Below are 69,128 nucleotides of genomic sequence, written 5' to 3'. Positions count from 1 at the left end.
CCAAATTGTCTTGCAGTTGCAGTCCTAGATTTTGAAAAAGGACAATTGATTAACTGGCAAACTATTTTGGTTTTTCTCGGCCAATAAAACTAGGTGCTATCCCTTCCCGTGTTTCTTGTCGTACTGCAAATTCAGTGTTCTGACATTCTCATTTATATTGGCTTTCAATTTATGAATGAAATATACTTCACCAAAAAAAAAAGAGTAAATGCAACTTCAAATTCAGCTGCTTAGACCGAAGCTTCATGTCACAAAGTATATAAATAGCAATGCAAGCTAAACACTTGGTCGAACATAAGTGGCGACTGCATAATTTGACTGCAATAAGTTCTTTTTTTTTTTGGGACAGAAAAATACTTGCATTGGATTGCTTCAAACTTGCAACATCTCTGATTAGAGCAGAACGTACACAATCTTTAATAACATGATCCCACTCTAACATCTCATAGTTCTTGGCAAATTTACCTAATCAATGAGCTACTACATTAGCATCTCTTTTCACGAATTGTAATATATTCTAATTGGCAAAACAAACATTTACACTTCAAATCACTAACTAGGCTGTAGGCTTGTCAGATGAACCGGTTTACAAAGTTGAAGCTAAGACTCAAGGCACAAACGGATGTAAATGGAAACTACATCCCAGGCTCCAGGTTTCCCCAGTCTGCAATTTTGACAACCTACAATCATCGATATACCTCAGAACTGTAACAGGGTGTAACAATTGAAGGGCTAGAAGTGAGCCAGTACTGTGAAAGCAAGTCCCAAAAGAACCAAATTGCATACTAAAACATATGGAAGTTGATAAGCAGAAACAAAAAGTTTCAATGATAAAGAACATAACTTTACATAAAGTCAATTTTCCTATTATAGGAGTAGGAATAGAACCACTTATTAAAATTGCAATAAAATACCAATATCCTGGTAAATGACCCTAAGTTATATAATCCCATTATCATCCTTATTCAAACTAGATGAAGTAAGAAGCAGAAAATTCAAGATATCACACCATAAACTCGTCATGATATGTATTTATTTGACAGAAAGCAATTCGCAAACTTACAGGTATGGCATGAACCACAGTCACACAGCTGAAGCTCTCGAAGCAGGAATCACCAGTCAGCTGATCAAATTCTTCACTCTTCCAACACTTATTCTTTGAATTGCCCTTGTACTTAGAATCTGGATAGTCTGCCCAAAGGACAAAGTACATCACCACGAGTTTGAAAGCTGATACCTCCTCCAGTTGCAATCCACAAGATGATTCATCTGATCACGAGGAATTGTCGTGTCCAAATAAATAAAAACCATCTTTAGAATGATGAAGACAATGACCTTCCTTATAAGTATCATCTCTAGAGGTCATCATGATATTGAACTTGCGAGTGAACCATTACATACCAAAGATGATGTTTTTACAGTCCAGGATAGACATTCTTATGGCCTGCAAGCATGAAGTAGAAGAATCTGGAAATAGATGCCATTCTACCCCCTAAAGTTTTCAGCTTTATGATTCATCTTGAACACTAATGCAATAAGTCTCCCACACTGTTTCAATATCTTAAAACCACGAATTTCTCTGCTTCGTAGCAGCTAATATCAATCCAGATGCAACATTGCAGCTTCCTTGCAAAAAGCTCCAAAAGAGGACCTGCGAATATCCAGCTTCTGAGAAAACTTATAGTGAACTGAAAACTGCAACTATATCTGCATTTACCAATAATCACCACATGAGCAGGATCCATCTTTAAAATGATGAAACCGATTAACATCCCTTACAATGACTTCACGTCTATATATTTTAGAAATGAATTTGATGACTGTGTGACAGTCTCCACAAATTCTAAGGTTCTTTGTGACACGAATGACAGTATCAGGGCTTGTGCTAAGAAGCCCAAATGCAACAGCCAGCTTCTCGCTGTGTGTAGTGAGATAATGTTCTTTCTCCTCTTCAGAAACATCATGCAGGGCAAAACTAGTGTCTGGCATGTAACCAGCTGCCTTGATCTTCTCTGGTAGCTCCTCCAACAAGGAGTAAATTTCCTTTGTCTGAAGGTGAGACGTATCACCACAACGAAATAAATGTGCTTTTCCGTTCACTTCAGTCCAACTACACCCAGGAGTCTTCTTCACACCCTTCGACTTGAATAGAGTTCTTAAACTGTTCACTTCTTCCCACATATCAGCCTTTGCATACATGTTTGAAAGCATGACATAATTCCCAGCATTAGCAGGCTCCAAGACAAACAACTTTTTAGCTGCTAGTTCTGCAATCTCTAAATTTCTGTGTTTATGACTAGCAGCAAGTAAGGAACCCCAGACACTTGGTCCAGCTTGCATTGGCATTTGAGAGATGAGATTATAAGCTTCCACCAATCGTCCAGCACGGCCCAGAAGGTCTACAACACAAGCATAATGCTCGAGTGTTGGATCAACCAAGAACATTGATCTCATACAGTTGAAATATTTCAATCCAGCATCCACAAGGCCAGAATGGCTACACCCTGATAACAGCCCCGTAAATGTAATTGCATCAGGTTGAACCCCAGCTCCAATCATTTGCTCGAACGTGGAAACCGCCTCCTTGCCACATCCATGAGATGCATAAGCAGTGATCATAGTGTTCCATGCTACTAAATTCCTCTCATTTGGCCTCAACCGACCAAAACATACGTGAGCATCAGCCAAGCTGCCACATTTTGAGTACATGGCCATAAGAGCCGTCATTACTGATGTATTGGAGTCAAAACCCCTTTCCCTGGCATATTGATGAATCTGTCTCCCGCGCTCAAGCGCAGCTGAATGTGCACACGCAGGTAAAACACTTATTATCGTCACCCAATTGGGCTTCACCACATCTGTGTCCCGACTTATCATCTCGTCAAATAATCCCAGTGCCTTGTCCGCAAATCCATTCTGGGTGTACCCCGAAATCATAGCAGTCCAAGACACGATACTCCTATTGGGCATAGCCCGAAACAACCCCTCAGCAGAATTCACGAATCCATCTTTCATATACCCAGCAATCAATGCATTCCAAGAAGACGTATCTCTGACAGGCATTTCGTCAAACATCGTCCGCGCAACATCGAGTGCACCACATTTGACATACATATCAATCAAGGAAGTCCCTACATAGATATCAAAATTTAAACCACTCCTCAAACTCAGCCCATGAACGCACTTTCCCAGCTCAAAACACAATGAATTCGCGCAAGACTTCAACACAAATGGGAAAGTGAAATAGTCCCCGCGCAAACCAAGAGAATGCATTTGACTATAAATCAGGATAGTCGTATGGGACTCTCCGTATAAAGTAAACGCGCGAATAATTGCATTGAATAGAAGAGTAGACGGGTATTCAACGGCGCTGAATAATTTCACAGCGGAGTTGATATCGCCGCAGCTGGCGTACATTGCAACCATCTTGGCAGCGAGAAATGCATTGGGGTATAGGCCGCGGAGGGCCATGTGGGCGTGTAATTGTTGGCCTAGTCTGAGGTAGTTTTTGCCTGTTAAGAACTGGAAAACTGGGGCGTAGAATGAGAGCTGGAATTGAGATGACGGGTACTTGCGGAGGAGTGGCTGCAGTAGATTGTTCAACAACATTGCTGCTGCTGCTTCTCCTCCTCTTTGACAAGCTGCCATTGATGGGATGCATTTCATGGACTTCTGAATCGCCCAAGTCCCAACTTGTTGATCATGGAGTTTTTTGCAGCACTAACACGTTAGCACATGTAGTAGAAATACTCAAAAAGTGCGTTATTCTTCAGGAATAGGCAACGGAATTGGTTTTTTGTTTGCTTATAAGCAGAAATAAATATGTTTTATCAAGTTGTGCTTATATCACCAATTGTTCTCAAAACATACTTGACAAGAGAGATTTCTGTAACCTCAAGGGAAGTAGCTGCTATCACCAGAAACTATCCCTTGATTTAAACTAATGTAACATGATCTGCCACAGACAATTAAAAACCGTCTCATTTGTTGTGGTTTAGGGCCTTCGGCTAGTCTAGATTATATTTTAAAAGTTACTCTAACCTAGGATTAAAGGTACTGGTATAAAGAACGTTTCTACAACATAAAACTCATGGAAGGTTCCTACACTACTTAACTAAATTTAACAGGAGTCAAACATATGTCGAGGAACACCTTTTCTGGTTGAAAATAATAAAAAAAACGCCTAATAGTTGAGCATTTCACAATCGTACAAGTGAAATTGTTTTGGTTTAGTTCCAATTCAAAAACTTAAACTTGCCTAGGACCAAATTAGGGGAAGTTTCATGCGAAGAAATCTCCGTTGCAATACACATCTACCTACCGTTCACCTGAACCATAAACTGGACTAAGGGGTTTAAAGGGAATGGTTCTTACCTCTAAATCAAATGAATGCACTACTACACACCTATGGATTTTAAGGCAAGTATAGAGGCTTAAAGTTTAAACTCCCTCCCTAATCTACAGCCAAACCTGTACCTTATACTTGACCTGATAACCAACTCACCTAATTAGTTACCTGAACCATAAACAGCCGCCTGCTACTTGTTACATGACAATCATTACAGTGGACAGTAGTGCAACAAAGCCTCTTGGCATAGAGCCTTCCCCACATGATCGTTAACTTATGTCTGTACTGGCGTTGCATCTCAAAATGCACAAGTGCGCTTCACAGATTCCACCCTAAGAGAACGTTTCTATTATTCTATATATATCATTCCCAAGAAGCAAAAAGTAGCGGCACACACATGCAACTCTTTTTTACAATTAGCAGGCCAGCACAAACTATGCAATTTCAAAGCATGCCGATCACTGCATCCATTGTGCTGTGTAGATCGCAGATAATGCAAGATCAGCTACACAAGATACGCCAGACTTCATCAGTTCCCAGCCTGAATATTTACCATGTCCACTTCAATTTCAATCCCTGGCAGCGAGTCCCTTATAGAATCTGAATACTCGTAAAACTGCAGGCAAATTGGTAATGTATTAGTCTTAGGAAGTAATAAAAGAGTCAAAAGGCACCATTCGCTAGCAATTAGTAGCAAACAGCCGCCAGATAAGATCCTAAGTGTCTTTCCATTCTATTAAATGCTTCCCCTTATCAAAATAACAAATTCACTAGTCAAAGAATAATGTGCAGTGTAGTCCATGCAATATCTGCAACCTTGGAAAACATTAGGAAGAAATAATTTTGAAGTAAAGCCAGTTTCATTATTAAAGCACTGAAAACCTATTCAGCTTGTGATTAAAATGCAGACTAAGCATTGCAATTTGCAATATTCATTGCCTGAATAAAGAATACACACATGACAATCCGAGGATGATGCATAACCAGTTCTAAATATGTCAATACCCATGTCTTTCTCAACCATGGTAGAAGAGTTTATAGAATAGCTTATCAAAATATGCTTATGTTAGATCATTTCTTACCAGCCTTTCCAATCAGTCGTAAGACATTGAGACAATTGTACCTGTTTCATTATAGCTTCAGATACTAGACCCATTTCGTGCATCTTGGCTGCTCCAGCCTCCTTGACTGAGTTAATACTTTCACCTATACTATCTGCCTGATAAATGAAGGAGAAGGCTTAAAACCAGAACCACCACTCGTGCAAGAGTTAACAGTAGAACTAAAACTGTAAACAGTACCTCCATGACAACAGCTTCCACCTGCTTTTGACGAGTTTGTAGAGCACTCCTGTTTGCTTCCACTTCCATCTTCACATTCTTTAGTTCTTTAGTAGCCTGCTCAAAGGTCTGACCTCTTTCCTGCTCTAGTTGCCACTTTACTTTATCCAGTTGGTCCACTGAACAGAAGACATGTTCATCATACTGAGTTTCGAGTAAAGTAGAACGAAGCCAATTAATGGCAAACAGAATTGAAGCAACCTTTTGCTTGCAGGTCAACCAATTTAGCATCAAGCGACTTATCCAATACTCCTTGGTCACTCAGTTTAACTTTGAGAAGTTTAACATCCTTTTCAATAGATTTGGCCGAGTTCACCTACCAAGAACTTCCAGAGTCAGCTTTTTGTTGCCTTTGGGGAATAATAAGGCTTTATGCAAGGACAGTTCAAGAAAAAAGCTTCCTAATAAATCTAACAAGCCTCATATCTACTTCGAAGATTGGCACAAAAGAATAAGTCAAATTACGAAAACTCCCACTATCTCACAAGAGGCACATCATTCCTAGGCTAAAGTTCCAAAAGGAAAGTGCAGATAGTAAGTACCAGAAGGTACGTGGCACAAAGCAAACTATCTAAAATCCATGAGTTTCTGTCCCATTTAAGTATTTCTCGAGATACCTATATCTTGCAAATTCAACCCACATATGGTTGAGAAGCTGAGCACCATCCACCAGCTGGGGGCTAGGACCGCCAGGTCATAAAGATATATAAAAAGATCAAACCACGATAAGATAGAACTTCTAGAAGAAACTGTGATATTCCGGGTACAACTACACTACCTCAAAGGCTACTGAACCATTTTAAACTTTTTAGTCAAAACTTCCTAATAGATTACTCAAAGCAAAGAAGGTGAAACAATCATAAATCAACCTGATCTTGCAGGACTTTCATCCGAGCTAACTGCTTGGACAGCTTCATGCCAGCCTGAAATGGTGAAAAACAAGCAAAGACCCTATCAAACACTTTCAACTGGAAGTTTCAAGCAGCATTATTTCTTTTTTTGGGTGCAAAAAGTGCATCGGTCTGATGTTACAAGAAAAAAGAGATACCATTTACCCATGCCATATGATTGTTTCTCTGATAATCATCTTGGCCAACTTTAATCACCTAAATGATGATCCTATTTGAAGTACATAAAACCACTTAATTTCCTTACATACTGTTCATTTTTGCCCCAGATCTATTCTTGTTCAGTTTCTTACCCGTGTAACTCTCTATTTTATTTTTGATAGGTACATAAACTGCCATAAGGGACAACGTCAAAGCAAATGCAGTACAATCACTATATGCCCCCTCATAGCTGTCAGACCGACCCAACATGAACACAGGGATTATTAAGATTAGACGCTCAAAAGTTTTATGCCAAAAAAAAAAGCTTTAAACTGCCAGCATATAGCTGGAACTGCAGATCCCATTCAATTTCAACTTACCTGATCCTTTTCTTCATTCAGAGCAGTTATTTATTATTTATTACCATTTTCTAGTTCAAGGTCAAAATCTTGGTTCACTAATTCCCCCAACTCAATATGCTAAAGTAAAAAGAGAAAACCTCAAGCAGAAACAGAAAAGGGAAAGTAAACAATTTCAACAAAGGTCATCCTAATTCACAAGAAAACGATAAAACAGAGTAGTGTCACCAAGAGACAAACAAAAAAGAGGGGTAAAATCGTGAAACACTGTATTTTTTACAAATTGAGCATCTTGATATACTAATGTAACCATGGGAAGCTAGCACAAGATTGTGATGGCATATTGCACGGTCATTTTGAAAGACAATTACAAGATTTCTGGCATACAGATGCTTCTTACTTAGCTCATGTAATAGGTGCTCCAATCTATGGAAGAAGAAAGGATCATCTAGTGAAATCAGTCGACCAAATTCCTATACTTTGCAGTGGATATCATAACTATTGTGAGGTATAATTTGCACTAACCAAGATGTGATCATATTTTCATTGATAAGCAATTATTGAACACCAGACTGGCCTATATGAATATAAGTATTTGTAAAATGACAGTAAGGAAGCAGTGTCAAAAACAACCTTTGCATAAATCTCAGAAACAGCTTCCTTGGCATGAAAGGAGTGCATCGCTGTTCTTTCAGCATTCTTTGCTTCAACTTTAAGTGACTTTTTCTCCTCAAGTGCCCTCTGGATTATGAAAAGAAAGAATATTATGCATATCAAAAGAAAACATTAAGGAAACATACAGTTGTTATATGCAAGCCAAGCTAACCAATAAAGACTCGAGGGAAAGGACTTTAAATAGTAGGAGATGCATATCTTGCAAACTTACTAACTTGTAAAACAATGAGAAAGGATCCAAATCCTTTAGGAACAAAATCCAACTGTCAAAGCAGTGGATAATTTACAAGAAGCAATATGAAAGACAAACCAAGTAAATCTTAAAGATATACTCTTCTCCCCCCCCCCCCCCGGCCCCCAAATAGAGATACAGATGTTTCCTATATGATACACAATGCTTGTCTGACAAGGGGCAACTGAACAAATTATAATACTAAAATGAGTTCAATAGTACACATAAAGATTATACAGCTAGTACCTGAAGCTTGTCTGGTGACTGAACTATTTCAGCAAGTAAACTCTTATTTTCTAGCTTACATTGCTCCAAGGCAAAATCAGCATTTTCAACCTGAGATTCAGTAAAGAAGAAGAAAAAAACAAAAATTAATTCAAGCTCAAGAAAGACCCTTAAGTCACTTTCTTCGACAACTAAGAAGGAAAGACCATCTTAGTGATTCGAAAAGGCGATTTAAAGTTTAACCAAATATTTCCTTTTGTTTTTAATTCTATTTCCATTTCTGGGATGGTTTTACATATAATTTGCATTCTAGGAGAAAAAAATCAGAAGAATAAATTAAAAAATAATAATAATAACCATGATTTTGAAAATAGAACAAGATTCACTCAATATGGTCCAAGGAAATGCTTTCTGAATAGAGACAACTGATTATTTCTATTACAAGTTCTGCACAGAATAGCACTCAGCAGTCAAGATTTCGATACATATAACTTCTGACCCCATTGAACAAATTTGCTTTGATTAATGCAAATAATTTAAGAAGACTACCTTCGCTTCCATTTCTTTAACCTTCTCCTTCGTTTTTATCCTATTAGCCTTCAAGGACACCTGGTGATTGTTCAGACTTTGAATTGTTTGCTGCAACTCTTTAACTTTAGCATCAATTTCTTGAACAAGTGGCATCTCACTTTCTCTTAATTGGTTGAACTGGAATATCTCTTCATTCAACTGAAAGGAAGATAAATCTGTAAATTTCATAGATGAGATCATGTTCACGACCACACATTTGCATTCCAGATTGTACCTGAGACATTCTGCTCTCCAATTCTTGCTTTCGCTCTTCAAGAAGGGTTAACTCGTCGACAATAGGCCTCAATAAGTCCAATTTTGCATTCCTACATCCCAAACCAACAAAAAATAAACACAACGAAAACAAAGTAATACAAAAAATTTAGTTATTTGACAACAAAAACGAGCATCTGAATGAATGCTCCTAGTGGATAAGAGTTTCAGGTGGGTGCAAATCCATCCTAACTCCACTCCATGCTCCTCTTATATAACAGCAACACTTAGGTCCAAAATCCATCCTTGCCCCATCCCCACAAGCTAAAAACAATCGTTTCCGAGATTAGGCTCAACATCAAAGCTAGATGCTTATATCATTAACCTCACTCTTTTAAGAGTCATAATAACAGAACAAGTCCCTCTTACCACTCAAAAAAAGCATCAAATAGGAGTCCAAATAGACAACCTAAAAGAACAAGCAGCATTCATAATTAAACTATGTCACAGATTTGCCAGATTTACAAAATTGTATATCATAGCATGAACGTTCCTGGGAGGACGGTAGGCAAGCAGCTTCTAACCATCTAATAAAATCAATTTCTAATCCTCGAAAATTTGAAGAAAAATCTAAATTTTAAGGCTCAGAAACAATTAAAAGAAACGCACTAACGGAGAATTTTAATTTCGCGGGATACCTGTGAACGATATAATTGAGCATGGCACCGAGAAAGAAGTCGGTTCGACCCGGGTCAGGCTTAAGCAAGTCGCAGAGAGTGAAATTTAAAGGGCAATCAATAGAAGCCAAAAGTTCTCTGATCTTATCCAACAAATTCAACACTCGAAATGAATCCCGGTGATGGTCCGGGTTGTCGATCCGCTCCAGAGTCTCAAAATCGAACTGATCAGGTTCTTCCCTGTAGGTTTATTTAAAAAAAAAAAAAAGAAATAGTAGGGTTAGGGTTTCCAAAAAAACATAATATGGAAGAATTTAAAAGGAGGAGAAATAAGTCAGTTAGGACATTCACGGGAGAATGTCGATGTAGAGGAGGACAGCAGAGTAAAGGCTGGTGAGGAAGTTGAAATTGGGGCGACGGAGGTCGGCGTCAGAAATTTTGGCAATTTCATACTCGGAAAGCACGGCGACGACGTCGCTCCGGGAGAGGGTTGGGTATTGGAACTTCGACATTTCTCTTTCTTCGCTGTGACTCCAGTCTCCAGTTCCCGTGAAGAGAAGAAGTGGAAAATTGGTTTCCCGCCCAAACTTTTGAAGAATAAATGAAGTAAAATAGAACTCTCTCCGGCTCTCCCCGCGTGTTTGGAATAACAGTAGTGAAATTTTCGATTCGAATCTGTTTAGATGGGAATGTTTTTTAAAAATTAATTTTTTAAATATAATAAAAAATTTTAAAAAATACTTTAAAAGGTAATCTAAAAATTAGTTTAAATTTTTTAAAAATTGTAAAAAATATCTCAAAATATATTCTAAAAACTCTTCTACTCTTAAATATTTCAAAATATTTTCTGAAAATATCTCAAAATATAATCTAAAAACCCTGCTACAACAAAATTTTTCAAAAATACCCCCAAAAAGTTTTTTTTCAAAAAAGTAAAAATGTCTTGCAATATGCATTCTTTTTTGCATTCATATAAACCAAATTTCTTTAATAAAAATTTTATAGCAATTCGATTTACGCAAAAGACAACATCTGTATAAATTTACTTCGTTTTAATTATTTTTTAATGACACACACATTGAGTATGCCATTAACACTAGTATATTTAATTTACATGCAATATGCTACTATTCACTAGTTGTTGGATGCTTCTTTTTTTTAAAAAAATATGAATGGAAGAATTGCACTTTTCCCTCCTTTTTTTATAGAAAGTTGTTGGCAATTATTACCTTGTTAGACGTTTAATTAGGGAAAAAAAAGATCCATGTATATATTTATGTCTGTTTATTTTAGAAAGAAGATGATAGCGTTTTACATTTTTACCCTCTATTTGGAGGGTAAAATAGAAATTATAAAAAGTGATACAAATGGTTTGCATTAACTTTTCCTCTCTATTTTAGTCCATAAAATACATTCCTCTCAACTCCTACTGAATGTAGAGCTGTTATTCGAGTCGAGCCGAGCCCGAGTAGTAGTGGTTCGAGCTCGATTTGTACGAATTTCGAGCTGGCTCAAGCTGGCTCGATAACATTGTCGAGTCGAATAACTAGCTCGAGTTCGAGCTCGTTAGCTCTATATTTAGCTCGAGCTCGGCTCGAGCTCGACTCGTTTAACACAATCGAGTCGAGCTCGTTAAGCTCGAGCTCGAGCTCGAAATATTTACCATAGCAGCCATCTGTTCACTGCAAGTCTGTAACCATTCAGAAGATGCAAATTTGGCATACATATTTGTTGCTGAGTGGGGATTATGGATTTAATCCAAATTAGCAAAAGAGAAAAGATCAAGCAGTCCCACCAAAAGAGAGCATATGTAATTTTCTATCAGTCCAACAGTTAAAAGAGCCGTGTTTGACTTGGTATGAATGTCCAGCAACTTAGAAATGTGAAAATTACTCCTCTAAATTGATGAGAATTCACTTTGGCATTCATAGTACCTCAGCCATGGCTGCTGATGAGAATTCACAAGTAGTCAAGTACTCATATTTTGTTCACTTACAACAAACATCAAAGCAATAATCAAGTCTAAAAGACAGCAAACAATAAGAGCAACAGAGCAACAGCAGTAGCAATTTCTAAAATTTAGCCTTCATTTTGAGGAAGCTCAACTTCATGACACGTAAAATGTCTCGACAACATCCGATTGATCCTACAGAATAAAAATGTAAAAGTCATGATATTTTCTAAAAATAAGAGCTACTGAGCTAAAAAAAATGAAGTAGAATACCAAAGGACAGCAACAGCAATTTCTAAAATTTAGCATTCTTTCAATTTTGAGGAAGCTCAACTTCATGATACGTAGATGACTCGGCAACATCAGATTGATCCTACAAAATAAAAATGTCAAAGACTCAAAGTCATGATATTCTCTAAAAATAAGAGTTATAGAGATAAAAGATGAAGTAAAATAATCAATTAACCACATATTACTACTAGAAAGTGTAATACACTTACACGAGACTTGGTTTTTATTCCATGAAGATTGCGAATCCAATTACTACCGCAAAGTAGCATTTGCACTGTCTCAACAGACATAGAAGCTCGCCGATCATCAATTACTCTTCCCCCAGTACTGAAGGTAGATTCAGAAGCCACAGTTGTAACTGGAATAGAAAGTAAGTCACTAGCCATCCTTGACAATATTGGAAACCTCCATCTTTCTCCTTTCCACCACCCCAAGACATCCAGATTAGCAGATGCGTCACAAGCATACCTACCTTCTTCTAAATAAATATCTAAATCTGATTTTTCAGGTGGCGCCTTGTCAATTTCACTAACATGCATTTGAAATTTTTCCTTGCCAGTAAGAATTGGAAGTCCAAGTTTCTTAACATTCCCCTGAGATTGAGCCGAAGAACTACTCACTTCCTTATGTTTACGCTTTACCGACTGCCTCGGTGGTTCCCCGGCATGGGAGGAGAAGTGAGTATCAACATATTCATTGTAAAGCTCATAAAGAAGCTGTTTAATTTCATCAATTTTCACAGCAGCTTCTTCCTCACCATAAATAATCGGAAAAGCATGATAAATGAGTACCATTTTGTACATTGGATCAACAATAGCACCTAACGAAAGCACCACATTGGTTTCTCCCCAATATTTGTCAAATTTTGCTGACATGCTCAAAGCCATGGCCCTAATTTGATCAGAAATATCAAGAGCTTTTTCATTTAAAAGCTCTTTAATCCTATAAAGCTCCACAAGAAAGATGTTAGAAGTTGGATAGTCGGATCCAGAAATCATGTTAGTGATCTCATGAAAAATACCCAAAAATCGGCACACTTCTACTACTTGCAACCACTCGTAATCACTTGGAACATAGTGAAACCCAGGGTCAATGTCCTCATATCTCGGGAAAACGTCCTTGAACTCCAAAGCCGAAGCCAACATGAGATATGTGCTATTCCATCTAGTTGGACAATCTAGAATCAATTTCCTAGAGGGCAACTGTAGCTGTTTTGCAATTTTGGCAAATTGATTTAGGCGACCCTCAGAGTTGTTCAAGTACTTGATCCCCTCTCTAACAGTATCAATCACATCACCTAGTTGATTGAGGCCATCTTGCACTAAAAGATTAAGTATATGTGCACAACACCTCACATGAAAAATTTTTCCAGCAATACTTAACCTCTTTCTTAGAGAAAAATCCTCCCTAAGTCTCCTAACACAAGCATCATTATAAGAAGCATTGTCTACCGTGATGCTGGAAATTTTATTCTCGATCCCCCAATCAATAAAACATTTACTCAAAGCATCAGCAATAATTACTCCCGTATGAGGAGGTGGCACATTACAAAAATTCAACACACGTTTTTGTAACACCTAATCAGAATCAACAAAATGCCCTGTTACAACCATATATTGAATTTTTTGACCAGATTTTCATAAATCAGTAGTTATGCTAACTCGACTAGCACTCTTTAATACAGATTTCAGCTTTCTTTTTTCCAGTTGATAAGTGGAAATGCAATCCTCTTTGACAGTTTGCCGGGTAATCTTTTTATAAAATGGGGACACAGCTTTCATAAATTTATTGAATACAACATGATCCATCATAGAAAATGCGTATTCATGTGCAAGCACCATATGAGAAGCAAGCTCCCGTACCTTGGCATGGTCATATGAAAAATTTGTGATCGAAGTAATTCCATCGGATGGCCCTTCGGTGAAAGACAACACTTGCTGTTTCATCCTATTTTGCTCTCCCATTGCCATCTTCTTTTGTAAACATGCTTTTAGATGACGCTTGTGTTGAGATGTAGCTCCAGTTGTACTCTTGGCAAATAACTCCTTACAATGATTGCATTGCACCTTTTCTATTCCATTGTCTAACTTCACAATTTTCATATCGTCCCACACCGTTGATTTCTTTTTCCTTTGCTTTTTCTCAAAGGGCATTGCTGGTTCTTCATTTCCGCCATCACCTTTTTGCTCTCCTACTCCTCCTCCTTCATTGTCATGTTCTTCTATTATTTCTAACTCATCTTCAGTCATCTCATCCGGATTTTCTTCAATATCCAGTTCTTGATCTACTACTTCATTTAATTGCTCCATAGCAGGACTTGAAGATGAACCTTGGTGGGAATTAAGAGGGCTGTACATACCTATATATTAAGAAAAAAATTTAAGGCATAATTATAAATCAAAGGTTGCATGTCAAATTTCATTATAAATAAAAAAATTCCAATAATTTCAATTATCTATTACAATATGAAAAAATAATTACTGCTCATATTGAAGGCCAAATCCACTTGACACCAAGCAATCTACATAAACTGATTAAGCAATCAATTCATCTAGTTGGTCATGTGGTAGAAATAAGAGTTTATGAAAAATTGGATAAACTGATTAACAAAGAAACTAATGTACTGTAATGGACAAAATTTTTTAAAAGATTTGTAAGGCCCAAAACAACCAATGCAAAGATCATAAACGAAACAATAAGTAAATAAAAAGGAAAGGATTGCAAACCAATTAACTACCTAACTCCTCTTGAGCTTGTAGATTAATTGAAACAAGCTACTTCAAGTTGATGAATTACAATCACTCTTGTGTACAAAGGAAGGTTCACCTCCTCCTTGCCCCAAGTAGCACTCGGTCAAGCCAGGACGTTTTACTATCCCTCAGGACAACCCTCACAGAGCTACACTCATGAAAGATTCACTCACAAATGAAAAGCTTACAATGAACCTCACACCACTAAGACTACAAATATTCTTTTTGGAGTATTTTCTCACTAAAATCTCTCTAGATCTTTTGTATCTTCAGTGTGCCAAAGTTGTTTGAAGTGTCTGACCAACCACTATTTATATAGGACCAAGAAAGTGCCTCATTAATGCTTCCAACGGATAGAAAGTAGCTGAACAGTCAACTAGCCGTTGGCAGTGTCGGACGTCCGATAGCTCTGTTTTATGCGTCCGACAGCAGGCAGAGAGTTTAAGACTTTTTCTTCAATTCTTTCGGACGACCGATAGGCTGGTTTTCTGCGTCCGAAGATACTCAATGGTTGTTGGACGTCCGATGCAGTCTTTTTGAGCGTCCGACAGCTTCAGCATACTTTGTCTTCTTCCAATTGCACTTGTTCATGGAATCAAATAATTTCATAACTGAAAATATATCTTGAAGAAATATTAGTATCATCCATTTGTTTTGTAAACATCAAAAGATAGGGATCAAGATCAACAATCTCCCCCTTTTTGATGATGACAAAACAATGGATGGAAAGAAACAAAAATAAGTATAAGCTCCCCCTCAATCATTGCAACCAAAACTTTTAAGAGCCAAACTCATAATCTCATAATAACTCCCCCTTACACATTGCATCCATCTCTCACCCTTTTTGTCATCATAAGATGAGAGTAATAACTAGCAACCATAACAGAAAATTCAGTATTTCAAACAAAAACAGAGAAATGATAGCAGAATTCAGCAATACCAACATACCAACTTATCACAGAGAAATTAGCAAATCATCGTTAGATCAGAATAGTTCTTTTCTCTCCCTTTTTGACATCATATAGATTCAGTAGTATTCAAAGATATCAGCGAAAACTCAAATCAAAATATCAGAAATATCAAAAGAAGAATATTGTGAACAAGAATCACTGCAATGATTAACAAAATCTCTTACTTGTTAAAGTTAGCATCATGTCTAACTATCCACATGTATTTCATACCTTTTTTTATATTCTTTCTCACATAACAATCACTTTTCATGTGACCTTTTTGACAACAGAAATTACACATAATCAGGGAATTATTTATATGAACAGGTTGAATAAATCTTACTTGTCTTCTCCTATGGATAACAAACTCATTTGCAGCAGAATTTATCTTAAAATGAGGTTTTGATTTATTACTTTGAAAACAGTCCTGTTTTTTATGTTGAAGCAACTCATTTAAATCATCCATTTTTCTTTTCAAATCATCTTGTTCCCTTTTGAACATTTCACAAAAACTTGTTTTTCTATCAAGATCCAAGTGTAAAGCAGTCTCATTTTTTTTTGAAGTAATCATTTTCAGTTTTCAAGTTTTTGTTTTGTTGAAAAAGATTTGCATTATCTCGAAGCAAAAAACTAATTTTCTGTTTTAACTCCTTGTTTCTAACATAAGATTCTTTCAAACTATCATGCAATTTTATAATGAAAGATTCAAGATCATCATCATCTTCATCATCACTTTCAAATTGAGAGCTAGAAGATGTTACCTCATCATCTCCAATGGCCATGAAAGCCAATTGAGCAGATTGATCTTCCTCTTCAATTTCACCATCGGAATTGCATTCATTCCATGTGAATTGAAATTTGTTTATTCTTGGTTTTCTTCCTTCTTTCTTTTTCATCACTGGACAGTCACTTGCATAGTGTCCAGGTTGGCCGCATTCAAAGCACTGATCAGTTTGCTTTTTGTTGAACTCTAGCTTCCCTTTGTTTCTCGAGTTGTTGAACTGATTTGGGAATGAATTGCTAGGTCCACCATTTCTGAATCTCCTCTTGTTGAGTATTCGTTTAAAACTTTTTGTGATGAGAGCGATATCATTGTCATCACCTTCCACATCTTCTTCATCTAGGGAGGCAGAATCATCTTCATCTTGTGAGGCTTTTAGAGCAATATTCTTTCGCACTTTTGCATCCTCTTCCTCTTGCACCTTAGTCTTAAGTTTCAGCTCATAAGAGGTAAGAGAATTAATGAGAGATTCAATAGGCATAGTATTCAAATCTCTAACCTCCTCAATAGCAGTCACTTTATTTTCCCAATCATTGGACAAGGCATTCAGGATTTTTCTATTTTTCTCACCAAGAGAATATTCTTTTTCCAGCACCTCTAAATCTTTAATGAGATCATTGAATCTACAATACATTTGATCAACATTTTCATGAGGTTCCATCTTGAAAGATTCATACTTTGTAATTAGAATGGACTTCTTTTGTTCTCTAACATTCTCACTACCTTCATGAATTTCTTTCAGTTTGTCCCAAATTTCTTTAGCTGACTTGCAACCCTTGACTCTAATAGATTCATTTGAGTCTAATGCACAATATAACACATTCATGGCTTTTGCATTTAAGGTGAGATGAGCTCTATCCACAGCAGTCAGTTCACTTCTTATTTTCGGTCTAGATGCATGAGTATTTTCATCTATAAGAGAGGCATCATATGGACCTTCACTAATAATAAACCACAATTCGATATCAATAGATTGCAAAAAGATAATCATTCTTTCTTTCCAACTCATATAATTTGACCCATTAAATACAGGTGGTCTAATAACAGAATGTCCTTCAAAAAACATAGCATTATTGGTTGTCATCTTTACTCCAAAGCCGATTGAGCTTAATCTCTAGGAGACCAAGCTCTGATACCAATTTTAAGGCCCAAAACAACCAATGCAAAGATCATAAACGAAACAATAAGTAAATAAAAAGGAAAGGATTGCAAACCAATTAACTACCCAACTCCTCTTGAGCTTGTAGATTAATTGAAACAAGCTACTTCAAGTTGATGAATTACAATCACTCTTGTGTACAAAGGAAGGTTCACCTCCTCCTTGCCCCAAGCAGCACTCGGTCAAGCCAGGACGTTTTACTATCCCTCAGGACAACCCTCACAGAGCTACACTCATGAAAGATTCACTCACAAATGAAAAGCTTACAATGAACCTCACACCACTAAGACTACAAATATTCTTTTTGGAGTATTTTCTCACTAAAATCTCTCTAGATCTTTTGTATCTTCAGTGTGCCAAAGTTGTTTGAAGTGTCTGACCAACCACTATTTATATAGGACCAAGAAAGTGCCTCATTAATGCTTCCAACGGATAGAAAGTAGCTGAACAGTCAACTAGCCGTTGGCAGTGTCGGACGTCCGATAGCTCTGTTTTATGCGTCCGACAGCAGGCAGAGAGTTTAAGACTTTTTCTTCAATTCTTTCGGACGACCGATAGGCTGGTTTTCTGCGTCCGAAGATACTCAATGGTTGTTGGACGTCCGATGCAGTCTTTTTGAGCGTCCGACAGCTTCAGCATACTTTGTCTTCTTCCAATTGCACTTGTTCATGGAATCAAATAATTTCATAACTGAAAATATATCTTGAAGAAATATTAGTATCATCCATTTGTTTTGTAAACATCAAAAGATAGGGATCAAGATCAACAAGATTCAACCAGTCAAACATAAACTAGTCAACATCCACTATCTATAGGTTGCATATTTTTTTCGTGTCATTTTCAAAGTTTCTTTTTGGTTTCTTTAGCAGCCCCTCCATGGAAAGGTTTTGTCAAATCTTCAAAATACTACATGTCTTCACAATCTAAAAAGTCCGCGCAGAAGCCCATTGCATCATTTGTCAGCTTCCACACGAATATAGAGAGTATCAGACAAAACCCACATCCCAATAACCCCTCAAAAGCACAATATTTTAGCAAAATACCAAAATCCCTAAATCCTAATTACCAAATGGAAGAAGATAATGCACCTTAATTTTTTTTTTTGGATCTCAGCTCTATATGTACGTAACTCCAAAATCAGAAATCAAGTACAGAAAAATACACGGGTTCACCAGGTGGCGGTTGGTGTTTGCGCAACCAAGGCGGTGGGCTGGTGCGACAAGTCAGCTCCTCCGAAGAGCGATTGCTGCTGCTCCTTGCTAGAGCTATTACCAAAGGGTGAATGGTGATTTAGGGTTGACGCCTGACGGGCCAAAGTCTGGACGGAAGAGATTAGAGCAGAGCCGAAAAGAAGGCAAAAGCCCAGAGGTGATTGCGGAAGAAGAATGAGCGAATGAAGGATTAGGGATTCGGGAGTTTGACTCTGGAAAATTGGAAGTATTTTACTGAAATAGCCATAATTAATGAATTGACATTTTTATCCCTCAAATTCGAGCCTTTCGGGTAGCCCGCGAGCCGAGCTCGGCTCGGCTCGTTTAATTAACGAGCAGTCTTTAGGCTCGAACTCGGCTCGTTTATTCTAATAAACGAGCCGAGTTCGAGCCTTAACGAGCCGGGTCGAGCCCGACTCGCGAGCTGCCCGATTCGAATAACAGCACTAACCGAATGTACTACTGATATTTAGTTACTTTTCAAAATCATTTCATCATGTAAACATTATCCTTTACAATTGAAATAACTCATTAATATATGCATGTTCAACACCATTTTAAGTCATTAGTGTGCATGTCTGTCAAATTACCACCACGTTTCTATCTTTAAACTCAACACGTTTCTCATTGGCATGCATCAGATACAAATTTCACTCCAATTAAGACTCATCAAGACCATAATAAGAGATGTTTTCGTCTTTGAATCCAACACATTTCCTTCTGGCTTGCATCAAATATGAATTTCACTCTAATTAAGACTTTTGTAAAACCATAATAAGAGATAAAAACATAGCATCCTTCAACGACAACAGTTCATTGTTTCAACAAAAAAAAAAGGACAAAAACCCCAATATTTCATTGGTATCTATTGTGAGGACCCGTAAATTTTTCTAATTTTATCTTATTTATTTTATTTTCTCGCGTGTATTTTTCTTCATTATACCCTACTATTTCGATTTTTCAGAGATTTTATAAGTGAATAGAGTTTTTAAATCATTTTTCCAGTTTAAATTAGTTCATGAGAAGTTTGAAGTGTATTATTGACGTGGGACCCGCTAGTGTGATAAATGCGATATATTTTTGACAACTTGTTGGAGTTTTGTATCAAGTGATATTATTTTACAACGTATTAGAATACAATTAGATGTTAACTAGATAAATTACCATTGGTAGACAAAGGATGAGAATGAAACCCTAAGGTGCCATTTGTTACAAAATCATTGGAAGTTGGACTTGTCTAACTTTCTTACTTTTACTAAATACCAAAAATTTAACCAAAATTTTCCAATTTCTTCTTCCTTCTTGGCCGACCACATTGAGAGAGAAAAGAGAGAAAACCTTTCATTTTGCCACTTCAATTCTTGTGCAAATCTTGAGTTCCAATCATTAACATCTCAAATCAGTCCATAAAAACTCTTTGCTAGGAAGGATTAAAGTGGTTGGTGGAGTTGTTTTGAAGGAGGAACCCCCAAGCTACTACCTTTCTTGAGGTGTCAAGGTATTTTCCTTGGAAACTCACTCTTTGTTCCTAATAATGGTAGATTAGTAACTTGTGGTGGCTAAATAGGTTGTTTTATGGAAGATTTCATGGATTAAAGTAGAGTAGATAAATTTCTGATTTTTTTTTGGAGATTTTTCTGTTTTCATATGATAGTTATGGTTGGCCTTGGATTAATAGCTTTAAATTGTGTTAAATGGAGCCTTTGTGCGTTAATTGCGGTTGTTTGCGGAGAATTTCCGAATTTGTGCAGAAATTCCAGTTTAGGGTTTCTTCTTACCCTGTTCTGCCCGATTCTGTTCGGCCATGATAGAGGCCGAATCAGCCTTAGGTTAAAACATGAAAGTTGTAGGAAATGATGTTTTATAACTTTCTGTAAAATTTTAGTTCAATCTGAGTACTGTAGCATATGAAAAGATAAAAATACCCCTAACTGCCATAGGTAGAATTTTGTAAACAGTGTTGACATTTCACCAATCTGACCGCGTCTGTTCACCCTAATCCGTACTGAATTAGCATTTGGCCAAAACATAGAAGTTGTAGTGCTATGTCTTAGCTTTCCAACGGCCCTGAAAATACCTCAATCGGATTTCGGTAGCCTGAGTTATTGTCATTTAAGCATAGTACAGTTAACTAGCCTGATTGTGGGATTCTGGTTCTGTAATTTGAAATTTTGATCTGGTTACACTACGAACTGGACTGAGTGGTCTTCATCAAAGTTGTAACCCTTTATCTTAACTTTGAAACGATATAAATTGCATACCAATTCGATATGTGTAGCTTCGTTTGTGTCCGATACGCTAAGCGACGTCAAATATGTCTTTTGTTTTATGGCTTAAACTTCATTTTCGGACATTTTCCTAACTTGATTTTGTACTTGTACGACATTGAGCCTATTGAACGGCTATTGAAATGAGATTATTTTGTGTGTGACGTTGGGGCTGATTTGAGGAAAAATGTAGCCATGATGGCTGAAAAAGTAAGAAAATTTAGGAAAAAATACTGTCCAATTTTCTAGGCCGTCTGATTTCTTTAAGTTGGAGTTGCATTGTGGTAGAATGAGGGGGTTTGGGGTTGTTTGTAACTCTCGTACCAACTGTTATCCGTTTGCTCAAAAATTACATTTTTATTCTTTTGTACTCGTATATAACTTGGAGAGGCACCCGACTAGTAATCGAGCCTCACTTGTGCATTCCGTTTACTCGATTTTGGATGTGAAAACTTCAACTACTTTACCTTTGTTATTCTTAGGGTTTCACGGCGATTAAATCCACTTTGGGTGAAAACTTTTGAAATATCTGTACTGGAACTGGTGAGTGTACCACTCCCCTCATTTGTTGCTTAACTTGGTTTCTGCACTTGAAATCTGTGATTTGAATGACTGTACTATCTGTTTATTCTGTTTGAGACGAGGGTGTATTTTATCACACTCGTTCTCTTGTTTGTCTGTATGCCTATTTACTGTGCGTAATCTGTTATCTGTATCTGAGTTTGTTTGGACGTCGTTTGGAGGCTGGTATCCAACGACCTTTCTGTGACCTCTGAGCTCAACACCTGTGGCTAGTTACTCGAGTCGGGCCGGCAAGGGGTTGGTCGATTAGATAACAAATCACGGCAGTCTGTTTCTAGGAATCTTTGGGTAGTGAAACTCTTGATTCCGGTATACTCTAATATTACCACTTCTGTTTCTGTTGAGGTGTTCGGGCCTGGTAAGGGGTATGTTTGGTGGACGAAATTTGGTGTAAAGTGGGGTCTACGGACATGTTGGTTTTATATACGTTGACGGAGAGTCAACGGGTTTGGATCAAGTTCTGCCATGAAAATCTGGCTCCTGAGAGTCACCTGTATCCTTCCTATTTGAATCATTGTGTCTAACTGTTTTACTTTATATCTGGCATGTATACCTGATTAGTTAAACGTGAAATGTCAAGATTTGACTGCTATTATTTTGGTACCTCATTGAGCGTAAGCTTACCATCTTCCCATTATCTTTGTTTTCCTTTCAGGAGCAAATTTTGAATCCATGATCTTGGAAGAAAGAGTCGAGCTAGTGTAATTAATATTTTGTTAAGCTTTTTTGCAACCGAAACCCGAATCGTATTTTAAGTGTATGAATACTTTGACTTGTATTTTAGTTTAGTTAATTTGCCAAAGACTCCGATGTAAATATATGTATAAGTGTTTAACCTTATCTATTAAGTGTATTTAGTTGAGATTATGATTTTATGATTTGGTAAGCATGTTCTCACCTTAGTAGTCTCTGATTGTTCGTTTTCTTTGGGTCCTATTGCGCGTGTTATATTGAGTTTGTGTGATTCGACTCCGTAGTCCCGGCGAGAGTTGGACAGGCGGTCCGCCGAACCTTTGGGTTCGCCTTAGGGTACGGTGGGGCTGTCACATCTATCATCTCTTTTTATTGCTTATCCCATCTATTCATTTCTCATAATAGTTCATCGATATCTATCATCTCTTCTCATTGCTGCTTGTCCCGTATGTTCATTCGTCCATTTCATAAACAAAAACAAGAATCTATCATCTCTTTCAACTTCCTTACGGTATCCATCTTAGCCCTCAACTTAATTTCATCATGAAACATACCCCTTACAAGATTAAATATTTTTGAATACTTGCTTACATTCAAAGCATTAACATATACAATATGTTCTATGAGTTATGTAAAAATTGTGGACAACTATGTCGATCTCATTTTGTAAAAATGATGTGTATCCATTGTAATGACGTAGTCCACACTATTGTCAGGTAATTATTATCATATATCTTTAATTTTAATATAATTTTCTGTATCGTAATCACATTTTCTTCTTAATAGGTACAATGCGAACATAGAAGTTAGAGATTCTTGTGGCAACCTGTACCTCGATCTTCAAGACAGGCATGCACGATTCATATTTCATTGTGTTGCTTTTTATCTTAGAGATTTGAAAAGGAAGGTATAAATTAATTATATGTATATATTTTTATACAATATTATTTACAAATATTCTAAAAAAATGATATTTTTGAATTCCGTATGCTCTTAGTTCTAGGAAAATAAAGGTACATTGTTTGACCAACACATTAATTCATGCAAAAATAATGCCTTCTCATTTGTAGTACGAACTCCACAAAATTCAACAGAATTAATTAATCCCCTAATATTGGTGTTTCGTACTTAAAGTCGATTGGTGTAAAGAATGTTCATACTTTCGTAGAAGATTATCAAATCGAATGCAAAATGTTGGTAGGTATTTCATTTACTTATCAAATTAAATATTCAATTACATTTAATTAGACCCTTAGTTTATGATATACATTTTTGTTTTTTCTTTTCAGGATTCGACTTCCATCAAAAGTGATAGTTTATAAATAATGAAGATGTTTTTATCATACTTTGAACTATTGCTACAAAATTTCATTTTTTTAACTATATTTTGATGTGCCCTAAATGATATGAACAATTACATAAATTTCTTACTCTTATTAAATTCTTCCCTTGATTATAATTTCTTCCAAAAATACAACCTACTATGGCACAGTACGGGAGTTTAGACTAGTCAAAAAAATAATTAAAAAGACCTTGTTATGTTTAATATTTAATCGAGGACAGAACTGAAATTAATTCTATTGTTACTTAATGTGACTGCCTTCCATTTTCCACTTAATGTGAAAAATGGTGGGGGTAAAACTAGAAGAGATATTATTGAATTATATGAGGATACTGTGGTAAAATACAAAGCTACAAGAGACAGATACCCAATAAAATATAAACCTGCTCTTAGATGTTGATTGATTTCTCAAGTCCAAATGTGAACGAATAATACATAATATTCCAAGACAGAAATGGAATTTGAGGCTTTGAAGGTTGGTGGCTAGTCGACATTTGCTAATTATCAAATTAATTATCATGCCTTACCTCATCAACAACGTACATAGTCCTCAGCCAATAAAGCAGAATTCCATACAAAACACATGACCCAATTGACAAGAGTCGTGAAGAAGTAAAATCAGCACTACTAATGAGTACTGGGCTTTTGATTGGTGCATGCATGGTTGATCTAATGAAAGTTTAAGTCACTGTCTGAACTTTTCTACGACAACTTTCCAAAAAGCTTAAACAGGAAAAAGTTTTTGTTTAGTAGTAGTAGTATTTTGTAGGGATTAGACCATGATCATACCCGAGAAAAGACAAGTTTGAAGTTGGTGGTTAGATGGAAGAGGTTCACACCACCGATGGAGAAACTACTGAGTAGACGAGAGTTGTTGCGACTCACTTTTAATAAGAATAGCTCTGATGTCAAAATTAATTGGAGCCCACATTTATAAATAGTTAAAATATGTTTGTCTGTAAGCTTTCCATGCAGTGGCGGAGCCAGAAAAAATTTTCGTGGGTGTAAAAGTACTTCTAAAATTTTTTACTTACTATTATTCTAGTTTTTTAAGCAAAAAAGAAAAATATTCACTAACAAGTACAAATGATGCATATATTCCATGAAAAACATAAAAAGACAAACTCAAAATTATTAATGTAATAATAATTCTATTTCAAAAAGCAAACTAAACCATTTGCAATTGGTTACGACGAGTGTTCATATTTTGATAACGATTTACAACCTTCTCATTTTGAACTTCACGAAATATATTTTTCTCAATGTAAATAACTAAACAATCATTCATCCAAGTGTCTTTCATTTTATTTCGTAATCAATTCTTCGCTATATTTATAACTGAAAAAGCCCATTCTACGGTAGTTGTAACAATAGGCAAAATCAAAACCAACTTTAAAAGCATATAAATCAATCAAAATACACAAAACTCCAGAGGACACACTTAAATTTATATCAAATTTCTATGAGTATTATAGAAATTTAAGGGGAGCAGTGGGGGCCCGTGCCCCCACAGTAGATCCACCCCTGCTTCAAATGGAACTGTTCAAATTTCATTAACGATATTTGAAATTTTTAAATATTAAATTTAGTACATTTGAATATATATCACATTAAATGATAAGTGAATAATTTATCACTTATTTTTTGGAGCAAATTTTGTCTAAGAAGTTCAATACCACTTAATTAACTCAGATGTATTATTTTTTGTTATTAAACGCGCCTTTTCACTTATTATTTATTTTTTGGAGCAAATTTTGTCTAAAAAATTCAGTACCACTCAATTAATTTAGATGTCTTATTTTTTGTTATTGAATACGTTTGAACATATTAAGATAAATTCATTAAATTTAAATGTTGAATTAGGTTATCAAACAAGGTCTAAATTGCTAAGGCCCAGTTTGAGGTTGCAGTGCTTTTGGTAATAAAGTAGTTTAGGTGCTAAAAATAGAATTACTTTTAAAATGTGTGGTAAATATTATCCCATAAAATTAGGAGTAGATCTTTTAGCGTTAAAAGCACTTTTAGCAAAAGCTTAAATTTGATACTTTTAGAGTAGATTTTGTGATTTAAAAAATAAAATATTAAATTTAATCATCTTATCCTATATTATAAACCAAATAAAGAGATAAACACTTTTAAAAATTTTAAATTAAATATTACCCAATATAATAAGTACTTATTGAATTATATCTCTAAATAATATATTTAAAAGTATTTAAATAGTTGATAAGTACTTTTATTAAAATCTCTGCTAAAAAAGTACTTTTTAATAAACTACTGCAACTCCAAACGCACCCTAAATTTTGTCATTTTATTTTTAGGTCATTCATTAGACAATATGAATTCCTTCTCAGTTCTCAGTGATGTGATGTCACTGAGGAGAGAAACGTCTTTCTATCCTTACAAGATAGGCTGATACACATTTTCGTTCTCTCTCGGTTGAACCAAATTAGTAGTTCTGCAAAAATTTTCTTCTTTATTTTTTTTGTGATTTTCATTTTTTTTTTTAAAAAAACAAAAACATTCTACTCTCAAAGGATAACCCATTTAATAAGTGCACTATTTACTCATATTTTTTGTTTCTTTCTCGTTACATTCCCTTGTTAATTTAGCTTAATCATGCACCTTGATTCCTTTCCATTGTTTCATCTTTATTGATAAGTGTTGATATTGTTGTTCAATTGGAATTAGTTCTTTTGGGAATATTAATCCAGGTAATATTGAAGAATGATCGACAGTACTGTGTGTTTTCAGTCAAATCTCGATCTTCAAATGCCGCTACTGTCTAGCGGTTTTTACTCTCTCTCTCATGAGAGTCCCTTTCTCTCTCTAGTAGAGAACCTCTCCCCCCTAGTGGGTGTTTTAAACAGCTTTAAAGTCTAAAATTCAAATTTTTCGTACTTTTTCAGTATCTAATTTCTTCACATAGCGAGCCATAAAATCAAGCGATCGGTTAGCTGTGATTAACAATGAATAACCTTCAGGATTTAATCACATTGAATCTGGATTTGATCTGCGGCAGCTGAGCTTCTTCCTCATCTGAGTTGTTCAGCTGGATCAGTTTTGTTAACTCAGTTGATCGCACAGCTCGTTTTGAATAAAATTGTGTCTGAGCTAGCTTAGTAGTTTCCTTGCTTATTCTAGTCTTTGTGTCTATTCTGATTTCAGTAATAATCCTTGTTTGAGTTTGTCTTTTTCAAATCCGAGTGGTCTGTCTCTGGTTTCCTGTTTGTTTTGGTTTCTGCTAACTATACTTACTGGTTTCCTAGTTTTCATCTTGGAACTGGAGAGCTGAAGTTCATTATTCTGTGATTATCGGCGAGGTTCCCTGAGTATTGCATCAATGGCTGAGGAGCTGGAGGAAGTGCTCAGGAAGTTCGATCTGTCTGATAAAGAGGCGACAGGAATTCAAATTGAAGGGGATGATGTTTTCCAGGGAGTGGAGGAATGTCGGTTGAGCATTATTGGCAAAGTAATTGGAGATAAAGTGGCTAATATTACAGGTATTAAGAGCTTTTCCAGTAATGTGTGGATTTTTGCCAAAAATGTGATGGTTGTAGAAATAGGTGTGAATTTGTTTCAGTTTATTTTCATGAATCAATATGATATGGATAGAGTTTTAAATGGGAGGCCATGGGTGTATGATAATTTACCTCTGGTAGTGATTCCTTGGAATGAGGGGGTTGAAATGGATGCTAAGGCTTTTAGTAAAACATGGACATGGGTGCAGGTCTGGAACCTCCCAATCCGTTGGATAACTAAGGAAATTGGGCGTAAGATTGGTGGAGTTTTTTATTCTGTTAAGGAGGTCATCATTCCTAATGGTGGGGGGAAAGATGGTAAACATCTGAAAATCCTAGTGGAAATTGATATTGAGCAACATTTGTTAAGAGGAACCACGGTCAGAATGAATGGGGTAATGAAATGGATTGAGTTTAGGTATGAGAAGTGTCTTGATTTCTGCTATTGTTGTGAAAAATTGGGGCATAATGAGAAAAATCGTAACATGAAAGGGAATTATCTGGATAAGGAAACTCAATTTGGAGCCTGGATGAGAGCTAGTAATGCTAGGAGTCCAACAAAACATAATAAAACATATGCTAAGTATAATGAGGGTGTTGAGGAGGTATCTAGGACTAATGTAAGGGAAATGTGGTTAACAACTTATTCTTGACATGGGGGGGAGGTGATACCAGTTGGCATGGGCAAGAAGGGAGGGGGAGGGATGGCAACATAAGGAGTAGCCGCATCCTTTCAAAGGATACCTTGTTTGAACAGAAGAGTGTTGGCAGTGTGGGGAATAAGGGAGGGAAAGGTGTGGGGGAAAAGGTAGTGGAAAAAGAGTCTAATGCTAACCTGAATATGGAAGGAGAGAATTCTGGATTGAATGGAGAGGGAGAGGGAGAGGGAGAGCTGAGTTCTGGTGAGGGGACCAAGGGTCAGTTGGAGAAGGTGGAGGATGATACAATGTGGATTGATGGGGGGCAAGAGGAGAAAATGGTGGGTAAGGATAGGGGGAGAGAGGAGGGAAAAGGGAAGGGAGCTGGGAAGTATAGGGGAAGTAGGGGCTGGAGGAGGTTGGTGCAGGAAGTGGGGAGAATAGTGCCTTTGGGGGATAAAATTATGGAATGGATATAGAAAAGGATTCTGGTAAGAGGAAACAGGGGGATATGGTTGGGAAGGAGAACTGTGGGGAGCTAGTGATTGGAGTACAGAAAAAATTAAAGGGGATAGCAGGGGGAGTTGGTAGAGAAGACCTTCTGAAGGTGGTGGAGCCTAATCTTAATAGGGCTCCTAGCCCTCAATGAGAGCTGTGGTGTGGAACTGTCGAGATGCTGGGAGCCCCTTGACAGTTTTCCAAATGGAGGAGGTTGTGAGACTCCACTCCCTTGAGATTATTTTTTTAGCAGAAAATAAAAATAAAAAAGCTGTTATGAATAAGATTAAGAGGACGCTGAAATATGATAGTCTGTTTGTGGTTGACCCAATTGGTATGACTGAAGGCTTGTTTGTATTTTGGAGGAAGGAGATAGTAGTTAGGAGAGTTCTGTTCACTGAGTTCACTATAGAACTTAATGTGGTAGGGAGGGGGAATGAGGCAGATTGGTGATTTATTGGGGTCTATGCTAGTAGTATAGATTTAGTAAGAGCATAGCAGTGGAAAATTATAGAAAATAGATCTGCTATATGGGGTTCTAATTGGATCCTGGCAGGAGATATGAATGATATATTGTCTAGTGAAGAGAAATGGGGTGGGAGGCTGAGAAGTGAGAGCAGTTTTAGAGTGTTTAGGAATTTTGTTAATGACAACCAGTTGATTGATATTGACTTTGAGGGGATCCCCTGGACTTGGTGTAATAATTGGGATGAAGATGGGGAGGTTAAGGAAAGGTTAGATAGAGTTCTGTGTAGTTGGGGCTGGAGAAGGGAACATGGCAAAGCTAAGTGTGTGCATCTGCATAATGAGGCTTCGGATCATTGTATGTTGCTACTAGATACTGAGCCAAAATATAGGAAATGGAAAAAGAGATTTTACTTTGATAAAAATTGGGTGCAGCACAAGGAGGTTAAGGGTATTATTACTACAGCCTGGGGGAAACAGCAGGTAGGGTCTAGAGGTTTTAGGCTTCAACAGAAAATTAATGTTAAATTGGAGGAGGCAATACAATGCTAATGCTAAATCACAGGTTAGTAGGATTAAGAAGGAGATAGCAGAGGTTAATATGGGACAGCAAGTTGATAAAAAGGGAAGATTGAGTACCTTGAAAAAACAACTTACTGAGGCTTATAGGAAGGAAGAGGCTTACTGGGGGCAAAAAGCCAGAGTACAATGGCTGAAGGAGGGGGATAGGAACACTAGGTATTTTCATTCTGAGGTAGAGGGAAGAAGAAAGAAGAATAGTATATCTGCTCTACAGAGGGATGATGGTACTTGGTGTGAATCTGAGGAAGAGGTTGAAGGGGAAATTAATGAGTACTTTGAGAAACTCCTCACTTCCAGTAATCCAAGGCAGTTTGATGCAATACTCAGGGGTATTCCTCAGGTGATTACAGATCAGAAGAACAGCAAGCTCACCAAACCCATCTCTGAGATGGAAGCCAGGAAAACTGTCTTTTCTTTACATCCTAATAAGGCCCCTGGACCTGATGGTATGACTCCCTTTTCTTTCAGCATTTCTGGGATGTATAAAAAATGATCTTATTGCAGCCATCTCTAGTTTCTTTCATTCTGGTCATTTACTGCAGGCTATTAATGAGACTATTATCACTCTAATTCCTAAAGTTGAATCTCCTATCTCAGTGTCTCAATATAGGCCTATTAGTTTGTGTAATGTCGTGTACAGAATTATCTCTAAGATTCTTGTTAACAGGTTAAAACCCTTTCTGCACCATTGCATTAGTAGTAATCAGTCTGCTTTTATTCCTGACAGACAAATCATTGATAATATTGTGGTTACTCATGAAAGTATTCATTGTTTAAATCAAAGAAGAACAGGATCTAATGAGTTTATGACTCTTAAATTAGATATGGCTAAAACTTATGACAGAGTTGAGTGACCTTTTGTTGTTAAGATGATGGAAAAAATGGAATTTTGTTAGACTTGGATAAACTGAATTTTCAAATGTATGTCTTCTGTTGGGTATTCTTTTAATGTGAATAGTGAAAAGAAAGGTTGGGTTAGGCCTTCAAGAGGGATAAGGCAAGGGGATCCACTATCCCCATACCTGTTCTTATTGGTATTGGTATCTGAAGGTCTGTCTAGTCTGTTAAAGCATGCATTGGATAACCATTGTCTGATAGGACTAAAGATTGCCAAAGCCAGTCCTGCTATTTCTCATTTGTTCTTTGCAGATAACACTCTCATCTTCTGTAGGGCCAATATAGAAGAGTCTAAACAGGTGATGGAAATCTTGGAGATGTATGAAGCAGCTTCAGGACAGAAGATTAATTTAGATAAATCTTCTGTTTTTTTCAGTAAAAACACTGAGATGAGTAATAAGGCAGAAATCCTCAGAATACTATGAGGAATGAAACAGGTGGACCAGAGCAAGTATCTTGGGTTACCTATGGTTATTGGGAGATCTAAAAATCAGGTTTTCAGCTATATCAAGGAAAGAGTGTTGGAAAAGCTTAAGGGGTGGAAAAAAAACTGTTGAGTCAGGCTGGGAAGGAAGTGTTGTTGAAATCTGTGATATTAGCAATGCCTACCTATGTTATGAATTGCTTAAGAGCTTGTGTCAAGATATAAGTAGAGAAATGGCTTGCTTTTGGTGGAGAGAGAGTGAAGGAAAGAGGAAGACTCATTGGGTAGGATGGGGGAAGTTAGCTGCTGTTAAAGGGAATGGTGGCTTGGGCTTTAGGGATTTGTAGGATTTTAACAGTGCCATGTTGGCTAAGATGTTATGGAGGATTCTGACACAACCTAATCTGTTGATGAGTAAGGTATTAAAGGGAAAGTACTTCAAAGAGGAATCTATTTGGAAGACACATATAAGGGCAGGTGACTCCTGGATCTGGAAGAGCATAATGAGTGCAAGGGAGGTGATGGAAAGAGAAGCTAGGAAAAGAGTAGGGGATGGTAGAACAGTGGATATATGGAAGGACAGGTGGATACCAGGTGGAGGAACGGGTATGGTGGCTACTCAAAGGCCTACAGGTTGTCATGTCCATAAAGTATATGAGCTGATCCAGAATAGGAAGTGGAACAGAGCTGTGATGGAATCTTTGCTAAATGAGGAGGACTGCAGTAGGATAGAAAGAACTCCAATTAGTCTATGTGCTGGAAAGGATAAGTTGGTGTGGCCACTTACCAAATCTGGTCAGTATTCTGTCAGAACTGGATATATGCTGGCTAGAGATATGAGTTGGGAATTGAGAAGGAAGGATCAGCAAGAGGCCAGCAATAGCAGGAATGAACCCAACTCTAAAGCCTGGAGGGTGCTATGAGGGTTAGACATCAAACATAAACTGAAACATTTTATCTGGAAATGTTTGCATGGTGTCTTACCAGTCAACGAGGTGATCAGAAGGAGAATAGGTAAGGGTGAGGACAAATGCAGGTGTTGTGGGGAGTTGACAGAAACTTTGGAAGACATGTTTTTCTTTTGTAGGCATGCAGAGTATATATGGAAGGCAGCTCCAAATGTTGGGATGGTTTAAAAGAGTTCAGGCACAGCTTTTGACTTTGGTGGAATAGCTTGATGGAAGCAAAGGACATAGTGGAAGGAAGAAACCACATTACTTTGACAGTGAATATACTTTGGCAAATATGGAAATCAAGGAACCAAGTGCAGTTTGATGATAGGAGTAACTGCCCTGGGAGAACAGCTAGTAAAGCTGTGCAGGAGTGGGCTGAGTATACAGATGTTAGGAAGGGGGTGGCTAATGCTGAGGAAAGGAAGAAGGAACAGGTAGCTGGGGTAAGTAGTTGGCTTCCACCCCCTCAGGGCTGTATTAAACTAAACACTGATGCAGCCTTGGTGTTAAAAGATAGAAGAATTGGGTGGGGAGTAGTGGCCAGAAAGGAGGATGGAGAGGTTGTAGGGGCTTGGGCAGCTGGTGAAAGCAGGAACGGAATCCCAGTAGTGGAGGAGGCCTTAGCTATTAGAAAAGCTGTGATCAAGGCTAGATTGTGTGGCTGGAACAAAGTTGAAATACAATCTGATTGTAAACTGATGGTGGACAAGCTTAGGGAGAGAAATGTGGATGATCCAGTCACGGGACCATATTAAGTGATGTTTTGGTTTTAAGTCATGGTTTTGATATTTGCCATTTCTCTTTTGTCAAAAGAGAAGGCAATCGTGTGTCTCATAAGCTGGCAAAATTTGCCACAAGCTTGTATGACGAAATCAGTTGGAAGGATTCCTTTCCAATTTGGTTTACTAGTTTAGCCAAGAATGATGTAAGAGCAGTTGCTCCAACTCTGTAATTTCTGCTTGGTTATAAAATTTGTTATCATTTGGAAAAAAAAAATGCCGCTACTGTTGTTTAGGTTATTAATGAACACTGCAGGTGGCTGGATCAAGCAATGTAAACAGCCCTTTGCACGTTTTGGAGAATCAAGATATAACGTTGCCTCCTTGAATGATACTACTGTTATTATGGTTCATGTTAGGCAAACCATGTGGAATTTTTGTGCCCATGATTAGAGAGTATTTGATGCGCCAAGACATCCTCAGCTAGCAAAGTCTTCCATTTTGCTCAGCATTTGTCGCAGGACCAATTACTGCAGGATGGGACCAGGAGATAGGATTCATTTTCACGCAGCCTGTATCCATTCCAGTATCCGTTTCAAAGTTTTGTTCCGTCTCCCGTCTAATATCACAGATCATTTGCTTCAAATTGTACCCAGAAAGCAAAAAGTCGAATAGCTTCAAATTGTACCATTTACTGACCAGAAAAAGAAGAAACTCTTACAAGTAACAATAAGGAGTAACAAGACATTCTTCATATAAAATCACAATTCCCTGGAAATTTTCTTGCAATAAAATGTAACTCCCCAATGTTTTGTGTCCTGGATCGCCTAAACAGGAGAGTGGCATTTGAATATCGAGATTTGACTAAAAAAAAAACACCTGTCGTTCATACTTCAATTTGGACATTCATGAATTGTTTGGAGCGAATCGGGTCCATTTTTGCTTTTTCTCAACGCGTACCTTTTAGCAAACGTGTCAAATTGTACTTCAATGGGCGGATGTGGCTAAAGTACAGTTTGGTTTAAAAGCTCCTTCTCATTATTGACAAATTGATATGTTCAATTCCCATTGCATGTGTATCAATGGGACCCTTGAATAAGCCAAATTATAATTGGCTCGATTCTCCTCACCCATACGTAACGAATTGGTGTAATTTATTCATATCATAATACGTGGATACTTAAAACTAGCATTCTTATTGAGACTAAATCTCATAAAAAGAAGAAAATAGATTTTGGAACAAATTCGAAACTGCGTCGGCAAGGATTGCAGTATTATTCATCTGAATATCGAATCACATATACCAAATTGCTATAATCTAAATTATCTAACACGTTGTAGCAAAAAATATAGTAGTATTTTGATTCTTTGTAAGATTTGGTTGGACATGTTTTTATTCTCTTAAGTGGATTGGTCGTAATAAAAAAAAGAAAAACATATTATTTATACTTTATTTTTTTTTATTGTTAATTGCACTTGTACTATTTGTTTTGTCATATAGTCTAATAAATAAAAACTATATGATAAAAATGATAGCGAGAGTGCGATTAATAAAAATGAGAGTGCAAATAACATTTTTCTAAAAAAAAAAAAAAAACTGCCAGATTCATTCAAATACAGTTTGTCAAATATATGAATAAACGAGGCACAAATTAATTTTCCCCTTGCCGGTTGAAAGATACCACTAGGATACAGCAAGAAATGCCGCATAAACTTGCATGCACTCTGTTAACATATTTAGGAAATTTTATTAGGTCGATGAAAGTATGAAACAGCGTACATGATTTGATTAACTGTTGTTAGACTCGAACTGGACCGATCGGTCCGATAGGGAATTGACCTGATTTTGGAGCTGGTTTATAGCTTAAAATCATTTTGATAAAAAATTAGTCAAAACCTTTCAAAATCAGCTAAATCAATGACTCGATTTTCAAATTTTTCTTTCTTGTTTTCCCCCAAACATAATTTGAATTACCTAAATTGTAAAATTTTCTTTTATTAATAAAAATAAGAAAATACCACCCACTTAGTGTAAACACCAAAATTACTCGCTTCCCTAAATGATTTCCAAATTAAGAAGTTTTTATTTCTATCATTTTATCAATTTAGCATTAGTAATTTCAACTTGGATTAATTTGTCTTAATTTAGTTTTTCAAGTAGTTTTGGAAAATGGGCATATTTCAGCCATGAATTTACACTTTTATATATAATTTTTAGATGTATATTTGATTGCAAGTCTAATATTTTTGAAACATTTTATATGGTTGGTTGAATGTAACCAAGAATTAATTTCAATATTTTTGAAACTTATAAAAATATAAAATAATTATGACATCACATTGACGTCAGCAAGTTTTTAGAACGATCCGATCGATCCGACCAATTGATTCATAACCCAATATTTTAGTCGAGTCGCTATTCGATCCGAATTTAACAACATTGATTTAATTACGTAGACACATTGGGCATAAATGAAGAAACGTGTTTAGCTGAATTAGTAATCACAAAGCGTCAGACTCGGAGAATCAAAACAGTTGTTACGTTTGATGTGAACATATGCACAGATCCAATCAATACAATCAAAATTTGAAATCTAAAATGTCAGTAAAATTGATGGGGAGACATGTATCAAGGACCATTTAATGCTAAATTTGGGTCAGTGAATGAGACAAATCGCTTCTAATAGCTGCTAGTTGGAGCCCTTCAGGACTGCACCGTCCATAAAATAAATGGATGACATCTCAAGTTCTCAACTGCGTCCTTCGTCGGACCATTTGCTCTAGCTCTATATAATCTGTTTCATTCTGTTTTTAGCTGAAGTCTCGTATTGCTACTTTCCCTTTTCATTCTCCCGTTACAGTAGTATTTCCATTTCTTCTTTTTATCTCCACAAGTCTTCAACCGGCCATGGCATCTGTGAACTTAGCACCCCAGTTTACTGATGTAACCATCTTCGAGGGAGAAGGCGGTGGATACTACACTTGGTCAGCTTCCCTGTTTCCCTTGCTGAGTGAGGCTAAGTTAGGTGCTGGTAAGCTTGTCTTGCGTCCTCGGGGTTTCGCTCTACCCCATTATGCTGACTGCCACAAGATCGGTTACTTTGTTCAAGGTAAAAGTAGAACTGCATGAACTAAATATAGCTCTTTCTTCATTTCATTCTGGCCATCCTTGGATTAGGGCCTATATATATATATATAATGTATTATTTTTTTTTATGCACTATGTATGTATTAACTGCAGGTAGCGGTCGGGTTGGAATCGTACTACCAAACAGCCCAAAAGAAGTTGTTTTAGCTCCTAAGAAGGGAGATGCAATCCCGGTGCCTTTGGGTTCAGTCTCGTGGTGGTATAATGCCGGGGAAGACAACTCTGACGTGGAAATAGTATTCTTGGGTGAAACTGCTCAAACTTATACTCCTGCCCAGTTTGACTATTTCTTCTTGGCAGGAGTCCAGGGTGTTCTTGGGGGTTTCTCAACTGACTTTATCACTAGAGCTTTCGATCTCACCCAAGATGAATCAGACCAGCTCCTTAAAAGTCAAACTGGTTCTTTGATTGTCAAACTTGCAAAGAATCAGACGTTGCCAGATCCATGCAAAGATGCTAACATCAATATGTTATACAACTTTGAAAGCGCAAAGCCCAGCATCCACGTGAATCAGGGCGGATCACTTACCATTGCTACTGCTGAAAATTTTCCTTTTCTGAAGAAAGTGGGACTAAGTGCTAATTTTGCGAAATTGGATCCGTTCTCCATGTCAACCCCGATGTATACCGCCGATGCATCCTTCCAATTGATTTTTATCACCAAAGGCAGCGGCGTTGTTGAAATCGCGGGATTGAATGGTAAGAATGCATTGGTAGCCAAAGTGCAGAGCGGGCAGTTATGCGTCGTGCCTAAGTTCCTCCCTGTTGCCAAGATTGCGGATGAGGAGGGATTGGAGTATTTCTGCGTCGTCACATCGTTAGAGTAAGTTTTTTTTTTTTAATCTTGAAGATTTACAGTTTTCTTCTTCGTGCTGATTGATACAATTTCTAAAAGATTTTTCACATCTTACCGACTTTTGAACGTGCATCTTTCTCAAATGAACACTGGTTAGGTGATAATTGCCCGTAAAGTTATGGACAAAGACTTGAAATAATTGTGAAGTATTTATAAGGGGTGGAGATAATTATATATAACGCAGAAATAAAAAGATAGGATAATAATTCCGTTTGGATTCTTATTTTTAGTTTTTTTTTATAGAAAAATATACTGTAGCAACTTGATACATGTGAAATAAAAAAAAATGATTAAAAAATATATTCATGGAAAGCGTAAAAATTTTTCTACTTAAAATCACAATTCTTATTTTCATTAAAAAAAATGAGTAATTGTTGGAGATTCTTATTATTTACTATTTACTACTATTATTTATGTATGTTTGTTACAGGCCATATTTTGCCGAGCTAGCTGGGGAAACATCAGTTTGGAAAGCAATGGATCCCTCGGTGCTACAATTGCTTTCAACGTGGATCCGGGGCTGGTGGAACTTTTCAACACCAAGATTGGCAAGGGCAAAATTTTTGTTCCTTCAAAGAAATGAGTTGAGAATTGGGACTTGAGGACTCCTATCTCAAAGGCTACAATAAGATATACAAGTATCTAAAGACTAATGAACTTTGGGAGGCCACTTAATTTGATTTGTTGTAATCTGCTTTAATTATTCTCTCCGAAATCTAATTGTCAAGTTTTTTGACATACGTACTTTTAATCATATTTTTACCTACTTGTTCACGTCTAAAAAAATTAATTTTACCTAACAAGGGGAAAAAAAAAAAAGAAATAGGGCAAAAACAGTTGGATCTCAAATGATGAAACAAAGAGCAGCTTGAGGAGTGAAGTAAAAGGGCTTCCAAAGTAACAAATGGGGGAAAATGCCAATTTTTATTCCTAATTTTTGGGTCATGGATACATTTCATTCTTAAACTTTTTAGTATAAGACTTTTAGTATTTAAACTATTAATTTTTTGATCAATTTCATCTTCAAACAGGAAATTAATCAAATTCAACAAAAATTGGAGTCGAAAAGAAAGGTATTGAAGTTTGAAGAGTAAAGATGGTCGTTCTATTATGTTAAATTTAAGTCGTGTAAGGTTTTTTATTTAACGGGTTTATGCTCGTCAGGGTCCCAATTTTCGTTTTATATATAGATATAAAACAAATTGAAGAGATGGTTCTTTTTTTTTTGGTAATTGGATGTACACATTTGACATTCAACCCTTCTTCAACTAACTCAATCAAAATCAATCTCTTTTTTCCTCAATTGTGGGTTGAAGTACTCCATTTTTCCTCAATTCTACTACAAAATGATCGAGGAGTGTAATTCCTTGGGTATTTTTTTTTTCTTTTGCGCTTTTAACCGGTAGTGCTACAAGTTATCGAGAACAAGCAAAGAAATTAACAGTTGCACTAAATTTTTTTTTATATTTCCTCCATAGACCTTGTATCTCTCAAGACATATCTTGTGATTTTCTAGTCCTATTGGTACATCCTTTAACCAAACACACGCACACACACCAAGTAAAAGTCACAGCCTTGGTTTATTACCAATACTAAGTCGGCCTTATTCGTCTAATTAAGATCCACCAATTCTTTATACCAAGAATTCTGCATCACGAATAATATAAAGAATGCAACTAAATTACAAATGCAAAAGCAAGTACTTGATCATATATGATCGATGCAAAAGCAAGTACTTGATCATATATGATCGAAGACAGGAACTTAAAAGCTGATTTCAAGCTTAGCTGGTGTGCTATCCAGGAAAACAGAACCTCAACTTGATATTTGCTTGAAGCTATGATTTCACTTTGTTATCTTAACTGCCATTTATCTTCTCAATGACAGATATTAGCCCCTGGGTGCCCAGCTTCCCACCCCCATTAGCCACCATAGAAGCAAACAATTGTTTAGTCAATGCAGCACCAGGCAATACCATCACTTCATCCCTTTCCTCTTCCCCAACATCCACTCCCATTCCCAAGTCCTTCACCATATATTCCGCGAACCCACCAGGCTTGAAGTCCTTCTTGATCATCCTGTCCCCGAACAACTCCATCACCATTGATCCAGCTGCACCGCCTCTCACAGCCTCCACAAACTTCAATTTGTCCAAACCGGCTTTCTCCGCGAAAACCAGCCCTTCACTCAGCCCAAGTAAATTCGCCCCAGTGGTTATCTGATTCGCTATTTTACAATGCTGTCCCTTCCCAGGGCCGCCAACATAAGTCACCCTCCCCATTTCATCAAACAGTGGTTTTAACCACTTCACAACATCCTCGTCTCCCCCGGCTAATATCGCCAGTTTGCCATCTCTCGCTCCGATGTCGCCTCCGGAAACTGGGGCGTCAACGGAGTGGCAGTGTCTTTCAAGGGCAGAATCATAAATCTGCTTAGCCAGGGTGGGGTGGCTGCTAGTGTGATCAATAATAACGCTGTTGGGATTGAGAGAAGGGACAAGGTTCTCTAGCACAATTTGTCGAACATCTGATGGGTGTCCCAGCATCGTGAAGACGACATCACTTGCACGGGCGAGGTCGGCGACGGAGGGAGCCAGATGGGCCCCTTTGGATTGGAGAGGGGCGGCCTTTGACGGGGTTCGGGCATAGACAGTGACGGAGTAGCCGGCAGAGAGGAGGCGGGAGGCCATGGCGGAGCCCATCACGCCTATGCCTACCCAGCCTATTCGGGTTTGGGTCGGGGTTATGGTTGTCGGGAAGGGGGCCCTCATCCTTTAGCAATGAGACTATGAGAGTGAACTGCAGGAGGAAGTGTGTAAAGATGCTTGATCAGTAATGAGAGAAGCGATTAAAGTTAGGGATAATTTCAGAAACCTCCCTTGAGGTTTCTGATAATTTCACTGAGCTCCCTTGAGGTTTGATTAACTATACTTACCTCCCTTGATTTGATAGTTTTAGTAACAAAATCTTAAAATAATATTGACTTGGTCAATTTTTTAAATGAATATCCAAAAATGCCCATGTGTAATGAGTTTTAATTTATTTTTCTATACAATTATAAGATTATCTAGTATAATTATAAGAAAAATGTGCCAAATTTTTCATGTCTATACCTACTATTTAATAAACAATTATAATAATAATTTTATCACTATGATAAGATACTTTTGATGGTACTTTATTATGGATTTAGATTTATAAGATAGAAAAGAAAATGTTGAAATAATTCATTTAGAATTTTTGAATTTTTCGGGTAGTGGGATTATTATAATTTGGTAGTGATTTTGGCTATTTTTTTTATTTATTGTTAATTTTAATACCAAAAAATAGAAAACGAAGATCAGTAAAAACATTTGATTATATATAAAATTAACTCGTCAAAAAAATCACTAGTTCGATATTTGGTTACAAATAAAACTAGAAGTAATAATAGTAATTCTACAGTTTTATTGGCAACAAATTAAAAAAAAAGGAATGAGATGGAAAAAGAATAAAAAAATAATTTTAAAACTCATTCTAAGTATAAGCATACCAAATAAGGGAATTTCATTAAAATATTTAAGGGTAAAATTATCATTTTAAATGACAAAGGAGGTATGTGAAATTTTTCATACCTCAAAGGAGCTCAGTGAAATTTTTAGGAACCTCAGGGGAGGTTTTTGACATTATCCCTTAAAGTTAACCAAGTAAACCATGGGACTCGTATAATTATTTACATTCGGATCCTTATTTTCATTTTTAATTTGAATATCCAGCTTCACATTTTCAAAATCATGATTATGCAGTCGGTTTGGAGTTTTTGGTGTTTGGATCAAAAACTCGATGATTCACCAAAATATGAAAATAGCCTTCTAAATCTAATCTATAATGGAGTTTAAAATCAACTTAATACAAATAGATAAAAAGCATAATAATTTGTCTAAAGAAGAAAAGTCTTTGAATCAATATTTTGCAATCTAAGCTTCATAGAACAGAAGTGCAATAAGTCTCTACACCGGTGATTGTCATAGCAGCAACTAATTATGGGACTTAGAATCGAATCAAAAAAAGTATTGGCGCTTCAATTGAGCTTGTTGCCATATATAATTTTTTTTTTGAATAATTGAGGTACGAGGAGCAAATGAAGATTAAAAGGAAAATGGAAGGAAGATTTGAACTTCTTTCGTGCTCAAAACAAGGCGAGTACTAATGGTTAGCTTATTACTTTCATATTTGGGTGATAGTTGCTCGTAAAGTTTTGGAGAAAGACTTAAAATAATCTATATGTATTGTAGGGAGGGTTTTTATGATGATTAAATCAGAATACTTCTAACTCCTTATTCTTTTCCTTTTTATATAGAATTTTAAAATTTTTTAATTGTTATATATCCTTTCATGTCTTTTGAATTTAAAAAGTAAGAAGTGGATCCACTTATATAGGAATTTGATTTGAAATCTATTAATATGAGGTAAATAAAGAGGAAACATCACTAAACTTACTCAAAGTAAAAAGTAAATAACAATATTTTATCCTTCAACTTAGTAATCCTAACTAAAAAGGCAAATTATATAGAAAACAAAAAAGAAAATAATATTCATCGGTCATGGATCGAAAAAAATCAAGAATGGTACCATTCGTGAACGCTAAATTATGAAATTACTAAATAAAAAGCAAAGTACTACTAGCATTTCAACATGAAAATTTTTATTTGAAATCTCTATTTTTGATGAAAAACAATAATAAAAACAACACCAATTCTACCAAAAATAAAAAAGAATAACAATGCAATTTAAAGAAACCATATAGAACTTTTGACCCTAAACTATATATCTATTAAATTTGTATATATTTGATCCAAATTTGACCTTAATTAAATATGAATAAGAGTGCAAAACCCAAATGCTAAGAATCATCTTGGGTATGATTAATTATTTTATGTATTTTTATTGTTTTCTTCATATGTAAATATGCAATTGTTAAGTCATTTTTATATATTTTTTTGTAGTAGTTAAGGTTTTATAAGATATTATCAGTTTTTCATTTGCATTTTTAAATGTCAATACTTGCAACTATTGTGATCAATCTTAAGTTTTATATGCTTTTCATATTGTGAGAGGTAAAGTTAATATATTGTAAAAATATTAAATCAAATTGAAGGTTATGATTTTCTTTTTTTCTTTTGCTTCAAATTTTATCTTTTCAAAGTTATTTTGAAAGTACAAATATAAGTATATTTTAAAATCGTAAAACCAAACTACAAGTTATGGAATTTTTTTTGTTTCAAAATTTAACTCTTCAATTTGGAGGTTGAATGTAGATTCAATGACAATATTTCTTCTTTGAAAATTTGAAATCATTTAATTCAAATTTAATATGAAAAATAACTAAATTTGGTGTTTTTACCAGTGAAATTTACTTTTGTTGATCTTGATCCCTATCTTTTGATGTTTACAAAACAAATGGATGTTACTAATGTCTCTTAAAAGATCTATTCAGTTATGAAGCAAATTAGTTCCAAAGATCAAGTACAATTGAAAGATGACAAAGTATGCTGAAACTGTCGGACGCTCAAGAAGTCAGGATCGGACGTCCGATAATCATTGCACAACTTCGGACGCATGCTTCGGACGTCCGATAGGATCCTTCGAAGTCAACGATACTATCGGACGCTGAATATGTCTCTACCGGACGTCCGATAGAAACAAGATAATTTCTCAAATCTGTTTGTTTGCTGTCGGACGCACAAAGAGCTTCCACCGGACGTCCGAAAGAATTGAAGAAAATCTCTGAAACTCACTGCCTGCTGTCGGATGCATAAAACAGGGCTATCGGATGTCCGACACTACCAACGGCTAGTTGACTGTTCAGCTATTTTCTATCCGTTGGAAGCATTAATGAGGCACTTTCTTGGTCCTATATAAATAGTGGTTGGTCAGACACTAAAAACAACTTTGGCACACTGAAGATACAAAAGATCTAGAGAGATTTTAGTGAGAAAATACTCCAAAAAGAAGATTTGTAGTCTTAGTGGTGTGAGGTTCTTTGTAAGCTTTTCATTTGTGAGTGAATCTTTCATGAGTGTAGCTCTGTGAGGGTTGTCCTGAGGGATAGTAAAACGTCCTGGCTTGACCGAGTGGAGTTCGGGGCAAGGAGGAGGTGAACCTTCCTTTGTACACAAGAGTGATTGTAATTCATCAATTTGAAGTAGCTTGTTTGAAGCTCAAGAGGAGCTGGGTAGTTAATTGGTTTGCAATTCTTTCCTTTTACTTACTGTTACATTTGTGATCTTTTAATTGCTTATCGATTGGCTTTTCGATTGGTTGTCTTCGATCCTTACAACTTTATAATAGTGTAACATAAACATATGTTAAGTTATATTTTGAATAATAGAGAAATATAATAGAGAAATATTGGAAGTCAAGGATAGGAAGCTAGAGACTAACTATGGGGGAAAAAAAGGAATAGTAAGGAGTTAAAGAATGACGAAAAAAGTCGAAAAAAGAAGATGAACTACAACGAGGTTGGATGAAGAGAGAAGAGAAGAAAGAAGGGGACTATAGGGACATGACAGAAAAGATGATAATGTGGTAAGAGATTTGAAAGTCATAAAAAGCAACCGATAGCCAATTAGCAAATAAGGGAGGATGGAAAATGTGATAGTTTTTAATAATTTTGAAAACTTTAAAAACACATCTTACAAAGATTTTTTTAAAATCTATATTAAAGTTTATGAAGAACAATATTTTATAAGCACTCAACAATTTTAGGATTATAAAATGGGAGAAAAAAATATTCTAAAATTGAGGAAAATGAATTAGTTAAAATTTATGTTTTAAATATTAAAAATTTTGATATATGGGTATAACATGATATATTGATAAATAGGTTTACAATTGCTCTATCGTGTAAATCATTATAAATTAAATTATTTTACTCAAATTGTTATCATATATTGACAGACAATAGGTAAACAAATTTTGGTTTCAACTTATTTAAGATATTAAAATTAAGAAAGTCCATTTTGTACTTACGAAATAAACTTTTTTTAACATGTTAAGTATACACTTTTTTGAATTATTTTGCTTTTTTCATATATTTCATCCTATACTATAATATATAAGTATATATTATTGTTTTTAATTGAAATATAAATCTGTGCATAGCACGGGTAAGAATGCTAGTTGTGAAGTATTTATAAGGGGTGGAGATAATTATTTATAACACAGAAATAGAAAAGATAGGATAATAATTCCGTTTGGATTCTTATTTTTAGTTTTTTTTTAAGAAAAATGTATTGTAGCAATTTTGATACATGTGAGATAAAAAGGTGATTAAGAAATGTATTCACAGAAAGTATAAAAATTTTTCTGCAAAAAATCACAATCCTTATTTTCATTTAAAAAAAAAGGAGTAATTGTTGGAGATTCTTATTATTTACTATTTACTACTATCATTTATGTATGTTTGTTACAGGCCATATTTTGCTGAGCTAGCTGGGGAAACATCAGTTTGGGAAAGCAATGGATCCCTCGGTGCTACAAGCTTCTTTCAACGTGGATCCGGGGCTGGTGGAACTTTTCAACACCAAGATTGGCAAGGGCAAAAATTTTGTTCCTCCAAAGGAATCAGTTGAGAATTGGGACTTGAGGACTCCTACCTTTTTTTTTTAATCGCAAAAATAATATTCCTATAATCTAATCTATTTTAATTAAGGAGGGGGAGCCGATGAGAGTAGAAACTCCATCGGAGAAAGTCACTAAAAGCAGCCACCTATAATGACAATTTGGTGGGAAGCAAGATTTGAACCCTTGACCTCCCAACACTACCAAGACTTAAATGTTTGGCAGTGATCACCAGGCCAAAGGGCCGGTGGCTAGGACTCCTAGCCTTTGAGGACTTCTACCTCAAAGGCTACAAAAAGATATACAAGTATCTAAAGACTAATGAACTTTGGGAGGCCACTTAATTTGATTTGCTATAATCTGCTTTAATTATTCTCTCCAAAATCTAATTATCAAGTTTTTTGACATATGTGATTTTAATCATATTTTTACCTACTTGTTCACGTCTAAAAAGATTAATTTTATCTGATAAGAAAAAAAAAAGAAATAGGGCAAAAACAGTCAGATCTCAAATGACGAAATAAAGAGAAGCTTGAGGAGTGAAGTAAGGGGGTTTCTAAAGTAATAAATGGGGGAAAAGGCCAATTTTTATTCCTAAACTTTGGGTCATGGATACATTTCATTCTTATTAGTATAAGATTTTTAGTATTTAAACTATTAATTTTTTGACCAATTTCATATTCAAACAAGAAATTAATCAAATTCAACAAAAATTGGAGTCAGAAAGAAAGGTATTGAAGTTTGAAGAGTGAAGATGGTCGTTCTATTATGTTAAATTTAAGTCGTGTAAGATTTTTTATTTAACGGGTTTATACTCGTCAGGGTCCCAATTTTCGTTATATATATAGATATAAAACAAATTGAAGAGATGGTTCTTTTTTTTTTTTTTTGGTAATTGGATGTACACATTTGACATTCAACCCTTCTTCAACTAACTCAATAAAAATCAATCTCTTTTTTCCTCAATTGTGGGTCGAAGTACTCCATTTTTCCATAATTCTACTACAAAATAATCGAGGAGTGTAATTCCGTGGGTATTTTTTTTTTCTTTTGCGCTTTTAACTGGTAGTTCTTTTGGGTTTGATCAATTTCTGAGTTGAAGAATATGAATGAAAGCCTCGAGAACTTCTCTTGCCACCCAATTGTAATTCACTACTTCGACTTTAATCTGATATAAACCGAAAAGCAAACACGTAGACATCGCTAATTTTAACCATCACATATTCCCCTTCTCCGAGTTTTATTTTACAGTTTGTACGCCATCAACACGTCCAGCCTCGAAAGCTACGTGAGCCCTTGTAGAGGTTTAGATTAAAATTACATTACTTAAACAAGCTCCGCTAGTGTGCTATCCTGGCAAACAGAACCTCAACTTGATATTTGCTTGAGGCTATGATTTCACTTTGTTATCTTAGCTGCCATTGATCTTCTCAATGACAGATATTAGCCCCTGGGTGCCCAGCTTCCCACCCCCATTAGCCACCATAGAAGCAAACAATTGTTTAGTCAATGCAGCGCCAGGCAATACCACCACTTCATCCCCTTCCTCTTCCCCAACATCCACTCCCATTCCCAAGTCCTTCACCATATATTCCGCGACCCCACCAGGCTTGAAGTCCTTCTTGATCATCCTGTCCCCGAACAACTCCATCACCATTGATCCAGCTGCACCGCCTCTCACAGCCTCCACAAACTTCAATTTGTCCAAACCGGCTTTATCCGCGAAAACCAGCCCTTCACTCAGCCCAAGTAAATTCGCCCCAGCGGTTATCTGATTCGCTATTTTACAATGCTGTCCCTTCCCAGGGCCGCCAACATAAGTCACCCTCCCCATTTCATCAAACAGTGGTTTTAACCACTTCACAACATCCTCATCTCCCCCGGCTAATATCGCCAATTTGCCATCTCTCGCTCCGATGTCGCCTCCGGAAACTGGGGCGTCAACGGAGTGGCAGTGTCTTTCAAGGGCAGAATCATAAATCTGCTTAGCCAGGGTGGGGTGGCTGCTAGTGTGATCAATAATGACTCCGTTGGGATTGAGAGAAGGGACAAGGTTCTCTAGCACAATTTGTCGAACATCTGATGGGTGTCCCAGCATCGTGAAGACGACATCACTTGCACGGGCGAGGTCGGCGACGGAGGGAGCCAGATGGGCCCCTTTGGATTGGAGAGGGGCGGCCTTTGACGGGGTTCGGTCATAGACGGTGACGGAGTAGCCGGCAGAGAGGAGGCGGGAGGCCATGGCGGAGCCCATCACGCCTATGCCTACCCAGCCTATTCGGGTTTGGGTCGGGGTTATGGTTGTCGGGTAGCGGGCGCTCATCCTTCACTAATGACTAATGAGAGTGAACTGCAGGAGCGTGTAAAGATGCTTGATCAGTAATGAGAGAAGTGATTAAAGTAAACCAGAGTATAATTATTTACATTCGGATCCTTATTTTCATTTTTAATTTGGATATCCAGGCTCACATTTTCAAAATCATGATTCTGCAGTCGGTTTGGAGTTTTTGGTGTTTGGATCACAAACTCGATGATTCACCAAAATATGAAAATAGCCTTCTAAATCTAATCTATAATGGAGTTTAAAATCAACTTAATACAAATAGATAAAAAGCATAATAATTTGTCTAAAGAAGAGAGAAGTCTTTGAATCAATATTTTGCAATCTAAGCTTCATAGAACACAAGTGCAGTAAGTCTCTATACCAGTGATTGTCATGGTAGCAACTAAGTTATGCGACTTAGAATCGAATCAAAAAAAGTTTTGGTGCTTCAATTGAGCTTCAATCGAATCAAGCTGAAGCAGATGTTTTCTCAGATTTATGGAGGTAAACTGGCCGAATCTCCCGTTTGGTCCTTTACATTTTCTTCTGCTGGCAACTTGACGCTTACACGTTGATCAAATGTCGAGTCGAACTCATGCATCTGTCATTTGCCATTTTTTCAAAAGCTAATGAGGACCGAATTCCTAAACCAATTTGAACTGGTTGGCTACTGCCTAGTATACGACGTTAGGAACATGGAATCTGTATTAGGTTTAGTTCATTCAGAAATCATTCTTGTAATCCAAAAGCCTGACCGTAGTCCTTTTTTTTTTTTACGGCAACGATGGAGTCTAAAAAGACCGTGTATAAGAGACTAGTAGCAACATTAGACCACTGTGTGTAAGAACTTGCTAGATCAAAAGGATACTCTGACACCTCCGACCTACAACCCAAAGAGGAACCTTAGTCCCTTTTTGGTAACCACTGTGCCAAAACTCAGTGGATTACAAGATTGAACATGAAATTGCTTATCAATACGAAAACAAAATGAGAAAAGAAAGTCGAGTTTTCGTAAGCAAAAGGCAATAAGTTGTGTCTGGATTTAGTGATAAACAGTGGAAGAGAGTAACAAGGAACTTTATCTACCTTTTTTATTCCAACACGTCAGGAGTGAGGAAGGTGCATCTAACTGGGTACTTCAGGTGAAGGGAAAGAGTTTGATTATGAACTTGTCTCTTTTAGTATAACAGGATTCTGCAACTAGTCGTTGGCTAACTTCTTACCACGCATGCGGTTGCCAGGCCTTTCAATCCACGGCAATGCATTTGGCATGACAGACACAGAAGATAGCCATGTTTTTGCTTTACTACTATCATCGCTCCATAGTTTGTTGAGTGTCTGACAAACCAAATCCCTAAAAATCTTTCTTCTGCAATCCCTACTGTATTTAAGCCAGATAACATAACACAACACATAGAATAACTAAAACATAAAGATGACAGCCTTACAACAGGAGTTTTTTCTAACAGACTCTTCAAGCTTCCTAGCTGCTGCAGTTTCCCACGTCTACTTTCATCTCCTAGTAACCACTATTCTTCTCTTGGTTGTTTATCTTTTCTACATTAGATCAAAATGCATTTACCTTATTGATTTCTCTTGCTATCTACCACCTGATAACCTGCGTGTCCCAACATCCCATTTCATTGAACACTCTGAAAGATGTCAGGTTCATGAGAGGGAGGCAATTGATTTTCACACAAAAGTAGCTGAAAGATCAGGTGTCGGGAATGAGGCCTGTGCTCCTTTATCTGTACATCAGATGCCTCCTGATTCTTCTTTGATACGATGTCGAGAAGAAATAGAAACTGTTCTCTTCACCGTCGTAGAAGACCTTCTCTCCAAACACAAGGTTAATCCAAAAAGCATTGACATAATTGTATCCAACTGCAGTATATTCTGCCCCATACCATCCATCCCAGCTATGATCATAAATAGATTTGGTTTCAGAAGCAATGTTAAGAGTGCCAACCTTAGTGGAATGGGTTGCAGTGCCGGACTCTTGGCTGTAAGTTTAGCAAAAGACCTCCTAAGAGTCCATAGCAATTCATTGGCTTTGGTTCTAAGCATTGAAGCCGTAACTCCAAATGGTTATAGAGGAAATGTCAAGTCCATGCTTTTAGCCAATGCCTTGTTTCGGATGGGAGGTGTAGCCATTTTGTTGTCCAACAAGAAGCGAGACAGACAGACAGCTAGATACAAACTCAAACATCTCTATCGAACACACATGGGTTCTAATGATCAATCATATATGTCAGTTTACCAAGAGAATGACAAATCTGGTCATCTTGGGGTGTCCATTTCGAGATCACTTCTACATGTGGCCGGAAATGCGCTAAAGACAAACATAACAGACTTGGCACCAGCTGTCTTGCCTTACTCGGAACAACTTCTGTACGGATGGTCAGTTATCCGCAAGAAGATCTGGACAGTTAGTACCCAGAACGAAATCCATCTGCCCAATTTCAAGAAGGCTTTTGACCATTTTTGCATACATGCTGGAGGAAGGGCAGTAATTGATGCCATTGAGGAAAATCTTGGGCTGAACAAGGAAGATGGAGAAGCCTCCAGAATGACTTTGTATAGATTTGGTAACACATCATCTTCTTCTGTCTGGTACGAGTTATGCTATTTGGAGAGCAAAGGGAGGGTAAAAAAGGGGGACAGAATCTGGCAAATCTCTTTTGGCAGTGGCTTTAAATGTAACAGTGCAGTTTGGGAATGCATCTCTCACCCTGACCCAAATGTAAGAAATGCATGGTCGGACAGAATTCATTTGTATCCTGTGGAGATCCCAATCATCGCTGATCACTGAAAATTCGGGTGTAAATCAATTAGTTCATAAACGACAACTAATGCATGTTGAAATTACACCCATGACAAAAATTGGTATGGTTGGATGGAAACCCGTGGCCATGTGACATCTATGAACAGACCTGGATAGATAAGATGGAGCATGTAGAGAGAGGTTTCCGACATATCTTCCTAGAAGTCATAATCTAATCTGCTGGACAATTTAGTGCACAGAATGTAAATCAATTATAGGCTTAGCAAGAGAAAGTGTACCAGGTTCTGCAGGTTATCGTAGAACCTGGCAAACTTAATGCAACACATGAGAATGAAGGCCAGAGCTTCTACAGTAATTAGCTAAACTATTGCTGCTATCACTAAATTTTCTAAATCCCCTTAGGATTCTTCAGAATTTTTGGCACCTTTTCTCCTCCTACACCATTCAGGTTATTTACAAGAATGTTGTGGGTTTTATTGGAATTAAAAAAATAATAATGGGGGCTTAATTTGACTTACCAAAATTTGGAATGTGTTAAGCGATGATGTAAAAGTCAACTTTAAGCTCGATGGTAAAAGATCAATTTATTCTCAAATAAATGAGCATAGGGACACAGCTACATAAATGAACTTCACCTGTAAAAGTTGATGAATAACACGACTATTCTTCTCTTTTATTTCCTGATTGTTTCCACGACAATACACATGCAGGCGCTGCTATCAGCATTTCACTACTATGGAATGCCCAAGGCTTTTTTTTGTGAATTAAAGTTCCAATTTTTAGCCTTTTTTCAACCTTCTTATGATTGATTTTCTATGACAATAATTTTGAGTATGTGTGATTATTAAGTTGGTTGGAGGAATTTAGGCTCAGAGATATTGGTGTTAAATTTTGGAAGTGCAATAGACATTGATTATTACTGGGGAATGGGAGGGAGGAATTGGTCCATATGACAGAGGAAGCTTTGAGGGTTATTTGTGAGGGGTGGGAAGGTGGATTCAGATTTCAGACATTTTCACTTAAATACTTTTTATTATAAAAATTTTATTTTTAGAAAATACACTCTATACAAGTTCTTAGAAAGAATGCATTTGATGCGACTTCATCGAAATTAAGTGGAATTTGCAGGAACAATTTGAATTAACCAGAGACAGAAAGAATGGATCCAAATAAACTTGGAAACCAACTTCAAAATTGCCAAAGAAATAATTACCCAGAGAGCAGGAAGGAACCATAAAATACCTGTACTGCCTCATTTAGTCCTTGTCCGACGAGATTTTGTTATTGACACTACCTGCTGCTTGGATAATAATTCAGCAACAATTTGGCATCCATACAAGTGAGACTTCTTGAGGATTAAGTTTCTTGTAGAGGAATCAACAGAATAGCCTTGACCTGGCATCCACTTTAGCAACTGAAGCAGCAAGTCTTTCTTCTCAGAGTCCTCAACATACCGTGATATAGCCATATGAAATAATTTCTAAGACAAATAACATGACAAACAGATTAATTCCAGGATCTGCAAGCTGAAGACTAAGCTAGACACTTTAGCCGGATAAATCTTTCCAGATTGACAGTCACAAAAGTTGAGAAGCATAGAAAGCATATAAGCATAGAAATCTTTTGCCAGTTGTTTGTCTACTTAATCAGACCTTAGATGCATTAAATATGTCTAAATGAATGGCATACACAGTTCACATATCAGCCACTCTGACTCCACAATAAAGTAAGGAAGCAGCTTTGACTCTTCCCATGAGCTGCTCTTGGCACATTTATATAAGCAAGTAATAACTAAGCAAGTAAAATTTATTACCACAGATAAAGCTGCTCTTGGCACATTTATATAGAACACAATCAGCGCAGAAGGACAATAAGAAAATCAATTTTGCATGTGATATATAAGAGGAGATCAAACTTTTCCTAAACCACAGATTAGACAACCTAGGAGCTACGAAGCATTAGTCATGTCCCAGTGTCTTTGTCTGCAGAATGTGGACAAGTATGAGTGTAGTCCAAATAGCATCCACTCCGACCATCATTGCAATAAGCAGGGAAAGTGCTCTCCCATCTTCTTTGAGCTTCAATGCAAGTTTACAAAATCTGTTCCTAAAATGGACGTAATTAGGACGTTCGTTGAGCACTAGGATTTTACTCAACATCAACCTAAATGCCTGATTAGCCACTGGAAATTTCAATGAAAGGGGAAGGTTGCCAGCATCTAAGAAGGGACCACAATATGTACAGCACTTATTCCCTGGAAAACATTTTCTGCATAGATTGAAAGGTCTTAATTTGCATCTGATTTCAAGACTTAAAAAGTCAATGATCTGCTCTAGACCACTTCTTTAAAACTTCAACCATTGCTGTCGGTAATAGATCACGCTCAAATATGATAATTGATGGGTCATGTCTCAAGTAGCATAGCACCAAATAGCCTAGGAAACAGTTAAAATATTTGGAGACAACTCAGATTGATGCAACTAACCTCAAGAGTGACAAATAAATTTTTCTTAAAGGATTTATTCAAATTAAATATCACTTCGCTACCTGATCAATCTTGTACCCAGAACTGTGAATGGCCTTTATTACATCATTTACCAAGTTTATATTGCCTGATTTCATGAAGGAAACTGCAAATTTCTTTGTGGCAGATTGAGAAATGGAGCCTGCATTGTCCTGCACAGTTGAGAGTGCTTAGCACGTTTTTATGAGAAAAATTCATATAAAGATTGACTTAAAAGTCATTGCATACCTTGATTATTATGTATGCATCTTTGAGAAGTCGTCCGGCAACTAAAATGTGCAAAATTTTCTCATGAAGAGCATTGCACATGGTTCTCTTGCTATATTTCAAGATATTATATACAGAAAATGCTTCAGCATGTGCACCAGTTTTACCAAGATAATGAATTAAAGAAGAACATAGTTCCTGCAACACGAAAACCCACAAGAACCAGTAAGCAGATAAATGTTGAGTCTCAATCTGCAGCAAATTATCAAAATCTAAGATAATTCAGTTGCAGCACGTTCCAAAGAATATTACAAAGTTACACATGTTCAAAGCCCCAAATTGCAGCACAATCTAATTTTTCAAAAGAATAGATATAAAGAATCAGGAAGCCACAATTGTAAAACCAAATGAACTCCGGGACCATAATGAGACGCAGCTTTTTCCCAAGAAGCACAAAGATGTAAAATGTGGGATATCTGCCTCCAAACTCAGTGGTATAACAGCGTTAGTAGCATAAAAGCCATAAAATCTTTTAGCAGATGAAGATAAATGAGAAAAGACAAATAAAATATTTATTGTCTTTCAGTTGAAGAAAAATTTGGCCAACACCATTGAAATACGAATAAAAATTCCAACCATCTAAGTTAATTTGTTAGATGATGATTTAAAAATGAGAACACCTTTTTTGGTACACATAGTGCAGGCTTTGCTTCTGTCATGGCATGAATCTGAGGTAGTGTGCATCTTATAATATTGGGTCAACACATTCTATGCAAACTGAAAATGTATATCCAGTGATGTGTGCAATTTTTTCATCATCCCAAGCAACAGGAGGCATTCGAAATGCTGCTCCAGTAAAGAAATAGTACCGGTGAATTCAAACAGCAGTTGGTTAGCAATCAATAGGATAAACAACTAAAAAGCTTTGCAAGTGGGTCACAAATCACATGTTAGCACTGTTGGCCGAAGGAGATCTTTTTTTCTGGGCAGAGCCATACTGAAGTTCCTTAGGCATAGTCAAGAATGATAGCATGTGTTACTAGGGACTGTTGACAAAGTGACATATTATAACATTACCACAGATACTATTATCATCATAATCATCTGTCATGAACCTCAGTGCCAGATTCTAGTTTACCTCCTCTGGTTGATGGCCTTTCTTGTGCATGTCGTCCAGGGTATGGTAAGCAAGTATATACAGCTTTTCTTTGCAAAAATACCTTATTAAAATATGAAAGGTATTCCAATCAGGACTAATTGCTGACTCATCCACTTTCTTCAGCATTTTCATCACATTGTCCATCTCTCCCGCTCGACAGTAAGCACAAAGCATTGTATTTAAAATAACTATATCATATCTATCATATTTTGCTTCATAGCTAGAAGCCAATTGCTTTGCATCCTGAAGGAGCCCACCACGGCAGAATCCTGATATCATAATACTATAGGCATAGCCATCTGCAGATACATACAATAAACCGCTTAAGTTACTTTTAGGTCAAGCAGGCATTCCTAAATCACAAAACAATGAAGCACATTTTTCTCATGCTTTTATGTTTTCCCCTAGGTAATCTTTCTTCCAACTTGTTTCATGAACCAGTTTTGAATAAATTCACATGATACAACAGGATGAAAGTTTACACTGAATGTAAATTAGATGATGGCTACTAAAAGATTGCTGCAAGGAGGACATTGTGGCAACTAGACATACCAGTTTTCACATTTTTATTCTTCATTTCATCAAAAAGTGTTTTTGCTTCAGTGACTTTTCCAGCCTTTACTAAACCATCCATAAGTATACAGTACGGCATCTGCAGTAAAACAGAATTTTATAAACATTCTAAAGGGAAGCTTTTAAAACTGAACCATCATAAATTACACCAGTTTCAGCAGATGATGAAAGCGATATATAGAGGATGATGGAGGTAGAATAGAGAAGCATTATCAAAAATTGGCCAACTAGGGGATCATTTATTAGTTTCAGATAAGGACTAGGCAAGTCAATAAGATCCTTAAGAGTCATGTCAAAAATAAATAAATAATCTTCAAAAAACATTAAGGTAAAACAAAACTGGTCAGCAATTGAGCAAGCATGAAACAACCAATTGTAGTTTGCATGAAATTGTAAGAGCTCAAAAATATCCACTACTCTGTGTGTGTGTGTGGCATTAGAGCATCATACCAATGCCATAATGATGAGCAAATGAGCATCTTGAGACAAGGAAAAAAAAATGCATTCTCCCTTCCCTCTCCCCTCCTTACCTTCCCATAGCAAGAACTAAAAGGATTCATGTACTAACTGCAACAATTGCATTAAAATCTTTTAACAACTTTGGAGATACATAAAATATATCAATTGCAAAGAAGTATGTATACCTCATCCTCTGCGTAGCCTAGTTTATCCAATTTGTTTATCAGCTCTCTTGATTTCTCAAACAAACCTCCTCTAACATACACTTTTAGCAAAGTTGTCAAAATAACCTGTAAGAATGTAGCGTTTGAGAACATAATTGAAAAGATATACCTGTTCCATAAAACTATGAAATCATAAATGTCAAAGATAAGATATTCAGTATACTTAATGAAAAGATGTGGTTCGAACAATAGGTAACCAAGAACATATACTGTATCATGGCATAAGTTTTAACACCTCAGAGAGAGAGAGAGAGAAAGAAGACTCATTTGAAAACTTTATGAATTGCATGAAAACATAAAAATCTATAATAGGACTGTTTAGAAAAGGGAAAGACAGTGTTTGCCAATGCTCAATTCTATTATTTCTGAACATGACAAGAACAGATTCTGACAACAACTTCACCATGATAATAGTATTTAGTAGAATCATTGTTAACTTCACTCTGTTTAAGAAACTGTACCATAAGATTCAGGGAGTCGCCAATTTCCAAAGTACTATATCTTTGGTAACAAATTTCTTGAAGACAAAACTTATAATCAGCAAGATAGTCCAAAAGACATATTTTTCTTGCCGGAGCTTCTAATATCAAAACCAGTACATACTTAAGCCACTTTATTTGTTCTCAAATAACATGCTGATCAGACCGACTAGTTTATCCTGTAAAAAAAAACTCAATCATTAGCCTATTGTCTTTATTCCCAACTCATACAAATGTAAACATATCGCCCCATGTTATTGAATTTCAAAGCAGTCAAAAAAGAAAGATTCATTACTATTCGAGCAATGAATCCACCTCTTCAACTCATGGTTCTGAAACGAATATGTTCACACATGAATTGTCAACTCAGTTTAAGAAAAGCTGGCCCATTATTCTCGGAGCCTGTTGAAATCTATATTACCATCTGATGCATCTTGTGTCTAGATCCTAACTGCACTAAGGTACACTGAACTTACATATGGACCTCATAGTAACCCATGAAACCTCAAAATCAAAAGGCTAACCAAATTAAACTTATATCTGTTGAGCTACAACGATAAAACACCACTGTAGCTAAAGGCGGTTTTGCTTCTTCGAATTTCTTTGACATTTTCCTTTCCTTTTCTCCTTTCCCCCCTTTGTTTTCTCATTATAGCTTCTCCTCCTTATAACAGGTAACAAAAATTTTAAGAACAACTTCGCAATTCAATTGCAAAGTAAGTTCTACAGAATTAGCAGTGACCAAAAGCAGAAGGAAGTATTAAAAAAAACTTGTATACTTATGGCTGCATTCATTAGTCAGAGTAAGAGGGGGATACAAAAAAACACCTAACCTTATTCAACACTAACCCTCCTGATTTCATCTCTTGAATTAACTCATCCGCCTTTGTATAGTTTCCATCAACCGAGTAGGCATTGATCAATGAGCTGTAGTGGAAGACATTAGGAGAATAACCTTCACTCTTCATCTCCATAAAATATCGCTCTGCTTCTTGACATTGATTATTGGAAGCACATACAGATAAAAGTGTACCATAAATTACACTGTCCATCTGCAGCCCATGGTATTTCAGCTCTCGAACCAGTTCTGTCGCCTTAGAATAACCGTCTTTGACTTTTGCACAGCCTACAAGTAGCTAACAATGGAAAAAGGAAAAAATCACGAACTTCTGCAAAGCATTAGGTTTTATTAACAGAAGTCATCAATCTTAAAAACTACATTGGTTCAAATTCAAGTAAAATAGCAATCAAGAGTTTAGATGTTGATCACATTTTTTTTTGTATGGCCAAATTTCTGATACAACCACCTTTTTACCTCAAACAACTCTAGTAATAGTGGGTGAAGAAATAGATTACCGTAGAATAAGTTACAATGTCTGGTTTTAGGCCTGCTTGCTTCATTTGATGAAACATGTTGAGGCACCTCTCAAACTTGCCATTTTTAACGAGACAATCAAGAACAGAGTTACAAACTGATACATTGTTCCTTGTCAACTCATCTTTAATGCTGTTGTAGATGTCTAATGCCTTCATAGGATCAAGGCTTTTCCCCGTGAATTTTATATAACCGCTGTAAGACGCAATGTTCGTCTTCTCATTTTGTTGCATCCAGGCAAAAAGCTGTAACCATTTAAAATGTAATCTCATAATCATTATTTTCAAGCAAACAAAAGGGACTAAAATAAACGTGTCCAGAGGTCGACGGTAAGGACAACCAAGCAGAAAAGCTTTTCCCCTGCTAAAAGTACCGATGCACGAATTGACACTGAGATTTAAGGCATAGAAATAGCAAGAGAAATTGAAACCTTGCTTAAACCAAAAAAGAAGTATAGAAACATACATATGCAGCAATTACAATGCTCAATAGATGTATGCAACAAAGAGGAACTGAACTAGTGAATTATAGGTACAATGCTTAGTACATGAGACTTGGGTGCTTAAAAAATAACTAAAAAACTTGTCGTTATACAAAAGCTTATTACTTAAATGCACTGCTGGAAACTAACAGTAATATTCCTTGCTGTAAAGCTTCTGGGATATGTAGTGTAATCTCCACTATATAATTACAGGTAATAGACATTCACAAGTTAAAGAATTTATGTGAAAACCCCAAAGTAATGTAACAATCAACATGCTCATAACAATCTGGAGAACTCTGTTCCAGGAGAGAGTTACAGGATGATTTAACTTATATATTATATTTGAGAACCATATGATAGAAGAAACTGGAAGAGTTCGTACAAAGTTTACAACTGCTGTTCAGCACAAAAAGGGCGATTAGAATTAATAGAATGCAGTATATTCAAAGAAATTCAGGTCACAATTAACATCATTTGAAGGGAAGTATAGACGATAATTTAGTCACGAGTGACAGGTGTAAAAACTATCAAAAATCACAGTTAGCATATAGCGGTAACCGATTATCAAAAATTGTACAACTAGAAAAATCAAAACGAACCTGGGAAAGTTCCTTCCATCGGTTCAGCTTCCCAAAATGGCGCAAAATAACATTCAAATCTTGAGCCTTCAACTTACCTCCAGACCTACAAACCAGCTGATACCATCGCTCACTTAAACTTGCTAATTACCAATCTTTTTTAGAACCCTTTAGTAATAATACCAATTCAGAACATTCTAAATATGCGCTACAAAAGCATAATACCAGAGTAAGCAAGCAAAGAATTCCATGATTTTAATGATACGAACTCAACAGTTAGATAAACTTCATTTCTTTTTTCAACAGATTAACAAGCTGATTTCCACAGTCCCAATAAACTAAAACTGCTCAATGTTGAGTAATACGTATAGATTAATAGGTAATCAGACCACACGAAGATTATTAAAACAAGAAAGAGAAAAGGGACCTTGACAGAGCAGAGTCCAAGTCAGAGGATTCCTGAATATCAAGAATTGCAGATTGTCTCGTTTTATAGCGTAAAGAAACAATCTTTGAAGATTTTGGAGGGACATTTCTCTGCCAATTTCGGGTTTCATTGGGCTCAACAGTTGTTGTGGCAAATACAGTGAATTTGGAGTTCTTGAAGGGTCTAACTGCAGTTGCAGAAAAGGGAAATGGTAAAAATGGGAAACAAGAACACGTTAATGGAGACTGGTTATTGGGGATAGGTGTAATCCCATTTCCAGATACAAGAGATATCTCCATCAACTCTGCTCAAAATCTTTCTCGGTTCAAGAAAATTGGAGGGGAAGAACCGTGGCTGCTGAAGATTATCATTTTAACTGGCCATTGATGGGCCAGAAAAATAATCATTGGATAGATGATAACGGACGGGCCACTGTATCGAAGCCACTTAGTTACGAATGGGCCTTTCGTGTCTTATGGAGCTGTACTCCGATGGTAAAACCTTTTGAAAACCGATCCATCAATTATTTATACAAGCAATTATTTTTTAATACATAACAAATAACAAGAAAAATTCAACACATCTTTAACAAGAAACCGAGTTGCAATCAACACATCTTTAACTTTTTCCTCAACATTTCATAGAAGCAAGTACTATCCAAAAAAGTACAAAATCACAAAAACATGTTAAATCATTTTGATATGTATTCAAGTTATGACATTTTAATTTTCGAACTATCACAAAAACATGTTTGCAAATGGAGGTGAGATTTTACGTCCCGCGATGGGTAGAATTAATTTTCGAATTAAGACATTTTCGGCATCCTATAATATACATGAACAGAAACCTAATTTCAAGAACTCGAGGTGCCCTAAGTCGAAGTTTTCTTTAATTTGGTTGGGCTTTTGTGGTGGGTCTTGTTCTGCAGCGGCCTCCAAGTTTACGGTTCGAATTTTTGGCTGTGCTGATTATTTACATTCGTACCTCAAGAAACTGAAATTGAGTCATCTGTGCATGGTCAGTGGCCACTAGGGAGGAGCTTAAGTCCCTCTTGGACTATAGGTGATGGTTCAAATTTCACCTTCAGTGAAAAAAATCTAAGGATTGTGTCAGAGCACTCCCTTGGTCTAGTTGAGTCTGTATACCTACTAGCCCCCTACCACAGCCTCCTTAGCTTCCTCTCCCCCCTATATTAGGATAGAGTAGGTTATACAAATGTATCGTTGCTGAAAAAAAAAAAAAAGTGTAAACAAACAAATGAGCCAAATATGAAATTGAAAGAAATAATAATGATATTGACAACTTGAAGAGCTTTGATATCACATTCTGCTTTAGATATGCCTATTCCATTCACGTGGAATTCTTGGTTCAAAACCTTCGTTATTAGATAAAACACGTCTCTTTCTTGTATTTATATTGAAATTGAAATACTCTTCTTGTTGATAGAAAGAAACCCTGTTTTGATTTTTCACCAAAAAAGAAGTCGTCTCTCTCTTCTGGATAAAAAATACAAGGAGCTTCCGAGTTGAAACGTGACTCAAACAATTAGAATGAGAATATCTTTTCTTGAGGGCGGCAAAAGATATCATTCATGTCCATGTCGTTCAACAGCTGCTAGGCTCTTATGCCCTCCCCACGTATTGAGTTGCTTTAAGCTTTAGTCCAAGCCTTCAAGGATGATGGCACTTTTATCTCTTTCTTTCGGCCAGTTGAAAGCTGTAGGAATCATATGCTATACAATTATAAACTAATCCGACCGATTTGGCATAAAAATCTAATATGGCATGCATGCATCTATGGACTTGTTAAAAACACTAAACTAGCTACTTTCTTAAGGCGTTTAATATCACCATTCACCAACGTCCCTTGAGATGTTCAATACACTCAACCGATTGCCGTCGCTCTCTGAACTCATTTCTTGAGCTCAAGAAAAGAACAATCAAGTTGCATGGATGGATAAAAATTAGGTAACATGATGAATCTTACGTAAATGGAAATCTCGTATTTAGTCGGACATTAAACGTAATTTAATCATATGGTTTATTATGAAAACATTTATAAAATATGAATGGCATTGGGTGAAATGTACACTAGAGATATCCTTAAAGTAATTTTTTAGGAAAACTTATGGGATTCCTTAGTTAAGCATGCATTTTTCTTTTTCTTTTTTTTTGAAGGAGGTATTTTGTGATTTGATAAGCAACCCTTTTCTGGCCAAGTTAGGAGCGAACTTTCTTGGACCCAACTTGATGAAAGGTACTGGGATAGAAAAGTTGGCATGTGTGTTATAAGTGCCTAAGTGGGTTACTTAAGTATTTTCCATTCAAGGATATATTATTTGATTCAAAGCTTTGTCATCATGTGGGATTCTTTTTGGATATCTGTATTTGCATGCATATGTGCCCCAATTAGTCTCTTTCTTTCTTTTTCTTTTTCTTTTTTTAAATCAGACGGCAACGGTTAGCCTAATCTAATTTACTTTTTTTTTTTTATCAGACGGTAATAACTAACCTAATCTATTCTTAGTCCTATTCCTACTCTAACTTATACTGGGGGGAGAAGTCCAACAGAACTGAACCACCATCGGATCAGACGGGTACATCACGCAGCCGTATGGATTTAGAAGAAGTCACAAATAGTGGCACATTAATGGGAGGCAAGATTTGAATTTTTTACCTCCCACCCTACTAAGACTTAGAGTCTTTGGTGGTGGCCAACCGTCCAAAGGCCGTTGGTTCTCTTTCTTTCTTTTGCTCTTTTCCTCTTTTTTTTCCTTGGAAATAAGGTATTAAATCTAGGTGTTTGTGTATTTTGACAAGAACTGATGTTAATGTAGACTGTAGAGCATGGTTAACGTGCGTAGGTTCATGTACAAACAAGCATGCATATCTACCGATTGGAGTAACTTTGATTGCTTTGCCAGGTAGAAGTTACCATTTCCTACTGTCAAACGCTAATATAAACTATTGCGGTGCCACTGTCAAAGGTTTTTCTGGTGTCAATTCGTGTTGACATGAATTCAAGTTCAACATCTTGTTTTTACTTGTACACTATTACTATCCCCTAATATAATCCCCAAAAAAAAAAAAAAGAGAAAGTAAAAAAGGTTCTACTTATATTCTCAAACCTTCAGTACATAGCATCATGCATCATCTCTACGAGCTTTACCTTGATTTGTCTAATTCGCTCAGTTGTGAGGTTTTTCCATGCATGGGTAGAAGTTTTTGTTGGTTATATTTGTCATTGTTTAGAAGAGGCGAAACATAGCTTGAAGAATTAGCAAGAAACACAAAAAATCTCCCGTGAGAAGTTATAACCATGACACGTTTTAGAAGTTTACCGGCAGTGGCGGAGCTAGGAATTGCATTTAGGGGGCGAGTCTCTATTATTTGGATCAAGTCCAAATAACTTTCAAATATTATTGTTTGGGTCCTTGAGAGGGGGGGCAAAGTGAAAATTTTTATCAATATTTTGGGAGGGGCAAAACAATATAATAAAAATTTTTTTACTTAGAAATTTTTTTTATAACAATTGGAGGGGGGGCAAAGTGAAATTTTTTATCAATATTTGGGGGGCAAAACAATGTAATAAAAATTTTTTTACTTAGAAATTTTTTTTTTTAACAATTGGAGGGGGGCGGTTGCCCCCTGGCCCCCCCTTCCCTCCGCCCCTGTTTACTGGTCACAAAAATTTCATGCTCTTGGCCAAACATCTAAGTGCCAAACTTGGGTATGTTTCCGATAAAGTGCATCATGCCATACGAAAAGAAAAGAAAAGAAAGAAATTCGACTAGATAAATGAATAGATTGAGATAGGATTTTGTGTCATATGCCAGGATAAACATATAAATCAAGATAACAGACATTTTCCAAAAGGGCGGTGGTAGGGATTGATTTTCCTACACAGATTCCTCCCTCCGTCATGCTCCATCAGTCCCCGTCCAACCGCCAAAAGAAGCATTTATCTGCCACCATAAATAATGCTGAAGTTATATACAAGGATCCGTTCGCATGGTTAGGCCTGTCAACGGGTCGGGTCTAGACCCGGATCCGTGAAATTATTGCGGGTATGGGTAGGGATTTAATTCCGTTTTTCGGATCCGGATCCGTCTTGTCAAACAAAAAACGGGTCGGATACGGAATATAGTATTCCGGCCCGTATTAGACCCGGATCCGGATACAAATGAATTAATAATTTAAAAAATATATATTTATCAATATAATTTGATTAGGGTGATGTATTTGAATAAAGTTAATTTGATTTCTTTTCTTATTTGATTTTTTCTTTGTATTAGTTAGAAATTAGTTTACAAATATATTTTTTTCATTAGAAATTATAAATTTTGCTAAATTTGTTTGGGTAGACCCGATCCGGATCCGGAACATATAATGAAAGACCCGTCGGATAAATGGGTCGGATCCGGGTCCGGTATAGTAATTCGGATCCGGAATAATGAATTCCGACCCGAACCCGGCCCGTTGACAGCCCTACGCATGGTAAGCGGATGGTGCACGACACTATCAAGCGAGTCAAGGGCACGGACGGACGGTTGTTCCGAACGTACAATTATTTTGAATGGCGTAATATTTTTTGAACGGAATGTAACTTTATGTAAATTATTTATAAATTTCATAATAGAGACACACTTATTGTATATGAAATTCACATGAATAATAATTGAATATTACGTCTCTGTTACAAAGATGTATAAATAATTTATTTAAAATTACAATATTTGTAGTCTTTATATAATTTAAAAGGGAAAGGACATTTTCCAAAATAGTTTCTATGCAAGAAAACGAGAAACAAGTTCAAGTAAATTTAAGATTAAGAAATGCGGATATGCTAATTTAAGTGATCAAAAAAGGAAACGGCAAGGAGAAATGTTGGGAGAAAAGACGAAGGAGAAAGATTAAGGAAAAGGGTGGAGGGGGAAGGGCTCAGGGGAAAAAGACCTACGAAATGACAATGAAATTTCATAAGTTTCAGCTTTAGTCTCTTGCTTTTTCTTGCCTTTTGTTTTGCCCCTCTTTAAAAGATGATCAAAATTGGAGATTTGGTCATTTGATTTTGTGAGCAGTATACAATTAGCATTTTAAATATGAAAGATGTTAAAATTCTTTTTATGAAATATAAGGGATGCTTTGTACTATTTTCCTTACAAGAAAAGAAAAAGAGGATGATACAAAAGCAACATGAACGTTGGTTTAGATTCAATCAAATTGGTTGTATCCAAATCAAATAATATCTGTCCTATGGCAATTACTTGTGCCCTACAAGAACACTTCCTTAATTACCAAAAAATTGTTAATTTGGTTCTTAAAATCAGTTTCTAAATTATATACGTGGACTGCACGTGCCTTTTGCTAGTACCCAAAATAGGCGACTATGGGCATTGGCTAATGATAAATTGCTCATATGTTGACGACCTTACAAAGGGTTTTGAGCTTTGCACGCTCCTTTTTGTACCTAGATCAGCTAATGTAGGAAGTCATACGCTAACATATTTTTGCAACAAAACTAGTTAATGACATAGAATGGAAAAAATTACTTTCTAGTTTAGCTAACAGAAGTAGCTGTAGGAGGAAATGATAGGAGGGCTGAGGCCCTTTTTGTAATTAACTCTTGTACTTTCAAGTGCTAAAATATATAACCAATGTTGACGTTTGTTGAAAAAAAATATGTTTTCTAATTAGGTTTAGAAGGTCTCGACTCTGCATGAATTCATAGCACTGATTTTTTTTCATTTTAAAATGTCAGATTATTAACAATAACGGATATCTGATTATTCATCAGGAAAGCCCCAAACTATGAAATTTAATATCGGACTCTACTTGATCAAGTTCAAATATTATTCGTCACAACCAGCTAGGATAGTTACTACACATTGAGTCCTGATTCATTGCTTTCCCAAGAAAGACCCATAATCATAGTATTCATCGATGGAGAACAATTTTTTATGTCTTCATGTATGGACCAGGTGCAACCAGTCCCGGCAATTATGTGCATTTTGCACACGACGTAATTTTATTTATACATGGTGTAACTTTATTTGCACACGACGTAACTTTAGAACAAAATTTTGTAGGTCCCACATATATTATTAAAATCGAAATACAAGATGAAATTTGAACCATACAATTTTTTTTTAACCAAATTTTAGCTGTAAATTATCCAGAAACTGTCCTTCTGACGACTGTCACTACCCCGTATCCCTTCATGTATGGAGACTTTGTGCCCCTCTGACAGAAGTCAGAAACTACTAGATTGTTCTCTCTACACATGCATGTATGATATTACTACTACCATATTTTTATTACAGCCTAGGCTCATATAATCTGTTGTCATATCCAAACTTTTTGCATGTTTGAAGAGGGTTGTTGACCTGCTGGGTTTGGTAGCATAGGCGGCTGGAATTGGACTTGCTGAGGATAAATGTGCCGAATTTGTGCTCAGAAGAGCCGTGTGGTAGAGAGAAAGGAGGAAAAGGGTTCAACGGCAATTTGGGAAAGAAACAGTGCAATGGCAAAAGAAGGAAAATAAATAGAAGGCTTGAAGAGGGGTGTTGACCTGCTGGGTTTGGTAGCAAAATCTCCTCTTCTCCGTTTCTTCCATTCAGATAGCCGAATATGAACCTGCAAAAGATGCTACTGTTCTACCAATTTTCTGAACAAAGCATTGTACTTTCTCTCGGTTAGAACCACAAAAACCCTCCACATGCACGTGATTGCACTTGCCCCAAGAATCAGTTTCTTTTAGGGATTGTACTTGGTTTGAATTTACCAGTGAATTCGTCCTTTTTTCTGCTGCTACGAAGTGATTCAACGGCAATTTGAGAAAAAAAGCATTGCAATGGCAAAAGAAAGAAGAGAAATAGAAGGCTTCGGACAAGAGAAGCTTTAGATTCAGACAATTTGCAAGAAACATTTTACCCTGCCATTCCTTAAAAAAACAAAAGCATATATTTTTTGTCATTCAGAAATTATTGCATTCATTTGCTCAACAAAAATTTTTTTTGTCAAAATAAAAGACAAATGTTCACATATCAATAAATTAAAATAAAATTGATTCGAAAGTGTGTATTCTATTAGTTGGCTATTTCATTTTTGCATTTATAACAAATTGGAACCAATTTCTTTTCTTCTTTTTTTTTTTATCATTTTCCCACTTTGAAGATATCTTTTTCTTTTTCTCCGAGTTCAAAAATAGCCAAGGTTTGATTAAGAAAGTTTAAATATTTTTTTAGCATGTAGATTAAAATAATAAAATTCTTGCTATCAAATTTGGATATTTCTTTTAATTTTTGAAAATGTGACAATTTTTCTATCATTTTTTGACGGCTTCTAAAATAGCAAAAGTTATATTAACAACGTAGCAAAAAAATAAAAAAAATATAAACTTTCAAAAAGACGAATAGAATTCTATGATTTTTAATAAAGTCAAGTTAATCTGTGAAATATAAGTTTAAATGATATTTCAAATCGTAATAAATATAAATTCAAATAATGATAATGATAATAATATTATAATTGGATTACATCTGTCCAAGACCTAGAGCTTGAAATCAATTTTAAATATTTCTTTTTGTTTTTGAAAATACGATGATCTGAAAAATACTCTCTCAAATTGGCATCATAATAAATATAAATTGAAATAATGATAATAATAATAATAATTTGTAATTGAATTACATCTATCAAAAGCTTACAAATTGAAAAATTCAATAAAAATAATTGGACCTCATACTTGAATGCCAAGGCCAAACCAAATTTGGTCATTGTGCAATGCAGTCCAATCTATCTATCTACCGTTGCCTATAAAAAGAAAAGGAAAGAATGAAAGCTCAAAAATTCACCAAGAATGCCATGTGTCAATGAGACAGCATGCTACAGTAACAGTGCAATGGCAAAAAAAGGCAAAGAAATAGAAGGCTTCGGACAAGAGAAGCTTTAGATTTAGACAATTTGCAAGAAACATTTTACCTTGCCACTTGTCAGATAATTAAGAAGTCATGTGACAAGAGGAAAGAAAAACACTAAACCTTGCTCTTTTCTTATATACAAGGTAGATAGATTTAGGATGGATGTAGTAGTTCTTAAACAATAATGGTACCCTCAATAATTGAATATTACGCCTCTGTTACATCTGCCTTGCCTGTACAAAAAAGAAAATGTGGAAGGAACGTGGAAAGTTTGTAGGCTCCGACCAAATCCTAAAATTGATCTTTGCTCTCCTCATCTGGCGTAATGCTCTCCCTCGTCCATTCGTAATGCCCCAGGTGGCCTCTGGCTGCCTCCACAGACCAACAAAAAAGTGTCCCCGTCATCCGAGCTGTACATTTGCCCCCACAAAAATCCAAAGTCTTTTCTCTTATTCGCAAGCGACCCAAACTTTTTAGGATGTTGTCGATAGCTGCCATGAGGTTTTACTTTTCCATGTTTATAAACTTTGAGAAAATGGCCAATTTAGTCCTTCAACTTTTTAATTTAAGGCGATTTCATCCTTCATCTTTTATTTAGGTAATTTTAGTCCTTTAACTTAAAATTAGTAGCCAATTTCATCATTTTGCAGTCGCCAGTAAAACTCTTTCCGACACAAAATCCACCATCAAGTCAAGGGCAATATAGGAATTATGAAATAGGGATCATTTTTAAAACAATGAATGCAAAATATTTTTTGTTATGTTGGGGAGAAAACCAATTCTCCATTATTTTTAAGAGTAAAACAAAAGATGCAATAAACCAAATTGTTCTTCTTCTCTGCCTCTGGCTGATGTCGAAGCCCCATGAAACTGCAAAAACCAACTCATCGGTGGAATTCCAAACCCAAATCCCCAAAACTCGACTCAAAACTGCTAATTCATTTATTTTTTGGAATCCCAATACAAGCTCGCTCATCAAGTCTCATTTCCCCAACAAAATCCACTATTGGCATCGGAGTTAAATTGTCGACAGGGGCTATGAAACAAGAGAGGATGGATAAGGATATAAAGAAGTCGAAGAAAAAGTTTGAATTGTAAATTGAAAATTCGAAGTGAATATGCAATTTAACATGATGATTTAAGGAAGCGGTTTCCAAATCTTTGATGCGACGATGATGAGGTAGCTATCGACAAGGGAATGCTTAGGAAACAACTAATCCATTTGCTAATTTGAATACTTTTCTTGAGTTTATCGAGAAAATTTTATATGTTGGTAAGTCTTAATTGTTAGTTAAAATTACAAGACATATGATGATGTATAAAAACAATGTGGATGAAAGTTTTTTTTTTAAAGACATATTGTCTTTGGAAGTTTGGCAAGAGCTAGTGAAGAAGAAGAATCAGAGATGCAGCTGCTCATTGAAGAAAATGTAATGTTTTTGGCTTTACTCCCTAGCATTTTCTGATTTTTTGTTTTGACCTTTAATTTGTAGTTTCTATATTACCCCTAATTTGGTGGTGATTTTTGTGTCAAAAAGTAGTACTGGCGCAAAAGGATGAAATTGGCTACTAAATTTAAGTTGAGTGACTAAAAACCTCTAAATAAAAAATGAAGGATGAAATGGGTTTAAGTGAAAAAGTTTGAAGATTAGTTTAACCCTCCATAGGAGTATAGCCTGCATCTCGGCACACACTAACAAAATGACGTGGGCTACACTGTAAGTCCACATGGCCCACGTAATAATCGATCAACGATAAAAGAGCCCACTACTTGCATGACTGCCACGTGTCCACTAGGACTGTATACCAACCCATCCCATCCCATTATTGTCTTTTCATGGTTTCCAGGCATGCTGCTGTCTGAATTCAGACCAAGGACCTAAATATTCGTCCACTAGAGCCCCTGGTAGGTAACCAATAAATTTCAAAGGAAATTTGAAAAACGAAAAAATTTTCAATTTTAATACTGCATTCGAAAGCTTAGAATTGCATGGAGCTTTGATTTTTCCGAAATGAAATGAATATCTTTTTGGATGTAATATTCTTTTGTTGCTGATGATTTCTAGGGTTTTGTAGGGGTTACTGTGGCGATTGACTTGACAGTTTGATGGTGAGTTCAGTTTAATTCTGCTCTTTTAATTTACTGGAAGTTGTTTTAAGTTCATCAACACGTTCTGAATTCAATTCGAAACAAATTGGTAATGAGTGAATGATTGATTTTGTCTTACAGTTGAGTCGCCGTATTAGTCTTCAGATTAGGCTGCCAGTGTATTCATAAGATTGATTAATGAACTGCTGAGATTGGTTATTATTGTTGCCTATTTAAGATGCGTACTCGTGAGCTGACTGCCAAAATTGGTTTTTTATTTGTTCAATTTTTGCGGTTGTTTTTTATTAGAACGCGTTCGGGGTACTACATGTGTGTGTAGGCTAAGCTGAAGCTTCTAGCTCTGTGGGGTTTGTAGAAGGTTGAGATATCAAAGTCTTGGCCCTGCATATTGGGAGGCATTTTTCATGGAACTGAATGTCCTGTAGAATTGTTTTAAATATGAAAAAATCATGCCAGGGAGCTACATAGACTAGTTTAGTGCTATTGAAGTCTAAGAGTAAGTTTTTATTCAATTTTTCAAATGAACAACTTAAGCAATGTGAATGTTGACTGTACATTCAATTTGTCAAATGAAGGTTTCCGTGCACATGCTTTCTGGAACTTCACTCCTCTTGAAACTTATGACCACACCAGGGATGCTGTACGTCTTGTAGCTTTTGAGAGTTTCGTTGATGCAAAAAGTTCTTTCCAGTGAGTGCATGCTTGTTCAATGCGCTAAGAGAGAAGGGAGCCTTTGTTAGATATTTTTTATTCTTTGTAAACAAGACAGGAAAGTTTTATCAGATGAATCTGTACTAATGACATTTGGACAAAGCTAAGACTATATCCCGCTTTTTCGACAGATTGCAAATTTGTTCATATAATTTGAGAACTATATGCAAGTGACTGTGCTTCACCAAAATTTCCATCTTTGGCCTGAAAGGAAGGTTTTAACGTAGACAACAATTGGATGATGGACAATTATGGCCCAATTTTTTGTAGTGGAAGCATTTACATTATTCTGACTCACCATGTTTTCCACTTTCCATGAAGATAAGGTGAAGAGAGAAATAGCGGAAGATACAAGATGTCAAAGTTCATATAGTTGGAAAAGAATCTAACTTGCATAGTATATAGACTTGCATTTCCTTTCTTTATATTCCCAATGCATTAACTGCTTTGAATTGAGCAGCATGGTAAACCGGACGCCGTATTCTTTTCGAGGCCTGGAATGAAGATCAAGTGCTTTTCCAAGGGGAGATGCATATTATGGATTTCTTAGAATCATTTAGGAAATTTAATTTCTAATCATCATCTTATATGGAGGCTAGTGAAAGGTATTGAAAGATTTAGCTCCATTTTGTGTCTTTCAATCAAACTAAAAGCTCAAAATTCTTTTCTAGAGTTCTATACTGAAGGTTATGATTAAGCTAATCTCACTTGTATTTCCAGGACTCTTGAAAAGGTTTTCCCTTGTGGTGATGTCTATGCGGGTAACTTTAAGGGACTGCTCCCCCATGGAAAAGGAAAATATACATGGTCAGATGGGACTAC

At 36.3% G+C, this 69,128-nt stretch overlaps 10 protein-coding genes across 17 annotated transcripts in view; 4 read left to right on the top strand and 6 right to left on the bottom strand.

The window, feature by feature from the left end:
* Positions 1–367: 367 nt before the first annotated feature.
* On the bottom strand, positions 368–3,719 carry LOC113760902 (pentatricopeptide repeat-containing protein At3g62890-like). The gene is made up of 2 exons (XM_027303652.1): positions 1,064–3,719; positions 368–680 (listed from the first exon to the last, which is right to left on the bottom strand). Exon 1 carries the CDS (start codon positions 3,664–3,666, stop codon positions 1,714–1,716), a length of 1,953 nt encoding a protein of 650 aa, XP_027159453.1. The 5' UTR covers positions 3,667–3,719; the 3' UTR covers positions 368–680; positions 1,064–1,713.
* A 468-nt stretch (positions 3,720–4,187) lies between these two features.
* LOC113762781 (kinetochore protein NUF2 homolog) lies at positions 4,188–10,308 on the bottom strand. Its single transcript, XM_027306374.1, has 11 exons — positions 10,040–10,308; positions 9,710–9,928; positions 9,034–9,124; positions 8,778–8,957; positions 8,250–8,339; positions 7,730–7,837; positions 6,558–6,611; positions 5,890–6,004; positions 5,650–5,807; positions 5,472–5,567; positions 4,188–4,964 (listed from the first exon to the last, which is right to left on the bottom strand). Exons 1-11 carry the CDS (start codon positions 10,198–10,200, stop codon positions 4,878–4,880), a joined length of 1,359 nt encoding a protein of 452 aa, XP_027162175.1. The 5' UTR covers positions 10,201–10,308; the 3' UTR covers positions 4,188–4,877.
* Positions 10,309–11,952: 1,644 nt separating this feature from the next.
* On the bottom strand, positions 11,953–14,287 carry LOC113759291 (zinc finger BED domain-containing protein RICESLEEPER 2-like). The gene is made up of 3 exons (XM_027301859.1): positions 13,592–14,287; positions 12,140–13,507; positions 11,953–12,012 (listed from the first exon to the last, which is right to left on the bottom strand). Exons 1-3 carry the CDS (start codon positions 14,285–14,287, stop codon positions 11,953–11,955), a joined length of 2,124 nt encoding a protein of 707 aa, XP_027157660.1.
* A 17,580-nt stretch (positions 14,288–31,867) lies between these two features.
* Positions 31,868–32,398, top strand: LOC113759290. Its single transcript, XM_027301858.1, has one exon. The coding sequence runs from the start codon at positions 31,868–31,870 to the stop codon at positions 32,396–32,398; it is 531 nt and encodes a 176-aa protein (XP_027157659.1).
* A 2,713-nt stretch (positions 32,399–35,111) lies between these two features.
* Positions 35,112–43,998, top strand: LOC113763244 (glutelin type-A 2-like). 2 transcript variants are annotated; one of them, XM_027306999.1, is made up of 3 exons: positions 35,112–35,472; positions 35,604–36,333; positions 43,819–43,998. In XM_027306999.1, the coding sequence occupies exons 1-3, from the start codon at positions 35,271–35,273 to the stop codon at positions 43,976–43,978; spliced, it is 1,092 nt and encodes a 363-aa protein (XP_027162800.1). In that variant the 5' UTR covers positions 35,112–35,270; the 3' UTR covers positions 43,979–43,998. The 2 variants fall into 2 exon arrangements, with proteins under 2 accessions (XP_027162800.1, XP_027162799.1); XM_027306998.1 differs by lacking the exon at positions 43,819–43,998 and adding an exon at positions 36,797–37,126 and having other exon boundaries at positions 35,114–35,472.
* On the bottom strand, positions 37,928–39,144 carry LOC113763245 (probable 3-hydroxyisobutyrate dehydrogenase-like 2, mitochondrial). Its single transcript, XM_027307000.1, has one exon. The coding sequence runs from the start codon at positions 39,134–39,136 to the stop codon at positions 38,225–38,227; it is 912 nt and encodes a 303-aa protein (XP_027162801.1). The 5' UTR covers positions 39,137–39,144; the 3' UTR covers positions 37,928–38,224.
* Positions 43,999–45,161: 1,163 nt separating the features above from the next.
* On the bottom strand, positions 45,162–46,317 carry LOC113762923 (probable 3-hydroxyisobutyrate dehydrogenase-like 2, mitochondrial). The gene has a single exon (XM_027306563.1). It carries the CDS (start codon positions 46,288–46,290, stop codon positions 45,379–45,381), a length of 912 nt encoding a protein of 303 aa, XP_027162364.1. The 5' UTR covers positions 46,291–46,317; the 3' UTR covers positions 45,162–45,378.
* A 1,055-nt stretch (positions 46,318–47,372) lies between these two features.
* Positions 47,373–49,102, top strand: LOC113759289 (3-ketoacyl-CoA synthase 7). The gene has a single exon (XM_027301857.1). The coding sequence runs from the start codon at positions 47,726–47,728 to the stop codon at positions 49,100–49,102; it is 1,377 nt and encodes a 458-aa protein (XP_027157658.1). The 5' UTR covers positions 47,373–47,725.
* Positions 49,015–57,907, bottom strand: LOC113760206 (pentatricopeptide repeat-containing protein At1g10910, chloroplastic). Of its 2 annotated transcripts, none has more exons than XM_027302769.1 (11): positions 57,565–57,907; positions 57,159–57,243; positions 56,057–56,320; positions 55,534–55,836; positions 54,183–54,287; positions 53,518–53,617; positions 52,945–53,264; positions 51,828–52,004; positions 51,623–51,751; positions 50,318–50,555; positions 49,015–49,098 (listed from the first exon to the last, which is right to left on the bottom strand). In XM_027302769.1, the coding sequence occupies exons 1-10, from the start codon at positions 57,861–57,863 to the stop codon at positions 50,328–50,330; spliced, it is 2,010 nt and encodes a 669-aa protein (XP_027158570.1). In that variant the 5' UTR covers positions 57,864–57,907; the 3' UTR covers positions 49,015–49,098; positions 50,318–50,327. The 2 variants fall into 2 exon arrangements, with proteins under 2 accessions (XP_027158570.1, XP_027158571.1); XM_027302770.1 differs by having other exon boundaries at positions 49,027–49,098; positions 50,289–50,555.
* A 9,424-nt stretch (positions 57,908–67,331) lies between these two features.
* LOC113760944 (phosphatidylinositol 4-phosphate 5-kinase 8) overlaps positions 67,332–69,128 on the top strand; it is a 9,234-nt gene continuing 7,437 nt past the window's right edge. The window contains exons 1-5 of one of the 6 annotated variants that reach the window (XM_027303702.1): positions 67,355–67,391; positions 67,562–67,595; positions 68,171–68,285; positions 68,767–68,911; positions 69,027–69,128. The exon at positions 69,027–69,128 is cut by the window's right edge and continues 960 nt beyond it. In XM_027303702.1, coding sequence (XP_027159503.1) covers positions 68,895–68,911; positions 69,027–69,128 — 119 coding nt within the window. In that variant the 5' untranslated portion in view covers positions 67,355–67,391; positions 67,562–67,595; positions 68,171–68,285; positions 68,767–68,894. The other 5 variants (XM_027303700.1, XM_027303703.1, XM_027303701.1 and 2 more) reach the window with 5 other exon arrangements.

This window comes from Coffea eugenioides, chromosome 2 (genome assembly GCF_003713205.1).
Source record: "Coffea eugenioides isolate CCC68of chromosome 2, Ceug_1.0, whole genome shotgun sequence".
NCBI lineage: Eukaryota > Viridiplantae > Streptophyta > Magnoliopsida > Gentianales > Rubiaceae > Coffea > Coffea eugenioides.
Note: the sequence above shows the minus strand (reverse complement) of the source record. Positions and strands in the feature narration are given on the sequence as shown.

Excerpts from the sequence above, each read along its gene's own strand:
- LOC113760902 (XM_027303652.1), bottom strand. The coding sequence starts at position 3,666 with ATGAAATGCATCCCATCAATGGCAGCTTGTCAAAGAGGAGGAGAAGCA.
- LOC113762781 (XM_027306374.1), bottom strand. The coding sequence starts at position 10,200 with ATGTCGAAGTTCCAATACCCAACCCTCTCCCGGAGCGACGTCGTCGCC. Across the intron at positions 7,838-8,249 it reads AGTCACCAGACAAGCTTCAG|AGGGCACTTGAGGAGAAAAA; the intron begins GTACTAGCTGTA and ends TTCATAATCCAG. Across the intron at positions 5,808-5,889 it reads GGTTGACCTGCAAGCAAAAG|TGGACCAACTGGATAAAGTA; the intron begins GTTGCTTCAATT and ends TCTTCTGTTCAG.
- LOC113759291 (XM_027301859.1), bottom strand. The coding sequence starts at position 14,287 with ATGTACAGCCCTCTTAATTCCCACCAAGGTTCATCTTCAAGTCCTGCT. Across the intron at positions 13,508-13,591 it reads TATTAAAGAGTGCTAGTCGA|GTGTTACAAAAACGTGTGTT; the intron begins GTTAGCATAACT and ends GATTCTGATTAG. Across the intron at positions 12,013-12,139 it reads GAATAAAAACCAAGTCTCGT|GATCAATCTGATGTTGCCGA; the intron begins GTAAGTGTATTA and ends TTTATTTTGTAG.
- LOC113759290 (XM_027301858.1), top strand. The coding sequence starts at position 31,868 with ATGGAAGCAAAGGACATAGTGGAAGGAAGAAACCACATTACTTTGACA.
- LOC113763244 (XM_027306998.1), top strand. The coding sequence starts at position 35,271 with ATGGCATCTGTGAACTTAGCACCCCAGTTTACTGATGTAACCATCTTC. Across the intron at positions 35,473-35,603 it reads GATCGGTTACTTTGTTCAAG|GTAGCGGTCGGGTTGGAATC; the intron begins GTAAAAGTAGAA and ends TATTAACTGCAG. Across the intron at positions 36,334-36,796 it reads TGCGTCGTCACATCGTTAGA|GCCATATTTTGCCGAGCTAG; the intron begins GTAAGTTTTTTT and ends TGTTTGTTACAG.
- LOC113763245 (XM_027307000.1), bottom strand. The coding sequence starts at position 39,136 with ATGAGGGCCCCCTTCCCGACAACCATAACCCCGACCCAAACCCGAATA.
- LOC113762923 (XM_027306563.1), bottom strand. The coding sequence starts at position 46,290 with ATGAGCGCCCGCTACCCGACAACCATAACCCCGACCCAAACCCGAATA.
- LOC113759289 (XM_027301857.1), top strand. The coding sequence starts at position 47,726 with ATGACAGCCTTACAACAGGAGTTTTTTCTAACAGACTCTTCAAGCTTC.
- LOC113760206 (XM_027302769.1), bottom strand. The coding sequence starts at position 57,863 with ATGGAGATATCTCTTGTATCTGGAAATGGGATTACACCTATCCCCAAT. Across the intron at positions 57,244-57,564 it reads TTGGACTCTGCTCTGTCAAG|GTCTGGAGGTAAGTTGAAGG; the intron begins GTCCCTTTTCTC and ends GCTGGTTTGTAG. Across the intron at positions 53,618-54,182 it reads TAGGCTACGCAGAGGATGAG|ATGCCGTACTGTATACTTAT; the intron begins GTATACATACTT and ends GTTTTACTGCAG.